This window comes from Chlorocebus sabaeus, chromosome 11 (genome assembly GCF_047675955.1).
Source record: "Chlorocebus sabaeus isolate Y175 chromosome 11, mChlSab1.0.hap1, whole genome shotgun sequence".
NCBI classification, from domain to species: Eukaryota; Metazoa; Chordata; class Mammalia; order Primates; family Cercopithecidae; genus Chlorocebus; species Chlorocebus sabaeus.
In genome coordinates, this window is record NC_132914.1 from 86,267,115 (window position 1) to 86,339,203 (window position 72,089).

At 38.6% G+C, this 72,089-nt stretch overlaps 1 long non-coding RNA gene across 1 annotated transcript; it reads right to left on the reverse strand.

Annotated features, from left to right (window-relative positions):
• Positions 1 to 21,400: 21,400 nt before the first annotated feature.
• Positions 21,401 to 29,924, reverse strand: LOC119620632 (uncharacterized). The gene is made up of 3 exons (XR_005237170.2): positions 29,782 to 29,924; positions 24,943 to 25,119; positions 21,401 to 23,600 (listed from the first exon to the last, which is right to left on the reverse strand). It is a non-coding gene; the product is annotated as an uncharacterized lncRNA (long non-coding RNA).
• Positions 29,925 to 72,089: the final 42,165 nt, after the last annotated feature.

The following is a 72,089-nucleotide window of genomic DNA, read 5'->3' on the forward strand; positions in this document are numbered from 1 at the left end:
AATTATATACTTACCCTATTTATTAAACAACTCATGCATGTCAAGCACCAGAAATAAAAGAAACTTTCTGCATTTAAGGAGTTAAATATCTAATAGAGGAAATAGACAAATAAACAAATTTAATGCATGTGATAAATGTTATATATAATAGATATATGTAGAAGGTCTTCAAAGTTTATTTGTAGCATATCTGTTCCAGACCAGGCATCAGGAATACTTTTCAGTGTCCAAAAGGCATATGGCAGGTAGTCTTAAATGAAAAAAAAGAGTTAGTTAAGTGAAGAAAGAGCATTCCAAATAGAAGGAGATGTAGTTGCCAAGGCAAAGGAACAAGAGAGATTGTAGCAATTTTCAAGAACTGAAAGCATTTGATCTGTCTGGAGCATTGCCTGCAAGCAGGGAGGTATAGAAGATGGAGCTGGAGGGATAATAGCTGGATCCTGAAGGACTTCATTTGCCAATTTAAGGTCTAAACTGAATTCTGAGGCTGGAGGAGTTATTGATGCATAAAACACTGGGTCGCTTTAACTATAACATTGAGCATAAAATAGAGAGGGCATGACTACAGAGAGATGTAAGCAGATGTTTTTGGGTGGGATTTACATAAAATCTTTTTAAGTGACCTTAATTTGGCATGAGTTTTCCTCTCCTCCATTTTATTGCTTTCTCCTTGGAATATGAATGTGATGGCTGGATTCCAGGAAACATCTTGTGACCTTGAGGAAGGAAGTGACATGTAGTGAGTGAGGAAGGAAAAAAGAATGAGTCTGGATTTTTATTACTTTGTGTATTCATCTTACTAGTTATAGATCACCTACCTCTGCACTATCCCATTCCTTTTACTCTCTCATTCCACAGAGTGAACCATGATCCTCTAATTGGTGTACATCATCCCATAAATGTTTATTTTATTGCATATGAATCTAAAATAAATGTATCATTTTGTATTATATTAATTAGGATGCATATTAAGTTTCTATAACAAAGAAATCCCAAAATATAATGGTTCAAAAATTCCATGCCTCATGGAGTCTAGTGATAGGCTAGCAATTCAGGGCAGATGTCTTTACCCACAAGGTTAACCAAGATCTAGGTTTCCTCTCTTGTTGCTGCCTCATGACCTTGGGTGTCTTCATAGCTGAAGCTGACATTCTTGCATTCTAGCCATTGGAAAGGGAAAAGAGAGGGAGGGTGCATGTGCAGTCCCCTTTCACATTTATGGATATAACCTTGAAGTTGTACACATAATTCTATTCACATCATATGGGGCAGAATTTGACTCATGGCTGTACCTAGCTTCAAGGGAAGCTGGATAATGTCTGCCAGTGTGACCATACACACTGCTGAATCTTGAACAATGGGCTCTTCTCTCTTTGGAATAGAGAAGCGTAGACTGGATTCGAAGCCACAGTTAGGAACTTGTAGGTTTTTAACATTTATATAAATGACTGCATTGTGTATATCTTTCAGTAATTAATTTTTTAAATTTGATATTGCATTTTTTACATTTGTTCCTATTGTTACATTAAATAAATTTTAGCCATTTTAATAATTGTATTGTACTCAGTCTAGGGGTAAATCATACTTTATCTGTTCATCTACTGGTGGATGAGATATAAAATTCTAGTAAACCCGTCTTCTCTTGTAGTGTTGAACCAATACAAAATCAGTCTAAGCATGTGGGAAATTATATTTAAAAATGGTGGCTTCCAAGTACACCACAAGGCAAGCTATTCCAGAAGTCATAAAATAGAGAGGTGTACTGGCCAAGTTAAGATGCTCAAATCACATGGCTTACTAAAACAATATAAAACATAGTAAGAAGAAAAGGGAAAGATATGGCATAAGTTAATATAGTTAGGATAGGGTACAAGCAAGATAAAGGGACCATGCTAGCTGAATCCTATGTCTCTGTGGCACCAGTCTTCCCTCCTGATTGATGGGGTTGTGAGAACCAGAGTTGAATTTTGGCAAGAGGGTCTTCAGATAAAAGGTGGCTGAGTCAACATATATTCTTGCTCTGTTGAAGAGACCCAGGGGCAATTAACCTGATAAGCAACTATAAATTTTTAATTGCTTTTCCTGGGCAGAGAACTTGTAGGGCCAGAATGGACCGCCAATTTAAGACTTCATGACTACTGACTGCTGCTTCATGCATAGTATCAATATTAGGTGCTTCAGTGCCTCATATCTATTTAATGAATTATAAATTTAGATCCTCTTTGTTTTTCTTTCCTTTTTATCCGTGTTTAGCACTCCTATGCTCTAATGACTTTATCCATGTCTGTCATCTTATAGGTCACTATCTTATATATAACTAAACATATTAAATGAGTTTCATCCATCCCATTTGTATTTCTTATCTTCTACAACAGAATTGAATATTCTAAAATAACATAAAAATACATAGTGTAAGTTGGGGCAGATCTTTCCTATAAGAGGGGAAAGCCTTTACCACTAACTTCATGACATGGCTAAGAGTAGTTGTCAGACCTCTTCAAAGTGGAAGAAGAGATGTAGACATGCCTGGTTTCTTTTTTCAAAATCACCCATAAGGTAAGTCACTTCACCTCTCCAAGTGGTAAGTGAGGGGATATAGAGAGGTCAGGAAGGTTATACAAATGCAGATAGTTCCACTTAAAAGACAACATCAGCAGTATGGAATATTTCCCTCTCAAATGAAACTAGAAATTCACAGATGAAGAGCCCAAACATTACTGTTATAACCTACAAGGCTGGTATCAGGGAATGTAGCTTACATCTGGCAGAGAAGTGGGTTTCATAATATTGAACTCCGGGAATTAGGCTGACTTGCTCACAGTCAGTACTGGACCGACACAAGCTTCATTCATGGGGAAAAAATATTCATTTTCCCCATATATTAATCCCTGTATAAGATTAATATGTATTAATCCCCATATAAAATTAATACGGCCCATAATCTTGAGAGCAATTGGGAGTAGTGTCAATTTCCAGATTTGCTTGACCAGTTCCAGATGTCAAATCAATAGTAGGTTATTCTCTCCTTATAGGGAGGAGCGAGTGAGGGTGGATGGAAATGAAGCATCTGGAGCAGAAAAAAAAAATGTTCTGACAGTTTCCAGTTTTTCTCTTAATCTACTGGGTTTAACCATTAAATGTAAAATCAGACAAGGAGAAGATCATTCTATTAGGGTAGCCCCATTCCCATATTTACAAGGCCTCTTTCCTAACACCAGCCATTACTCCTTTGAGTTCTTCCTGGAACCACTGCTAATGTAGAGAGCACCCTCCAAAGTCAAGTGTAGAATAAACTCTCAAAAGGTTCTGAACATGTCAGAGTGGTAAACTAGTTATGTTAGCTCCAAGCCCACTCCATATCAATGCTGAAATTCACTCTTTATCTGTTTCCCATTTCAAATTTTGTCTAGCATCATTGTCCAATATGACTCATGAGAAATTAATATTCAAAGATTAAAGATATCACTGTCAAAAATCTAATTATTTTGCCATTGTGACTTGAAGTTGAAGTTGTGGGGAAAAGAGAGATCAGACTGTTACTGTGTCTATATAGAAAGAAGTAGACATAAGAGATTGCATTTTGTTCTGTATTTGAGATGCTGTTAATCTGTGACCCTACCTCCAGCCTTGTCCTTGCAAGATACATGTGCTGTGGTGACTCAAGGTTTAACAGATTTTGGGCTATGCAGGGTGTGCTTTGTTAAACAAGTGCCTGAAGGCAGTACGCTTGTGAAAAGTCATCACCATTCTCTTAATCTCAAGTACCCAGGGACACATACACTGCCAAAGGTCGCAGGGACCTCTGCCTAGGAAAGCTAGGTATTGTCCAAGGTTTCTCCCCATGTGATAGTCTGAAATATGGCCTCGTGGGATGGGAAAGACCTGATCGTCCCCCAGCCTGACACCCGTGAAGGGTCTGTGCTGAGGAGGACTAGTGTAAGAGGAAAGAAGGCCTCTTGGCAGTTGAGATAGAGAAAAGCATCTGTCTCCTGCCTGTCCCTGGGCAATGGAACATCTCGGTGTAAAACCCGATCGTATGTTCTGTTTACCGAGAAAGGAGAAAACCGCCTTAGGGTTGAAGGTGGGACGTGCTAGCGGCAATGCTGCTCTTTATGCATTAAAAAGGTTTATGGAGATGTTTGTATATGCATATCAAGGCACAGCACTTTTCCTTAAACTTATTCATGTCACAGAGATCTTTATTCATATGTCTTACTGCTGACCTTCTCCCTACGATGATCCTATTATCCTGCCACTTCCCTTTTTCTAAGATGGTAAGGATAATGATCAATAAATACTGAGGGAACTCAGAGACCAGTGCGGCGTGGGTCCTCTGTATGCTGAGCGCCGGTCCCCTGGGCCCACTTTTTCTTTCTCTATACTTTGTCTCTGTGTCTCATTTCTTTTCTCAAGTCTCTCGTTCCACCTAATGAGAAATGCCCACAGGTGTAGAGGGGTAGGCCACCCCTTCAGAAATAAATGAAAAAGGAGGGTTTAAAGGGCAGCCTCTCTAATTTCTTATTCTGTTCATTCTACCAGCTAAAGGGGTTCTTAGCGGCACAGAAGAATTTAGTCTTTCAGAAGTTACATCTCGGGCTGCACTCTTAGAACTAATTTAGTGCTTTCAAGGTCTCAAAATATGCATAATTTCAATAACATGTCTCACTTATTAAATGACCTACAAGATTAATAGGACACGTAATATTAACCCAGCACCTGTTTCACACCTAAAAGATATAAGAAAAAATAGTATCTACTAAATTATTTATCTCAGGCAAAATTATGTTCCTCCAAACTGACTATTTTTAGTGTCATACATCATAGCAAACCCCAATGGTACCTGAGTTAAAAAAAATAGAGAGAAAAACTTGGTTTCAACTTCATCAGAATGCTAATATATCTATGCCAGATGTTTAGTGTCTAGAAATTGTGAATTTAAAATCAAGTGGGAAAGATCTCCTAGGAAATGGTTCATGTAGGTCTATGTATTTGCCATTTTTGAGTATCTAGGGGTGGGAGGCTTGGTCGGGAAAATTCATTTATGCTTATTGTTTTGTCACTCAGACTGTGGCATTTAAGATATTGCCTCATTCTTGCAATGTTTGGAAATTTTAATGGTGGCAGCCTATGAATCCAATTTGAGATGCCTTCTTTCCTGCCAAGAATATCCAACTGCTCATTCTTGTGAGCAGACACATCCATCCCAGTGCCCTCAGAGGTTTTCTAATGTTGCTTGCTGTAGAATTGCGTAAGCCTGTAACATTGGCCTCCTAGGGAGGCTTTTCCCCAACTCTCTACATTCACTCCTCCAGAGACTTTGCCCTCAGCAGATTCCTGAACGGAAGCTATAGTTGTTTTCTGAAGTTGTGCCCCTAGGGCCATAATAAAGTCCAATAACTCAAATGCTTCTCAGGGGAGTGTGTGCGTGTGTGCGTGCGCACACACACGTGCGCGTGCCCGCCTGTGTGCCCTGCACAAGTGAATTAATCCTCTGATGTTTGATTTCATTCCATTGTACTCGTATGTCTTTTAGGAAGGTTCTAACCATCTCTCCTGCTTAATTTTCTCCCTTTCCTTCTCCACCTCCTGAAGTACTATGATTTTGCTTGCCATAAATGTCTTTTTGACAATTAAGAACAAACTGGTTTCATATCTCTTATTTTTAAAGAAATGCGAATCAAAATCTGGAGGAATGTATTTGAAAACAGAATGTCTGGGCCAGAAATCAAACTTTGAGTTTAAGTACCTATTGCTCAAACAAACCTTCCTCACCTTCACCTTCCTTGGTTGACGACTCTGAGCTCCTTTAGCTAAACTTTAACCTTTAACCAGGGCTGGCCTCAATTCACTGCACTGCCTATTGAACCTTTAATATTTCCTCTTTGTTCTGCCTTCCTTTAGTATTTTAGATCCCTGATTTTCTCAGGAATGTTTACTCTCAGAATAAGCAATTCCTATATTCTCCACCTGTAGAACCCGGCACCTTCAGACTCTCTCAGGCATTCTTTTAGTATGATGCTAATCTTTATTTTCTCATTTGAAATTTGTTCAGATTTTCCTGCCACCACTGTAGATGCAGGGCTGTTTCAATCTTTAAGGGAATCCAGTTTTTAAATTCCCCAAGGCAACATCTCACTTGCCTCAGTATAAAAGATAAGACCATAGCCAGTTGCTTTTCCTATATAAAATTAAAAAGTTACGTCTCAACAGTGTCCCAAACCTGGCCTTCCCTGAGGCAATCATTCCAGTTTGCTTTCTAAAATTTTGCCTTCCTTTTTTGGTCCCCAGTCAAAGCTTCTGCCAGGGCAGTGCCGTCCTTCTCTTCTAATGCCTTCCATGAGCACTTGGTTTGGAATTCATATCCATTTTCCTTAATATTTTTATATGCCCTGTCCTTAAATTTTTCATTGTCCATTTTACAAAAGCAAGACTATTTCCTAGGGTCTCCAGTGTTTTCCTAAAGGAATTTCTCCTCTTCTAGCTAAGTCAGCCTATCTTTCAGTTTATATATGTCTCTGTGTGTGTGTGTGTTTTACTATGCCATGTGTCTCAAGCCTCTCCAATTTACCCTTGAATTCCTAATCAAACCAAACTAATAATCTACTCTCAGCATGAAATTCTGTGGTTGTCTTCCTATTTAGTCGGTAATAATTTCCTTGAGTTCTTTACTTAAATACCCTCAAAATGGCCTCTCTTTTTTGGTGCCCTGATCCGTCTTTTGTTTAAAAGTAATAACATCTACCAGAGGTTGGGTTTCAATTCTGGTCTGAACTTATGTTATTTTCAAGCCCAAAGCCAATATGAAAACATGATGAAAAATGTTTAACAACTGTCCGGCAGGGAGAAGAACCCTGATTTGCAGGGTTTACTGATTTCAGTCGTGTAAAAATTCTCAGAGTTGTCAATTTCAAGCTACCATTATGTCATTAACCACCTCACGAAATTACTGAGGATTTAACAATCTGCTTGCATGAGCTGATGCAAGCCGGCCTTAGCACACAACTGGGTGGCCCTTTCACCCATGACAAGCCATATAGCCAAGATACCCAAGACTAGTTTCCCTCAAGTTCTCTACATTTTATTCATTTTGCCTGAAAGCAAAATAGAATTTGAGACAGCAACCTAGAGCTACATATGTAGGCCTACTTCTAAAAGTTTAAAACTAGAACCTCTGCTAGTGTTCGATAATTTATGTGGAACTCGGTAATGCCTTATAGCTTAAAATCAGCCAGTCATGTTCTATCAATAATGGCTTAAAGATTTAATCCTGCCTCAGCCTGACCTCCAGTACTTGGTCCAGATGTAGGATCAGGTCAAGATGGAGCAATATGCATTTTCAAGGCCCCACAATTTGATTAAGATATCACCTTGGCCAGTGCCTTTGCTGAAACCTGCTGAGCGGTTGCTTTTGCTAAAAGAAGGGAGGTCAGGACCAGATGATGTATGTTTATGTTTAAGACCTCTTGTGCAGTCCTGCCTTTCTAAAATCAGTCACACTCATGTGGACAAAGATACATTAAGAAACCCACTAAGGTAAAAATCCACCCCCTCCCCAGCCATAGCCTAGCATGATATCATCAAAGCATAGACCTACCCACCCTGCTCACACTGAAAGCCTCTTTATTCCATATGTTCTCTATTTTCACAAATTATATTTCTTATTTCTCAATCTTGGGATTCAAGAGGTCCAATAAATAGCATACATCTATACTAACCCATTTAAGAAATGAGACAAAGCAGGACAGTGGATAGACATCAGAATATCATCTTTTTACTGGTGAAACTGAACTGAAAAATATGACTTACATGGGTAGGCAAATGGGCTTCCTAATTCTGAACCCTAGAACCTAAGACATAGGCTGAGGTCACCTAAGGCAGTCGTCCCCACACCAACAAGGCAGGACTAGCCCCTATAATTCTTCTGGAAAGAAGCAGAGCATTGCATGCACTTCCGGCATGGAGGAACTCTCCTAAGAAAGAGAGAGAAAGAAACTAAGCCATACAGGTTCATTTCCTTATGTCAGACTCACAAATAATTTGCTCTTCCTCCTCTGGAGAAGAAAACGTGAGAAGCTGCACTAGTCAATGTCCCTCTAATGGAGCAAAACATCATCATAAGGGTTTTAACTTAACCATAAACAAGATATTGCTTCCCAATTTTTCCCCTATTGAAAACAATATTGCAATACAAATCCTTATCCCTACCTCCTTATGCAATGTGCAAGAGTATCCTTGGAAATATACCTAGAAGAGGATTTGCTGGGTCATAGTGTATCATATGGGAAATACTATTAAATTGCTCTCCACAGTGGTTGAAGGAACCAATACTTCCACCATTAGAATATAAGTTCCCATTGATCTCTATCCTTGTCAAGGCTTAATGTTGTACGAATTTAAAAAAACAATCTGCTGGGTATAAAATGTTATGTCAACATAAAAATGGCTTTAATTTGTATTTCCATTTTCCTGGTGAAGTTGAATTTCTTCTGTGTTTACTTATCATCAATATTGCTTATCATATGATTTCCCTTTCACTTTTTTTGCTTGTATTTCCATCATTTTGTTTGACTTCTTACCAATTTATAGTGGGCCTTTTTCTTCCTTTTTAAATTCTGAATGCAAATCTAAAATCAATAATGTATGTTACAAATCTCTCTCTTTTTTGTATTCTCTGTTTTTCTCCCTATATTCTATTTTAGAATTTGGCGGAGGAGGGTGGTAGGATGGAGCTGAGATTTATTTTCCTGTTGACTCCTTCACTTTTTTCCTGTATCTAAACGTCTGTTTAATCCATCAAATTTTAAATATCAGCAGGAAGATATTATGGGAAGAAGAAAAAGAAACTTCAAGGCCAGGCATGGTGGCTCACGCCTGTAATCCCAGCACTTTGGGAAGCTGAGATCAGGAGTTTGAGACCAGCCTGACCAAGATGGTGAAACCTCATCCCTACTAAAAATACAAAAATTAGCTGGGTGTGGTGGTGCATGCCTATAATCCGAGCTACTGAGGAGGCTGAGGCAGGAGAATTGCTTGATCTCAGGAGGCAGAGGTCGCAGTGAGGAGAGATTGTGCGACCGCGCTCCAGCCTGGGAGACAGAGTGACTCCATCTCAAAAAAAAAAAAGAAGAAGAAAGAAAGAAACTTCATATCAATCAAGTTTCTTCATTGGCCATAACCTCTGGATCTACTTCTTTCTTTAAATTCTTCCCTCATTTAGCCTCCCCCAACCTCTTAATTCCCCCAAATAATTTGTCTCTGTACCTAACTAATATTATCTCTTCTGAAAAGCAAAGTCTTGAAGTTACCTAAACCCTGAGAAGGCAATCTGAGGACTCTTTTCACATTTCCAAGCAGCATCTCAAAATATTCACTCACCAAAAGGGAGGTTTTGCTGTATGGTGGTCAACAGCACCTTGGTCTGGACTTGCTCAGCACCACAGAAATTACACTGCTCAAAGGAGAAAGTCCACAGTAGTCAGGACAAGTTGGTTACCCTATTCTTTTACCAATAATATATGTATTTCACCATACTCTACCTGTTTTTTTAGGATACATTTTTAGATATGGAATGACTAGATCAAAGTGCATTTATTGCTTAAGGATTTTAGCAGGTATTGAAAAAAGCAGCTTTCTAATATAACTGAATCTATTTTTAATCCCATAGGCATTGACAATAGTTTCCAGACATTTTTAATGAGCCAGAATAGAACCGTCAGCAACATCAGAGAGCCAGAGTATATTGCAGACTTCATGTTAACAGATGAGGACACTGAACCAGGACTGTCTTCCATATTTGTAGGACCTTTAGCATCTCTGCCCCATAGGTGGAACCCTCTCCCGTCACTCCCTACTCACACATGCCTCTCACTGTGACCATCTCACAAACATTTCTAGGGGTTAAAAACAATACCTTTCCATAAAAAGTACAATGTATATGCATCATCTCCAACAATGTAAAGACATTTACTTACCAGTTTTTCTGTACCAAGCACAGTGTTAGACACTGCAGATCTGAAATAAATTTTAAAAAGTCACTGCCTTTAAAATTTACTTATTTCGAGGAGACAAACATATAAACAATACTTAAAATATCTATAGCCTTAACTTTAACCTTTCCAAAACCATTATATAGTCTTAGTACTCTGGAGAGAAAAAGAATAATAGATATTTTTTCCTCAATAGTGCAATAGAGTATTAGGGTGTTTCTCTTCCAATTCCAACTCTCAAATTTGTTAATTTCCTAGAAGATGTGGTTTTGGACTACTGGCAATTATATCCATTATGAATCCATTTTACAATGAACTTAAATTTTAAAAAGAAATGATTCAAACCTTCAACATCTATTGTATCAAAAATCATCTCTATGGTGTTGCTGATAATGTTTCTAATAGTGGGTCATGGGCTTTTTAATCAAGTAAGTGGCTTTTATAGTTACAAAGGCTTGGTATAAACCAGAGGAAGCGGGTCAGAGTTCAACTCACTTTTGAAACTGGCCAGAAAACAGGCTTTGTGATGATCATCTCTGTAGGTCTAACACATTCACATAGAAGTTGCCAACACAGATTGGAAAAATAAAATACCCCACAAGAACCAGTGGAGTGGTTAAATCAGAACAAATAAATCAGCATGTGGAAAGAATGCACATCTTCACATTATTTGCGCTTCACACTATTTGAGTTTTAGACATTATCATCACTGCTTGTCTTTTCTTTTTCCTAAAAGTGGAAACTCCTGGAAATCAGGATTTCCTCCGCTTCCCTAGAGCATCTAGCTGTGAAATTCGTGACCACTAGAGGGGTAAGAGTCAATTGAATATTCTAACTAGGAGTTGCTGATATTTCCATTTCAACCGCTGTAGTTGGTAATAATTCTAAAACATACTGCTCCCTTTCCTGTGAGGAAAAGCCACCTTTCTGTAAACAATTGAATCCTTCTTTAATGATTCTGAAGTTTGGTGCCTCAGGGACACCCTCAGAAATAAGTTTCCTTTGCCCCAAACCGTAACTGTGGAAAGTGTGGGAGGTTGGCCTTCTTACACTTAATCCTTTAGTAATAGGTGTTTCTTAAATTTGCTTCTTTCTTCCAAAAGAGGAGTAAAAAAACCCAAACTGTCTAGGGACATTAAGCCATAAACAATTTTAACTAAACATTTCATAGGACCCCAAATTGTAAATGTTTATAATATGCTCATTCTGGGCTCCTATTTTTAGACCCTATTCAGAAATTAGAGTCACAGGCATGACCTTTGTTAAAGGATTAGGCTGTCTGTTCTCAGTCACCAACTTCTCTCCTAATATGGCCAGTTGCTTTGCAAAAGCAAGAGTAGACTCAGCTATGGATGGATTCATACACATCCATCTTTGCTGAAAAAACTAACAGCTCAATGAGCACATACTTCTTGTGCTCTTTTAACATATGAAAGATTATATTAAATATTTTGCCATCTACCTGGCATTAAGCCATTAGGTAAACAATTCAAATCAACCGACATTTATCAAAAACTAACCTGCCACAGCAAATATCTACCATTGATTCTCAGTGAATTTGAGGGAATTGACAAATTATATCACTAACAGCTCTACAGCCCAACTAGCTGTATATGCTGGACAGGATTAAGGAAATGGGGCTAGTCAGTGCCGCTGTTTGAGATCAGAAACAACCTTATTGAGTATTTTGAAGAATGCTCCAAGGTCCCACTAGAGCCATCTTCTCACTTACCTGGTGTGAAAGTCTCACCAATAAAGTTGACTCTCCTGAGACGGTCAATAAAGAAGTATTTGTTGAATTTGTTTGCTTCTCTGTATTTCCCTAACTAGATTAGAAGTTGCTTAATAGCTACATGAAAGGTATTCATGAGTGTTTGCCTAATTAATTAATAGAACGTATTTGTATCGGATTATTTCTAGGAGACCTTGTTAAAGTGTTATCTGGGGAGTGAGGGACGCCTGAAGACTCAGTCTTTCTCTCTCCCACAGCAGCTTTTGAGTTCTTGACTCCTCAGAGCCTGAGAGTCTCATGGCATATGTTGTTTGAATTCATTTCTTCCCTGAGCCCCCAGAACTGACAGATCAACTATTTATAAAAGCAGGGAGGAGGGACAGTCATTGGTGGTCAGTTTGACATACATAATGTGTGCCTAGAGCTACAGTTTGCTTCTCTTCCCCTTTACCTTCTAGTCTCTCACTAAAGGTTTCCAGAATTCTTTAAAATAATGAACAGAGAACCAATCTGCATGAGCAAATCATTGGATAAGCACCAAGGCTCAGTGTCATGATTCTCTTCATTTTGTCACAAACCCTAACGATGACTCAGGAAGGAAGATATTATCTCATTCTACACTGGAGAAGTGTAAAGGCTCAAAGAGAGGTTGACTCGTTACCTAAGGTCACTCAGCAGGCAAGTGACAGAGCTGGGCTTTGAACCCAAGACTATCTGACTCCAAAGTCTTCTCCACTTTTCATCATTTGGGGCCAATGCCTTGCCTAAGTCTCAGTTTCATCTGTATCTTGAGGATTTCATATTAGATAACTTTGAGTGTTCTTCCCAGTGAGCCCTTCAGAATTTGTGTTCAATTATCTCATTTTCCAACAATTGAACATCCATTTGACCCATGACAAAATTGAGACCCAGAGAAGTGAATTGACTTGCCGAAATTCAGTGGGCACCTCATTGTAGCCCCTGGCCCAGCTGTTTGAATTCTTTTCTTCCCTGAGTTCTAACATCCATCCTGAGTTACGTTCTAACATCCTGAGTTACGTTCTAACATCCATCCCCAGTCTCTTTAACATCTGACATCTTTAACCTGGCCTATCAGGGCCTAATCTTTCTGGCTTTTCTGAATGCCATTTTCCCCTTATTTTTTACAGTCTGACCATGATTGCCTGGTCTACCTATCCTTACCCTCTGTTTCCATCCCCAAACCTTTGAATTGGGATAACACCAACTCATTCTTTAGGTCTCAGTTCAGATGTTACTTCCTAGGAGTAAGTTTTTTAGCTACCCCCTCCTCTACCCGACACATAGGGTTGCCAGATAAGATATAGGAGCCCAGTTGAATTTGAATTTTGGATAAACAATGAATAAACTTTTTTATAACTGTGTCCCAAATACTGCATGAATCATAATTATACTAAATGGTTCATTGTTTATCTGAGATTCTAATTAATTGGTGTCCTGTGTTTTTATCTGCTAAGTCTGGGAACTCTAAAATACTTTCAAATGAGATATTTTCTTCTTATTATACACTCTTAAGAGTACCATGGGCTCCTCTTTCATAATTATTAATAAAATTATAAGTAATAATTTTTTATGATGCTTTGCTTACAGATGGTCTCTGTGCCACTCTAGACTTGCTCCAAGACTGTGTCTATTTTGTTAACCATCTGATGCAGAAAGAAGAGAGGAAGGAAGGAAGGAAGGAAGGAAGGAAGGAAGGAAGGAAGGAAGGAAGGAAGGAAGGAAGGAAGGAAGGAAAGAAGGAAGGAAAGAAGGAGAAAAAGAAGAAAGAGAAAGAACAAAAGAAAGAAAGAACAAAGAGAAACGGAAGGAAGCAAGGAAGGAAGGAAGGGAGGGAGGGAAGCAGGGGAGGAGAGGGGAGGGGAGGAGAGAGAGAATAAAAAGAGTTATCTCAGTTTTCTCCTTGGTTAGTGAGAGTTCACATTGACATGTGTATAACTTATCATGATAGCAACAGGCATTTTAGGCTCATTGAACTAGAACCCAGGCACTGCTCATATGTACAGTAGCTTCATTCCTTTTTCATTTTTTTCTCTCCCTCCTTTACTTACCCCAACATCTATTGATGTTCTGAAAATACCTTTATTTTCACTTTCTTTTTTTTTTTCCATTTAATATTTATTTATTTATTTATTTATTTATTTATTTATTTATTTATTTTAATTTATTTTTATTATTATACTTTAAGTTCTAGGGTACATGTGCATAACATGCAGGTTTGTTACATATGTATACTTGTGCCATGTTGGTGTGCTGCATCCATCAACTCGTCAGCACCCATCAACTCGTCATTTACATCAGGTATAACTCCCAATGCAATCCCTCCCCCTCTCCCCTCCCCATGATAGGCCCCGGTGTGTGATGTCCCCCTTCCCGAGTCCAAGTGATCTCATTGTTCAGTTCCCACCTATAAGTGAGAACATGTGGTGTTTGGTTTTCTGTTCTTGTGATAGTTTGCTAAGAATGATGGTTTCCAGCTGCAGCCATGTCCCTACAAAGGACACAAACTCATCCTTTTTTATGGCTGCATAGTATTCCATGGTGTATATGTGCCACATTTTCTTAATCCAGTCTGTCACGGATGGACATTTGGGTTGATTCCAAGTCTTTGCTATTGTGAATAGTGCCACAATAAACATATGGATAAACAATCCATCTTGAATTAATTTTCGTATAAGGAGTAAGGAAAGGACCCAATTTCAGCTTTCTACCTATGGCTAGCCAATTTTCCCAGCACCATTTATTAAATAGGGAATCCTTTCCCCATTTCTTATTTCTCTCAGGTTTGTCAAAGATCAGATGGCTGTAGATGTGTGGTATTATTTCTGAGGACTCTGTTCTGTTCCATTGGTCTATATCTCTGTTTTGGTACCAGTACCATGCTGTTTTGGTTACTGTAGCCTTGTAGTATAGTTTGAAGTCAGGTAGCGTGATGTCTCCAGCTTTGTTCTTTTGACTTAGGATTGTCTTGGAGATGCGGGCTCTTTTTTGGTTCCATATGAACTTAAAGCAGTTTTTTCCAATTCTGTGAAGAAAGTCATTGGTAGCTTGATGGGGATGGCATTGAATCTATAAATAACCTTGGGCAGTATGGCCATTTTCACGATATTGATTCTTCCTATCCATGAGCATGGTATGTTCTTCCATTTGTTTATGTCTTCTTTTATTTCACTGAGCAGTGGTTTGTAGTTGTCCTTGAAGAGGTCCTTTACATCCTTGTAAGTTGGATTCCTAGGTATTTTATTCTCTTTGAAACAATTGTGAATGGAAGTTCATTCCTGATTTGGCTCTCTGTTTGTCTGTTACTGGTGTATAAGAATGCTTGTGATTTTTGCACATTAATTTTGTATCCTGAGACTTTGCTGAAGTTGCTTATCAGCTTAAGGAGATTTTGGGCTGAGACAATGGGGTTTTCTAAATATACAATCATGTCATCTGCAAACAGGGACAATTTGACTTCTTCTTTTCCTAACTGAATACCCTTGATTTCTTTCTCTTGCCTGATTGCCCTAGCCAGAACCTCCAACACTATGTTGAATAGGAGTGGTGAGAGAGGACATCCCTGTCTTGTGCCAGTTTTCAAAGGGAATTTTTCCAGTTTTTGCCCATTCAGTATGATATTGGCTGTGGGTCTGTCATAAATAGCTCTTATTATTTTGAGGTATGTTCCATCAATACCGAATTTATTGAGCGTTTTTAGCATGAAGGGCTGTTGAATTTTGTCAAAGGCCTTTTCTGCATCTATTGAGATAATCATGTGGTTCTTGTCTTTGGTTCTGTTTATATGCTGGATTATGTTTATTGATTTGCGAATGTTGAACCAGCCTTGCATCCCAGGGATGAAGCCCGCTTGATCATGGTGGATAAGCTTTTTGATGTGCTCCTGAATCCGGTTTGCCAGTATTTTATTGAGGATTTTTGCATTGATGTTCATCAGGGATATTGGTCTAAAATTCTCTTTTTTTGTTGTGTCTCTGCCAGGCTTTGGTATCAGGATGATGTTGGCCTCATAAAATGAGTTAGGGAGGATTCCCTCTTTTTCTATTGATTGGAAGAGTTTCAGAAGGAATGGTACCAGCTCCTCCTTGTACCTCTGGCAAAATTCAGCTATGAATCCATCTGGTCCTGGACTTTTTTTGGTTGGTAGGCTATTAATTATTGCCTCAATTTCAGAGCCTGCTATTGGTCTATTCAGGGATTCAACTTCTTCCTGGTTTAGGCTTGGAAGAGTGTAAGTGTCCAGGAAATTATCCATTTCTTCTAGATTTTCTAGTTTATTTGCGTAGAGGTGTTTATAGTATTCTCTGATGGTAGTTTGTATTTCTGTGGGGTTGGTGGTGATATCCCCTTTATCATTTTTTATTGCGTCTATTTGATTCTTCTCTCTTTTCTTCTTTATTAGTCTTGCTAGCAGTCTGTCAATTTTGTTGATCTTTTCAAAAAACCAACTCCTGGATTCATTGATTTTTTGGAGGGTTTTTTGTGTCTCTATCTCCTTCAGTTCTGCTCTGATCTTAGTTATTTCTTGCCTTCTGCTAGCTTTTGAATGTGTTTGCTCTTGCTTCTCTAGTTCTTTTAATTGTGATGTTAGAGTGTCAATTTTAGATCTTTCCTTCTTTCTCTTGTGGGCATTTAGTGCTATAAATTTCCCTCTACACACTGCTTTAAATGTGTCCCAGAGATTCTGGTATGTTGTATCTTTGTTCTCATTGGTTTCAAAGAACATCTTTATTTCTGCCTTCATTTCGTTATGTACCCAGTAGTCATTCGGGAGCAGGTTGTTCAGTTTCCATGTAGTTGAGCGGTTTTGATTGAGTTTCTTAGTCCTGAGTTCTAGTTTGCTTGCACTGTGGTCTGACAGACAGTTTGTTATAATTTCTGTTCTTGTACATTTGCTGAAGAGTGCTTTACTTCCAATTATGTGGTCAATTTTGGAATAAGTGCGATGTGGTGCTGAGAAGAATGTATATTCTGTTGATTTGGGGTGGAGAGTTCTATAGATGTCTATTAGGTCTGCTTGCTGCAGAGATGAGTTTAATTCCTGGATATCCTTGTTAACTTTCTGTCTCGTTGATCTGTCTAATGTTGACAGTGGAGTGTTGAAGTCTCCCATTATTATTGTATGGGAGTCTAAGTCTCTTTTTAAGTCTCTAAGGACTTGCTTTATGAATCTGGGTGCTCCTGTATTGGGTGCATATATATTTAGGATAGTTAGCTCTTCTTGTTGAATTGATCCCTTTACCATTATGTAATGGCTTTCTTTGTCTCTTTTGATCTTTGATGGTTTAAAGTCTGTTTTATCAGCGACTAGTATTGCAACCCCTGCTTTTTTTTGTTCTCCATTTGCTTGGTAAATCTTCCTCCATCTCTTTATTTTGAGCCTATGTATGTCTCTGCGTGTGAGATGGGTCTCCTGAATACAGCAGACTGAAGGGTCTTGACTCTTTATCCAGTTTGCCAGTCTGTGTCTTTTAATTGGAGCATTTAGTCCATTTACATTTAAGGTTAATATTGTTATGTGTGAAGTTGATCCTGCCATTATGATATTAACTGGTTATTTTGCTCGTTAGTTGATGCAGTTTCTTCCTAGCCTCGATGGTCTTTACATTTTGGCATGTTTTTGCAATGGCTGGTACCGGTTGTTCCTTTCTATGTTTAGTGCTTCCTTCAGGGTCTCTTGTAAGGCAGGCCTAGTGGTGACAAAATCTCTAAGCATTTGCTTATCTGTAAAGGATTTTATTTCTCCTTCACTTATGAAACTTAGTTTGCCTGGATATGAAATTCTGGGTTTAAAATTCTTTTCTTTAAGAATGTTGAATATTGGCCCCCACTCTCTTCTGGCTTGTAGAGTTTCTGCCGAGAGATCTGCTGTTAGTCTGATGGGCTTCCCTTTGTGGGTAACCTGACCTTTCTCTCTGGCTGCCCTTAAAATTTTTTCCTTCATTTCAACTTTGGTGAATCTGGCAATTATGTGTCTTGGAGTTGCTCTTCTCAAGGAGTATCTTTGTGGCGTTCTCTGTATTTCCTGGATTTGAATGTTGGCCTGCCCTACTAGGTTGGGGAAGTTCTCCTGAATGATATCCTGAAGAATGTTTTCCAACTTCGTTCTATTTTCCCCCTCACTTTCAGGCACCCCAATCAGACATAGATTTGGTCTTTTTACATAATCCCATACTTCTTGCAGGCTTTGTTCATTTCTTTTTCTTCTTTTTTCTTTTGGTTTCTCTTCTCGCTTCATTTCGTTCATTTGATCCTCAATCGCTGATACTCTTTCTTCAGTTGATCGAGTCAGTTACTGAAGCTTGTGCATTTGTCACGTATTTCTCGTGTCATGGTTTTCATCTCTTTTATTTCGTTTATGACCTTCTCTGCATTAATTACTCTAGCCATCAATTCTTCCACTTTTTTTTCAAGATTTTTAGTTTCTTTGCACTGGGTACGTAATTCCTCCTTTAGCTCTGAGAAGTTTGATGGACTGAAGCCTTCTTCTCCATCTCGTCAAAGTCATTCTCTGTCAAGCTTTGATCTGTTGCTGGCGATGAGCTGCGCTCCTTTGCTGGGGGAGATGCACTCTTATTTTTTGAATTTCCAGCTTTTCTGCCCTGCTTTTTCCCCATCTTTGTGGTTTTATCTGCCTCTGGTCTTTGATGATGATGGTGACGTACTGATGGGGTTTTGGTGTAGGTGTCCTTCCTGTTTGATAGTTTTCCTTCTAACAGTCAGGACCCTCAGCTGTAGGTCTGTTGGAGATTGCTTGAGGTCCACTCCAGACCCTGTTTGCCTGGGTGTCGGCAGCAGAGGCTACAGAAGATAGAATATTGCTGAACAGCGAGTGTGCCTGTCTGATTCTTGCTTTGGAGGCTTCCTCTCAGGGGTGTACTCCACCCTGTGAGATGTGGGGTGTCAGACTGCCCCTAGTGGGGGATGTCTCCCAGTTAGGCTACTCAGGGGTCAGGGACCCACTTGAGCAGGCAGTCTGTCCCTTCTCAGATCTCAACCTCCGTGTTGGGAGATCCACTGCTCTCTTCAAAGCTGTCAGACAGAGTCGTTTGCGTCTGCAGAGGTTTCTGCTGCTTTTGTTTTTCTGTGCCCTATCCCCAGAGGTCAATACCTTTATTTTAAAGAGAGAGGAGATGAGTTTTGGTGTTGGGAGACAGTGTTCCACAAATATTTTCATGTTTCCTCATGGTCAGAGCTTTATGAACAAACAACACTGAACAAAGAACATTTGATTGAATATCAAACGTGTTAGTCCATTTGGGCTGCTATAAGAAAGTACCATAGACTGGGTAGCTTACAAACAATAGAAATTTATTTCTCACAGTTCTGTGGGCTGAGAAGTCCAAGATCAAGGCACCAGCATATTCAGTGTCTGGTTAGGGCATCTGCTTTCTGGTTCATAGATGGTGCCTTCTCACTGTGTCCTCACATGGTGGCAGGGTATAAAAGCTCCTTCAGGCCCTTTTATAAAGACACAAATCCCATTCATGAAGCCTCCACCTTTATCCTCTAATCACCTCCCAAAGGCCCCACTTCCTAATACTGTCACTTTAGGATTAGGATTTTGGCACATGAATTTTGAGGATACACACATATCTGGACCATAGTATTAAACCTAAAGATAGAGACCTCAGGGTTTTTCTGTCCCTGAAACCATTTGTTTGTAGTCTAGGGTGGTAAAATAAAAACCCTCCCCTCTTCTCCACAAAAATATTTTTTTTTCCCATTCCAGAGTAAAGTATTTCTTTCTTCCTCTTTCCAGAAGAAAACATGGATAGGTGTCCCATAAACTTCCAAACTTTATAACTTCAGAGCTCTTCTCCTGTGGAGCCAACACCACTGCACGTGCAATGACATCAAGCCCTCATTGTGTTGCTTTGTGAGAACATGGCATGCAAAACCTGGTCAGATATAAAGTTATATATATATTACATACCTCACACATGTGTGCATGCACACACACACATAAATATATGTATATATACACCAACATATATACATATCATGGCAGGCTAACTTTTTAGCTTACAAATAGGGTAATATCTCAGATCTTTCAGTTTGAACTTAGCATGTTGAGTGTACTTGCTTGCAGGAAAGGGGAATAGGTAGCGTGAACTAGTGTGGTTTTGTTTTCTATTCAGGTACTTTGAGGTCAGAGGTCACACACCAAACTAAACTGCCCATAGGAAGCATTGTGAGACACTGGGCACATACAGGGCCGTGTCTTCCAGGCTCAGGTAAGGCAATACATTTATCATTGAGCAGCAAAAGATGATATTCTCCTTATTTCTGTACAAAAGTCAGACCATTCTGGTTTCTCAAAACAGAACAATTACGGCATATTTGAATACTGCATGTTTGAAAAAGACATTTTTTTCCAGCCTTTTACAGAAAGACCAGGGTTGTATAAAGACTAGGGATCTTGCCTGCTGCCTGTAAATTTCTGGCAGCCCTGACTTCCCTGGTTTCTGACCTGTCACTTGTCCATGAATTCTCTCTCACTACTGAGTCCCTCTCAGTGATTACTGCCTTTGAATTTTGGTTCCCTTTGACTTTACTTCTCCTGGGGCTATGGATTCTTGAGTGTTCTCTCCTTGGCTTCAAGTACTGCATTCCACCACTACCTCCATTCCAATGCTACACACTACTTCCACCCCATGCAGAGTGCAGTGCCCTGGGCCTTGGCTTGTCTAGTAGGAGGCACTATGCAGAAATTACTAAGTGAGATTGTGTGTCTGGCTAGCAGTGCCTTGCTAGGTGACAAAGGCCAAGCCACTTACCTATCTGAGCTTCAGTTGTCTCATTTATTTAATCCAGCCTCAGGAACTGGATTAAACAATCAATAAAGAGGCCATTGTTATGCCTCAGATAAATGATGACGGGTTTGCCAAAACAAATGCAGCTACTGTTACTTCAGTACACAACAAACCAAGCTGCATCATGAGCTATTAGACTCTCACTTACACTGGGAAAGAGGGAGATTCCAGGAAAGTGAAGAAGAAAAATAATAGCAGAGAGAGGAGTTGAGTGCACCAAGAAAGAACATCAATGTTTCAAACCACATCTTGAGCTGTCCATTTTTTCTCAATAGTTTCCCTTAGGCCAATCACCAACTTGCCTTGAGAAGTGAATTGGCTCCATGGCAACAATAAAAATGATACCTGAGGAAAATTTTGCAGAGCTAAACCCAAGAGAAGCAGTGCCAAGCAAACACTAAATATTTGCAAAAGTGTTTTATTCTGCCCGTGGTAATTTCCTGAGTATATATTGCAAGATCGATGCCCTCTATACCTCCTCTAAATACCCTCCTCATTGTGTTCCATTGTAGAAGGATCTTAAGTCATATAGACCCCAAAACTCTGTTCTACAGAATATCAACATCTACAAAAATAGGTTAGTATATGATTCCATGGGTGGGGAAAGGATTCTGTGATAAAAGACGCTGAAAAATGCTAAAGATTTTGGGATTCACAATGCACCTTAGCCCACTAAAGAATCTGAAAAGACTCTCAGGGAAAAACTTGTATAACTTCTCTGGATTCCTTATATGCTATTAGATCTCTAGAACTCTTCCATTTCACAGGAACATATATTTTGGGAAATTTTATTGCGGATACTATATTAATTTTCTAGGGTTGCTTTAACAAATTAGCAATAATTGGGTGGCTCAAAACAACAGATATTTATTCTGTCACAGTTCCGGAGGCCAGAAGTCTCAAACCAAAGTGTTGGCAAGCATACACTCCTTCCAAACACTAGGGAGGAATCCATTCCTTGCTTCTTCCAACTTCTGATGGCCCCAGGGGCTCCTTGGCTTGTGACTGCACCACTCAAACTTCTGCCCACATGGTCGCATTGCATCCTCCTCTTCTGTTTCTCTCCACTTATCAGAATACATGCAATTGCATCTAGGGCCCTCTCAGATAAACCAGGTAAGCTCCTTGTCTCCAGATCCATTTAAGGTCATATTTCCTCTTAACATGTAAGGTTATATTCACAGGTTTCAGGAATTAGGGAGCAGACATATGTTTTTAGTGACCACCATTTAACACACTACACATGTTAATTGATAAACATCAAAATGATAACTTCAACTTGATTCAGTTTAATTCTACTCAGCCATCATCTGATGAGCCCATAGTATGTGCCAAGCACTGTCTTAGGCCACATCATAAAATGATTCAGAGCCTAATTATTACCCATAAGCAATTTACATCCCAGTGGAGGAAATGGACATGACAGTGGATTAATACCATGCAGAGTGACAGGTGCTTATAAAGTTATAATCAAAGCAGAACTGAGGAAGGGATTACTTCTTCCTAGGGAAATAGGGAGAGTTTTCCAGAGGAGGAGATTATTCCGTTGAGATTTGAAGAATGAGTAACAGTTTCCCAGGCAGAGTACCAAAGGAATTTCAGGTGGAAGAAACACCATGGTCAAACATACAGATCATGGTGACAGAGGAAACTTGTGAAGATAAAATGAAAAAATGCATGCAAAGCTACTAGCACAGTAGTTGGCACTCAGTAATGTTACCTGTTTCTCTTAAACTAAAGAGGGTAGAAGCAGGAGATAAGACTGAAGTCTTAGGCAGGCACCAGACTGTTCTAAACTTAGTTTGGTGTATTTGTGTCTTTGTGTGTATCCATACGAACATGGAACAGGGCCATAGAGGGGAACTTAGAGAAGGTTCGGTAAGAATGGGGTTTAGAAAATTATGTATGCAAATAGAAATAAAAAACAGTAAACTTCAGCCAATAGACAGTTATTTTGGAAGAAAAAGAACGGATTTAGTCAATAGCTAGATGGTTGGTTGACTGAATTTATTCACTAAAGCAAACAAACACACACGCACAATAGTCTGCAGATACTTCCACAGTAACTGGGGAGCAGTTGCATCACTTACATGGGACTTAATTTTTTTGGTCATGCCTCAGTACATGCTCTCAAAAGCCACATGGAGCAGTGTTATGCCCAGTGTTGAGGGCCTAGCACTCGAATGACACTTTAGAATGCTTATTTCTAGTAATAGTCTACACCTTGATGAATGGCCTTATTTTAACGACATTGGCATGTTGGCCGGGATGGAACTGGAGCTGGGTCTGCCAACTTCTGTTGCCAGTGAGACATTTCTCACCTGGTAACCATCATTTGCAAGGGCCTGGAGTTCATGAAGCTAAATTTTGACACAAACAAATGAGTTTTCCCATGAGTCCTTAGGTGACCTTTTAGGTCTCAGCTCAAATTTCATTTCCTCAGAGATCTCCATTCCATCTAAAATAGCTCCACTCTGAGCCCAGTTTATCTTTACTACTGCACTCTGTGCTTTACCCAAACTATCCCTATCACAGTCTGTAATATCCAGTTCATTCATGTTTCCATGTGTTTATTTTTACTTTCTCATCTTCTACTAGAATGTAAATTCTGAGGCCAGTACCTCCTCTGTCTTGTTCAACTTTATAGTCCCTACACATAGAATAGGATCTGGCATACTTGTTGGTCAATAAATATTTCTCAAATAAATGAGTGAATGAAGAATGGAATCAGGGAATAATTAAACTGATAAAGGGGTCAGAATGGATGCTATAGGAAATAAAAGGCAATGCAATATTCCCTTTTAGTAATTGGATCAACCACTTCAGAATAAGTAACATAGCACACACAAAAAAATTAGGTGTAAATGGTCCCTCATAGAATGAGCTCTCACTTAAACTTTTTGAAGGAGTTCCCACAATAACTTTACCTTTGACATTTAGCAATTGTCCATATTCTGTTTGTGAGGAATGTTTTGTACAGGGAAGAGCCAGACTGGGTCTCTCAAGACCTGATCTTCATAATGCAAACAAACTTCTGGGAGTATTTTTCTAAAAAATAAAAGAAAGAGTTCCTCTTACTTGCAAAAAAATGATAGAGATTAAACAGTATTGCTTGACTCCCATAAATAAATGCAAATCATACTTACTGAAACTGAAAAAGAGTAAATTCTAAATTGATTATTTAACTAAGATAATAGGAAGCAGTGAGTACTTCAAAACATGTCCCAAGTTTCTGACGTAGAGGAATTAGCCTCTAGCAGCCTGACATTTTATGAGTGATTGTGTTAACCCAAGTGACAATTGAAGATCATGGAACTGCACAGAGGGAGAAGAAAAATAATGGCACACCTTGCCCTAGGGAAAGTAATTTATTCCAAGAACAATTCTAGAAGATTGTACTTAAAATATGCTGTGGCTATCCCAAACATGAGATGGTAGATAATTACAGCCAGTAAAGATTAAACAAAAATAAAGTAATACAAGATGGACTTCATTTCTACTTTTATGAGAGTTGCTTGTATCTCTCCTGATATTGTGCCTATAAGCCTCTGAACTTGACCCTATCTTCTGGGATTATGCCTAAAGGCTGGGTCCTCGGCCAAGCAAGGCAGACTTGAGACAATTACACCAGGAGGTCAAGCTTCTTTCATAGGAACTTAGCAAGGTTTTTAAGCACTTCTCATGAATAGTTTTAAGCAAAATTAAGGCACATAGGCTGTTGGATTCATTTCTTTGAGTAAATCCACTCCACAAAATGTTAAGTAATATATTAGGTGTAAAAACATTGGAGAGATCTGTACTACAGAACCTCAGCATTCTGAACTTTACCCTCTTCTATCTAGTATGTTTCATGAACACATAAATGAAGAGACAGACAGCATGTGTACCAATCTTGCAGACACCAGAAAACTACAGTACCTTCTTAGGTATTAATCAGCATTCAAAAAGTTGGCAGAAGAGTTGAAACTGAACAATTCAATGCTTCAATTTAAGGGAAAAGTTTAACTGCAGGTTAAATAGAACAGATCTGACTAAGCAACAGTTCTTGGGGGAAAAAGACAGAGTTTTAATTACCTGCAAATTCCATATGAACTAGAAGCAACAGGGTTTGTAGAATAAAATATGTACTCACAACCATCTAGGACTGTAATTTCAAAGCTAAAAAAGACCAAGCCTGGCTTAATTAATATTTTTGAGTGAACGAACAAAGGAACAATTTAATAAATGAGATAACTGAAAAATAATTTTAAGGTTTTACTAGGCAAAACTGGTCATTCAAAGGGTTGTATCAAATATTTCTTCACAACTGTGGCTGTAAATATCCGATAGATTGCTTTATAAAGTAGTAAACTCCCCAAAGTTGGCCTTATAAAAGTAAATGGCGACCTACCTTACAAAGAAGCTTTGAGTTGCATGAGGGAAATGGGCCAGATGACTTCCAATGCTCTCTCCATCTTAGGAGTCACTTGAAAAATTTTTTACCGAGAGATGGTAGAGATGACATCCACAAAAGAAGGAATTTCTTTTTCCAGACCAGAAGGGAATCTGGTGAACACTCTTCTTCACCCTAGGACAGAGAGAGAGAGAGAGAGAGAGAGAGAGAGAGAGAGAGAGAGAGAGAGAAACATAGAAGTTAAGTGTGAAGTTACAATGACCTAGATAAAAATCTCAGCTCTTCTACCATAGAATTGCAAACTTGGAACATGTTAGTTATCTCTCTAAGTCCAAGTCTTCTCGTCTATAAATTGGGAATAATATTATTCACTAGACAAGATGGTGTCCTGGCAGAAGAAGATAAAGAATATAGCATCTAGCATTAACTAAATGTACAACAGCTAGTGTTCAACGTGAAATCTATGTGTTCAAGCATATGTCAAGGCTGAGTGAGTCCCTGGGGGCAGTTACTTGTCTCTTGTCCTGCCCTTCTGGAAAAAAGTGCATCAAATTGCATTGATTTTGTATGCTGTACATCCTACTATAGATATTTCTTTATTTCTCTCTAAGATTGGCTTAGCTTTTCTCTTTTGCCTCCTATAAAGGCCTTCATCTTGAAAACATAAACACACACAAAGAGACAAACAGAGAGAAAGAGACAGGCAGAGAGAGAGAGATGTTTTGAAACCCTGAAGTTAATTTTATTTTGGAAATAAATGTGCTAACCAAGCCAAGCCAGTCACAGATAAGCGTTTCCCTCAATCGTTTACAATTAAAATTTCCTCAAAACTAAGATTCAGACTATATTTGCAAGGTTGTAAAGCTGTGGTTTCTCTTGGGCACGCAGATTTTGCAATTCAGCAAGCTTCAGAGGAATACCTGAAAGTTAATAACACCTTGGATATACTTTTGCATTTCCTTTGCATGAGCATTACATTTTGAAAAACAAGAATCAGCATGTTTGCTAGACAAAAGACAAAATGTTTTAAAATACAGTTTCTGTCAAACATCTCACAAGCCCTTCTGAGATCATTTTCAGAGTGATAAACTTCTCTTAAAACAGAAATATAGTCAGTTCTCTCTAGAAGAGAAAAACTAAATTTCATGTCCATTGACACAAACAGCCACAGAGGGGAAGATAAACAACATCGCTATCATGCTAAGCAACGGCATGGATCAACAGTCCGTTCAACTCCCCTCTCATTACTCAGAGACTGCTTTTGCTGTGGAAAGTGCACACCGTTCTGAAATTCCAGGTAAATGGAATCAAAAGTCATGGCAGAAAGAAAGGACAAGGAAATTGGCATGTGTTGGCACTGTGCAAAGCACTGTGTTTTCTAATTTAATCCTCAGGACAAATCTATGAGGTAAGTTGCATTGTCCTCATTATAAAGATAAGTTATTTGAGGGCTGCTGAGGTTAAGTGAGTTTTTCAAACCAGGCAGACCTTTCAATATTTCTTTCTCACTGCGGTGGGTAAGCGTAAGAAAATGTTCATCCTTAGATTCATTACTAATTTTTTTTTTTCCTGCTGTTGAAATAATTATTTTACTTTGCATCAAATATCTTTGAGTCTATATAGTCATGTATTTCTCATCCACATTTTCATTTTAAAATCAAGGCTAATGCAATTCCATTCCTAGATATTTACTCAAAGAATTAAAACAGGCACTCAAATAGGTACATGTAACTCATGCTCACAGCGGCACAATTCACAATTGCCAAAAGGTAGAAACAGCCTTAATCTTCATCAACAGATGAATAGATAAACCGACTGTGGATATCTATTCTATTGTGTATGTATCTACAAAATAGAATAATATTCAACCATAAAAAGAAATGAAGTACTGATAACACGCTATGATGTAGCTGTATCTACAAAACATGTTGAATGAAAGAAGCGAAACACAAAACATTACCTATTGTATGATTCCATGTATGTGAAATACTGTATCCAGAATAGATAAATTTATAGAAACGGAACGCAGATTGACAGTGGTCAGGGCTGTGGAGGAGGGAGTAACAAGAAAAAATGCTTGATGGGTAATGGACTTTACTTCGGGGTGATGGAAATGTTTTGGAACTAAATAGAAGTAGGTGATGTTACACTGAATTGTCCACCTTAAAATGGTTGATTTTATGTTTTATACATTTCATCTAAATGAAATTTAAATCAATTATAAATTGATCTTTAAAGTCAGGACTAATGACATTTCATCCAAGATTGCTGCTGAGGGCTCTCTTCTTTTTTGCTTTTCGAGATGGAGTCTTGCTCTGTCGCCCAGACTGGAATGCAGAAGCGATCTCGGCTCACTGCAACCTCCGCCTCTTGGGTTCAGCTTCTCCCTAGAAGCTGAGATTCCAGGTGTGCGGCACAGCGCGCGGATAATTTTTGTATTTTTAGTAGAGATGGAATACCGCCATGTTGGCCAGCCTGGTATCGAACTCCTGACCACAAGTGATCCATCCGCCTCAGCCTCCCAGAGTGCTGAGATTACAGGAGTGAACCACCGCGCCCAGCAACTGAGGGCATTTTCTTTGTTGAAGAAAGAAATAGTGATGATCAAATTTGTAATTTTCTTGTATTAAATGCCTAGAACTCTACAGTCAACAGATGGCGCTCTAGTTCCAATTGTTAAGGAAGCTCTCTACCCATTCCCAAGCAAAGGGTTGTTTTCGTCAATGAAAAGAAAATAAACACTTGTGCTTTAACTTTTTTAAGTAGCTTAAAAAAATAAATAACGCGTCTTAATTCCTTTCACAAATTACTTTCAACTCAATTATGACGTTAATATTAGACAGCGACTTTTAGAACAGAAGTCACACTTGAAAATATTACGTGGATCAAAACAGTAGTTAGAATTTTAAAAAGCAACAGTTTTACAAGCAGATAGACCTGGATTCTAATTTAAACCCTATCATTGCTCACTGTGCGTCCTTGAGCCATTTGCTGAATCTGTTTGAATCTCAGTTTCCTCTTCTGCAAAATTTTAACAATAATACCTACTTCTGAAGGTAGTTTTGATAATTAGAAATAATGTCACGTGCTTTGCAAAACATTTAGTATGTAATAACTACTCAGAAAGATATAGCTATTCTAATTAGTGACAGAGAACATACAAACATACAAGTAGGATTTCTCTGCCTTAGATCATGTGTGTTTAAATGAGTTTGAAGCATCAGAGATCTAGTTGTAAATTCTGAGTCAGCTCAAAATGTCACATGGCTATGCTTTCTCTAAACCAATCATTGAAATTATGCCATATTAATATAGTAGAAAGTTTGTAATATATTTTTAGGTAGAGAGAAAAAAAAGGTTATAAAATGGTAATACAGTGTCATCCCAATTTTGTTTAAAAACAGTATACATCTGGTAGGATATAAACCAAAATGTTAAAGTTAGTTATCTCTGGTTTATGAGACTATAGTTTATTTCTATATTTTTAATACTTTAATGAATTTTAAATATTTTCTATAATAAATATTTTTTCATGACAAAAAGAAATGTCATGTAATAATATGAAGTCAAACATATATTAAATATTGATACTGCAAAAATTTTCTTTTGTGAACCACTTGAATCCATAGAGGGACCACCCTCAGAGCTCAAACACAGTGCTCCAGGGCCCTACCTGCTGCTTAGAATTCCCCATAGGAGAAAAGAGAAAAAGAAAAACCAAGCCCAGCGATGCTTCTCTGTGCCAGTTTTTTAAGCCAGCATATATAGAAGTATCTAGAAGATATACAAATGATTAGGAAGCAGGAATTTCAGTCAGCCACATTATTTAGGATCATATCAAACACATCCCTAAAAATTAAAACAAAAACACTGATTTCAGTATTTCTTATTAATCTTAACTCATGAGACAAAGCCTTTGTATCAATTCATAATAAATTTAGGAGTATTCGTGAAAAATTTTAAACACAATATATACTTTGACCAACAACCCCACTTCTTGGACTCTGACCTATAGAAAGACACATTTGTGCACCAAGTTTCATGGCCAGGAATTGTACAGGAAAACACTGTTTGTAAGAACAAAGATTTCCACTAAAGGGAAAATGATTTTAACATTATGAAACATTTATACTATGAAATGCTATGCACCTGCTAAATAGAATGCTATAGACTTCTACATATGGACATGGAATCATCTCCTACACATATTAATTGTAAGAAAAATAAGGAATTCAAGAACTATTTCCCAAAGAACACCCTTTGACGTTTTAATAAATCTACATGTGTGTATACATTTGTATATTTATATATGTAAATACATAGAAATATTGAAAAGGTCTAGAAAGATAAATACCTCATGATTAACAATAATTATGTCTAGGAAAGGTAGTTTTTAAAACTTTGTATTTTCTGAATTGTTTTAATTCCTTCATACACACATATTTCCATTTATAAACTTGAATTCAGTTGAACTCTTGGCAGGGATGGAAGACACAGTGTCCATCTAGCCACAGAGACATAACTGATAGCTCAGACTGGTTAGAGAATCAATTCATTCACTCATTCAACAAACATTTATTGAATATTTACAAGGTGCCAAGACTATGCTAGAAACTGTAGGGGCAAAAATGAACATAGTAAAACACAGTCTCTGTCTTCAAATTTTCCAGGAAGGTATACATAGTTCATCAAAAAAAAAATCTGCATTTTCACTCGTTCTTGTATGTTTTTTATAAAGTTAGTAGGAATAATGGTTTCTTAGTGTTGCAGAAAACGCAATAATGAATCACTAACAATGAATCAACAGTGGCTCGAGGAAACGTCTTTATGACTTACATCCTTGAGCTTTGAAGAATTGATTCCGCTCCCACCTCCTAACATATACCCTTCTTCTACCCCTAAGCTCACAGTTGATGCCAAAGTCTCTTTATCGTGAGTTACACGGAGACGTGAGCAGTGATGCAAGCTATGTGGCGTCTAAATCCACTGTTAATCTCTAGGTAAACCGGTATGAATGCAGCAACAGGAAGGACCACAAGATGGCAGACTGGAGATGAGTCGTGGAGCCTACAGCAGGCGATGAGGCGCTACAGCCAATGGAATCCCGTAGCCCTGCCAACTGAAGAGAGACTGGGAAGGGCTTTACAGTTCTGTTAAATGGAGGGATCAGAGCGAAGAACAATTTTGGCACCAGTCTAGTTCTCGCTCACATTTCTTAGTGTTCTATTTAGTTGTTTTTACCATCTAAAAAAAAAAAAAAAGTTCATCTCTTCTTCCCACCCCAGATATTCATACTCATCAAAATCAACCATACCTTTCTATTTTAGTATGATTGAGTAGTAGAATTTTTAAATTGGACAAGATCTCCCCAAATTTGAGGACGAGGTGCTTCATGCATAGGGAGGAGGCAGAAAGATAGACAGGGACCTGGTGGTACAAAGAAGCACAAGTCCACATTGTCATGAGGAAAGGCCCTTTTCACGGTGTATGGGGACTAGAGTTGAGAAATTATTTTCAGGAGGGTTGTGTGAGTAAGGCCAAAACTGTAATTTCCCAGACATTATACCTGTACATGCAGAGAAACATAGGTAAAGATATTGAGTAATGTGAAAGTGTACATTGGTGCTGCTGTTCTTATTTAAGCAGATAAAGTATCTACATAACCTATGACCCAGCCATTTCATTCCTGGGCATAGATCTCAAATAAATCCTCACACAGGTTTGTAAGCATATATGCACAAAGATGACGGGGTGGTTTGTAGTGTCCAGCAACTGGAGGTAACCTGGGTGCTCATAATTGGAAGAGTAGATCAGTAACTGATGGGGTGGTTTGTAGTGTCCAGCAACTGGAGGTAACCTGGGTGCTCATAATTGGAAGAGTAGATCAGTAACTGATGGGGTGGTTTGTAGTGTCCAGCAACTGGAAGTAACCTGGGTGCTCATAATTGGGAGAGTAGATCGGTAACTGATGGGGTGGTTGGTTTGTAGTGTCCAGCAACTGGAGGTAACCTGGGTGCTCATAATTGGGAGAGTAGATGAGTAACTGGTGGCTTACAGATATTTACAGGATCATGCATAAAAGGGCAAATGGCCAAGCAGCACATGTTTTGACCTGCCAACACGGTGTTGACCAGGATGCCTCTTGGAGACAGAAGGAACAGACATCTGGGACCACCAATATTGTCCTATCATACTCTGAGATAGTACACAGCAATCTGGCAGGGCCAACTGTCTGACTCCAGGAAAAGGATATTGAACCTTGAGCTAGGAGGTTTGAAAGCTATGATTGAGGTGGCATTGGCCTCTTTTGAAAAGCAAAAACCCAATAGTGTATTTTGAGAACATTGATAATTTGTTGTTAAGATAATTTACGTAAAAAGTCAGCCAAGAGCGGTGGCTCATGCCTGTAATCCTAGCACTTTGGGAGGCTGAGTGGGTGGATTGCCTGAGCTCAGGAGTTCAAGACCAACATAGACAACATGTTGTAACCGCATCTCTACTAAAATGCAAAAAAAAAAAAATTAGCCTGGAATGGTGACGTGGGCCTGTAGTCCCATCTACTCAGGAGGCTGAGGCATGATAATCACTTGAACCCAGGGGGAGGAGGTTGCAGTGAGTCGAGATCACACCACTGCACTCTAGCCTGGGCCACAGAGCAAGACTCTGTCAAAAAAAAAAAAAGTCAAAGGCAGAATAATTAATACTGTGTGGTGTAGACACAGAGTCAACTTTATTGACCAGAACAGAATAGACATCAGGAAGGGAGTACACCTGTGAAAGACTAAATGTACAAAAATACAGAAGTCTGACATTGCCAAACATTGGTAAAGATTTGAATCAATGGATATTCATAAACGTCTGATGGGAACATAAATCAATTTAATCACTTTGGAAAACAGTTTGACACCTTCATATTTAGTTAAATAGTTTACATGCAAAGACCAAGCAATTCCACTCTTAGGTACCCTAGAAACTAGAACAATTGTTGGACATGTATACCAAGAGAAATGAATAGAACATGTATCACAGTATCCTTTGTATCAGCAAAAATTGAAAAAAAAAAAAGAAAAAACTTTCCAATTTCCAACAACAGGAGAGTGACTAAATGAATTACAGTACAGAATAATTATACAGTGGAATATTACACAACCTAAAACTGAATGAACTAAAGCTACTCACAAGCATAGAAATACATTTTGGAAACATATGTGGAATGAAATAAGTCACAGAAGATGACATACAGCATGATACAAATAGAATGTTCAAAATCAAGCAAAAGTATACAATGTTATTGTTAGAGAAACATTAATTAAAAAGAATTAAACTTCTAAAATTGTAAGAGAATTGCAAGCATAAAATTCAAGAGAGGAGTTAGTTACCACTTAGAGCGGAGGCACAGGCTGGGCTTGGGGACAATCACATTCCTAAAAGGGCTGACTGAGTAAAGATCAGTGATGGAGTCGCAGATATGCCTTATATAACTTATATAAATGTTATTGTGATTTTTATACATTAATTATTACATTAAAGATTTTAACATATGTATTAAAAGTAAAAAAACAAAATCCAGACATTAATGACAGGATGTATTCAGGCATGTTTAGCAGTTCACTTTTCTCTTGTATTTATTTCCTTTAATACTTCCTTAAATGTACAAGAGTTAAACATTATGCTCTTCAGATTCTTTCTCATAGGAAAGTATTCTGTCAAAGAAGAACAGAGGTAGATTAGGAGAAAAAAAGGAAAATCAAAGAACACTTCCAAGTATAATGGGGCCCTGAAGAAACAAGTTTTAATTTGTCACTATGGTAAAGGTAAACTTCAGATGGTAAAGGGAACTTCATTTCTCTTTACATCACTTTGTCTGATTGAAAAATTCCACATACACACGTTTTAGTCATTCAAACTAGCCCACCAATTTAAGGGTAGGTTATGAGGGCCTGCCATTTGTAAAATGTTAACTTGCAACAGGATATCTCTGCTAGCCTAGAGAGTAGAGCATGGGTAGATTTGTGCATTATTGGTTTGTGTCTGCTGCCCATAATTTAACAAAACTTACTTAAAATTCTGAAGGACTATGGAACAAAATGTGCTTGTTTTTGTATAACATAAAATTTAAATTCTCATTTTAAGTACTTAGCCTATTATTTTTTAATGTTTGACACCTTAGACCCTTGTAATTTTGCAAAGACCCCCATAAATTTGGATCAAAAGCAATTCAGCTAACTTTGTATTTTGTGTAAGATCATTCTCAGCCATATTTGATCTATTTCTTAGGTCATGTTTTTCCTGAATACCAGACTTCTTTAGTAGATGCTGAGGAATGAAAGCATGATATAAAGAACAAAGGTTTTAGAGTGTTAGGACATGAGTTTGAGTCTGACTTACTTACGAAATAGTTCAAGTTACTTAGCCTTTCTGGCCTTCAATTTACTCATCTGGAAAATGAAGGAAATAATTGCATTAGCCAAGATTTTTGTGTGTGTGTAATTCAATTCAAGTTGTTTGTCAATTCAATTCACGATCACTTAAAAAACAAATTCAGGAACTTCACATTGCTGGAAGTTCAGTAGTCAATGCAATTAGATATAGAACGTCATAAGTCTCTTTTCCCATCTCAACTTTCTGCCTCTCTCCAAATACTCACATTCTTATTCAAGCAAACTGTCATCATTTGGTAGGAAAAACTACTTCTAATTGACCTAGAGTCACATTCTTCCAGCTCAGCTAATTCAGGAGGATTTTTATTTTTAAAAAAAGGATAATTCTCTCACCCAACATCAGGTTGATCTTTTTAATGCTCATTTCTAAGCCAATTACTGCTCCAAGAATGATAGGCTGTTATAATTGGTCCACCTGAGATCACATGCTCACCCCTGGGAACAAAGCAGTAGATATACTAATTGACAGACTCACCAGGGCCACTTGTTTTGGACAAGATGCCCACAGCAGGCAGAAGTGCTGTAGAGCTGAAACTGTCAGTTTTCCACTACAGTAGTAATTTCTCTAGCTAGAGTGTTACAATGACTGAAAATTTGGGACACAGCACTTTATATATTGTAGAATACATTACATCTTTGGTTAAGGTGATTGATCAAGTGGGCTTCATCCCTGGGATGCAAGGCTGATTCAACACACGCAAATCAATAAACGTAATCCAGCATATAAACAGAACCAAAGACAAAAAACCACATGATTATCTCAACAGATGCAGAAAAGGCCTTCGACAAAATTCAACAACCCTTCACGCTAAAAACTCTCAATAAATTCGGTATTGATGGAACGTATCTCAAAATAATAAGAACTATTTATGACAAACCCACAGCCAATATCATACTGAATGGGCAGAAACTGGAAGCATTCCCTTTGAAAACTGGCACAAGACAGGGATGCCCTCTCTCACCACTCCTATTCAACATAGTGTTGGAAGTTCTGGCTAGGGCAATCAGGCAAGAGAAAGAAATCAAGGGGATTCAGTTAGGAAAAGAAGAAATCAAATTGTCCCTGTTTGCAGATGACATGATTGTATATTTAGAAAACCCCATTGTCTCAGCCCAAAATCTCCTTAAGCTGATAAGCCACTTCAGCAAAGTCTCAGGATACAAAATTAATGTGCAAAAATCACAAGCATTCTTATACACCAGTAACAGACAGAGAGCCAAATCATGAGTGACCTCCCATTCACAATTGCTTCAAAGAGAATAAAATACCTAGGAATCCAACTTACAAGGGAGGTAAAGGACCTCTTCAAGGACAACTACAAACCACTGCTCAGTGAAATAAAAGAGGACACAAACAAATGGAAGAACATACCATGCTCATGCATAGGAAGAATCAATATTGTGAAAATGGCCATACTGTCCAAGGTTATTTATAGATTCAATGCCATCCCCATTAAGCTACCAATGACTTTCTTCACAGAATTGAAAAAGAACTGCTTTAAAGTTCATATGGAACCAAAAAAGAGCCCGCATCTCCAAGACAATCCTAAGCCAAAAGAACAAAGCTGGAGGCATCACGCTATCTGACTTCAAACTATACTACAAGGCTACAGTAACCAAAACAGCATGGTACTGGTACCAAAACAGAGATATAGACCAATGGAACAGAACAGAGCCCTCAGAAATAATACCACACATCTACAGCCATCTGATCTTTGACAAACCTGATAAAAACAAGAAATGGGGAAAGGATTCCTTATTTAATAAATGGCGCTGGGAAAATTGGCTAGCCATAAGTAGAAAGCTGAAACTGGATCCTTTCTTTTTCTTTTTTTTTTCTTTTTTTTTTTTTTTTTTTTTGAGATGGAGTCTTGCTCTGTTGCCCAGGCTGGAGTGCAGTGGCATGATCTCTCTGCTCACTGTGATCTCCGCTCACTGCGATCTCTGCTCACTGCAAGCTCCACCTCCCGGGTTCACACTATTCTCCTGCCTGAGCCTCTGGAGTAGCTGGGACTACAGGCGCCCACCACCATGCCTGGCTAATTTTTTGTATTTTCAGTAGAGACGGGGTTTCACTGTGTTAGCCAGGATGGTCTCGATCTCTGGACCTCATGATCCACCCGCCTCGGCCTCCCAAAGTGCTGGAATTACAGGCTTGAGCCACCACACCCGGCTGGATCCTTTCCTTATTCCTTATACGAAAATTAATTCAAGATGGATTATAGACTTAAATGTAGACCTAAAACCATAAAAACCCTAGAAGAAAACCTAGTTAATACCATGCAGGACACAGGCATGGGCAAGGACTTCATGACTGAAACACCAAAAGCAATGACAACAAAAGCCAAAATTGACAAATGGGATCTAATTAAACTAAAGAGCTTCTGCACAGCAAAAGAAACTACCGTCAGAGTGAACAGGCAACCTACAGAATGGGAGAAAATTTTTGCAATCTACTCATCTGACAAAGAGCTAATATCCACAACCTATAAAGAACTCAATCAAATTTACAAGAAAAAAAACAAACAACCCCATCGAAAAGTGGGCAAAGGATATGACCAGACACTTCTCAAAAGAAGACATTCATACAGCCAATAGACACATGAAAAAATGCTCATCATCACTCGCCATCAGAGAAATGCAAATCAAAACCACAATGAGATACCATCTCACACCAGTTAGAATGGTGATCATTAAAAAGTCAGGAAACAACAGGTGCTGGAGAGGATGTGGAGAAATAGGAACACTTTTACACTGTTGGTGGAACTGTAAAGAAGTTCAACCATTGTGGAAAACAGTGTGGTGATTCCTGAAAGATCTAGAACTAGAAATACCATTTGACCCAGCCATCCCATTACTGGGTATATACCCAAGGGATTATAAGTCATGCTGCTATAAAGACACATGCGCACATATGTTTATTGTGGCACTATTCACAATAGCAAAGACTTGGAATCAACCCAAATGTCCATCAGTGACAGACTGGATTAAGAAAATGTGGCACATATACACCATGGAATACTATGAAGCCATAAAAAAGGATGAGTTTGTGTCCTTTGTAGGGACATGGATGAAGCTGGAAACCATCATTCTCAGCAAACTGTCACAAGAACAGAAAACCAAATACCGCATGTTCTCACTCAAAGGTGGGAACTGAATAATGAGATCACTTGGACACAGGAAGGGGAGCATCACACACCGGGTCTTATTGTGGGAAGGGGGGAAGAAGGAAGGATAGCATTAGGAGATATACCTAATGTAAATGACAAGTTAATGGGTGCAGCACACCAACATTGCACATGTATACATATGTAACAAACCTGCACGTTGTGCACATGTACCCTAGAACTTAAAATACTAAAAAAAAAAAAAATGAAAATACTCAAAGAGAGAACATAAGATCCTATTAAAGTGAGGCATCTGTTCAAAACAAGTCATTTATTGTGTAAAATTGGAAAAACGATTATATATTTACAAAACAAACTTTATAAAAATGGAGGAAATAAATATTAGTTTTATGTTTAATATAGATTTTTTTTGAGAAATGAAAGTCATCACAAAATCTCCAGTGACTTTAAGTGCCCGCAGTAAACTAAATGTCTCATTTTCTGTCAAGAACTAAATGTGCTCAGGGGTGTGAACATGCCATGATTGCTTAGCTTAATGGGTGGGAAGTAAATGCACTCTTTACTAGAGGGAAAATTTTTTCTAAAGATCATTGCAACATTTATAGAACTACGCACAATTTTATAAAATTGAATGGTTGGAAGTGACCTGCAAAGTTCATCAAATCTTTGCTATGGCTTTAGAATGACAATCAAGAAAATATTAATAACTATCTTGAAATAGATTTTTTAAATGTCTTCCAGGGAGACCCTCTCTGGGGAATCCGTGTTCCATACAATAAATCAAGCTCCATCTTCACCTCTTCCCTTCCAGTTGCCAGGAGGTAATTGGATTACACTACAGCTCCCAGGGCAGTGGTTCTCAAACTGGATTATTCGTCAGAATCGCTTGGGAAACTTCATAAAATACAGACTTCCAGTCCCACTCTAGACATACCGAACCAGGGTCCAGGAGTCAGTCCTTTTTAAAAGCCTCCCTGAAGTGTCAGTCTATAGCTACTTTGATCTGTGCACTGGCTTTGGGGAATCACAGAGTTTAGGACTCTAAATGATAATTATATATATATATTATTTATATATATATAAATATATTTATATTTAAATTTTATATTTGTATTTTTTATATATACATATATATATATATGAAATTCAAGGGATACATATGCAGGTTTGTTACATGGGTATACCGCATGATGATGAGGTTTGTGACATGAATTGTCCCGTCATCTTGGTAACGAGCATAGTATCCAATAAGTAGTTTTTCAGTCTATGCCATGCTCTACCCCTCCCCTTCTAGTAGTCCCCAGTGTGTATTGTTCTTATCTTTATGTCCATGTGCATTCAGTGTTTAGCTCCCAGTTATCAACGAGAACATGTGGTATTTGGTTTTCTGTTCCTGCATTAGTTCGCTTAGGATAATGGCCTCTAGTTGCATCCATGTTGCTGCCAATGACTTGACTTCTTTCTTTTTTTATGGCTGCTTAGTATTCCATGGTGTGTACATCCACATTTACTTTATCCAATCCACCATTGATAGGCACCTATGTTGATTCCATGTCTTTGCTATTGTGAATAGCACTGTGATGAACATACAAATGCAGGGGTCTTTTTGATTGAATAATTTATTTTCCTTTGGATTTATACCCAGTAATTGCTTTGAGCACTACGGACATTTTGAGAATATTGATTCTTCCAATTCATGAGCATGGAATATTTTTCCATTTATTTGTGTTGTAGGACTAAGGAGGTATTTGATCATGACTCTAAGATGTCACTGTCAAGAGAAATGTATCTCCTATTTTATCAGCTACTGGGAGAGAAACAAGCAAGCTGTTTTTACTTTTCTTATTTTTTCTTTTGAGACAGGATCTCACTGTGTGTATCATCCAGGTTGGAGTGCAGTGGTGTGATCACAGCTCACTGCAGCCTCGATCTCCCAAGCTTAAGTGATCCTCCTGCCTCAGCCTCGTGAGTAGCTGGGACTAAATGCATGGGCCACCACACCCAGCTGTTGTTTTTTTTTTTTTAATTTCTTCAGAAAAGCAAAGTCTCATTATATTGCTGGGCTGGTCTCAAACTCCTGACTTCAAGAAATCCTCCTGCCTCAGACTCCCAAAGTGCTAAGATTACAGGCATGAACCACCACTCCCAGCTATGTTTTAATATTTGAAGTTCTAACTATATGAAGGAAGCCTGTGACTCTCCACGTTTTCTAATTTTACCTTCAGAATATTGATGTTAATATTCTGAATATTGACTATTAAAATATTGATATTAGTATCCAATTCTAAAACCTCTACAGGCAATACATTTTCTGTTACGTGATCTGGATGATTGAAAGTGCTACGAAAAGAGATGGAATTATCAAGAGGAGGAGAAACAATAAGTAGAAAAGCTCCCTTCATTTCATAATAGAGAGAATTTCCTGAATTTATTAAGAGTGGTTCCATTCTTTCTGAAAAGGTTATCAGTTCACATCCAAATGGGAAACTATCATGAAGTTATTAAGTACATGATGCTGAACAATTTTAAAGAGATCAAGCCATGTAAAAGGTTTTTTATCCTGCTTTTTTCTGTTTGTATTACATTTTAAACATTTTCCATGCAGTTATAATTCTTCACTTACATGTTGGAATGTACATGGCATATATGCATATGCATATACATGATCTGTATATAAATGCACCAAAATACTAGCATGTTAGCAATAGTGGGATTAATGATAATTTTAACTTTATTCATTTTTGTGTTTTTCAACCTTTCTATAAAGATTATGTAAAGAATTAAAGAGAAATACATGCTTTACAGCTTTTTAAAATAAAGAATAAGAGATTTTGCACTTTTTCTCAAGGCTGGTACCTTATACACAGAAAAATAAAGTATGAATCTTTACCTGATAGGGAAAGATTCCAGGAGAAATTAGGAGGGACCACTTACTATCTATTTCTAATTGGAATTTACATCCAGAATCAGCCCCTTCATTAAGGGAGAGAAACAAGCAAGCTGTTTTCACTTTTATATCCAGAATCCATTTATATCCAGAATCAGCCCCCTACATTAATTCTCTGTTAGTAATTTTCTAATATTTCTAATAGGATGTATTACTTTTTAAACAAGAAAAACATGATTTTTAAAAACTTGAAACCACAACCTTTGCATTAGAAGGAACTGTTTCACACTGGATTATTCTGTTACTGGAGATGCAACACCATTCCCTCTTGCTCTTACTCTGTTATTGTGTCTCTTGGTATGGTTCTTACATTTTGCTTTTTTTTTTTTTTTTTTTTTTTTTTATCATGGAGTTCCTCTTTTTAGAATTTTGGCACAGTTTTACTCTGGTCTGCTCCAGAATGCAAATTGTGCCCTACATGCAATAGTATCCATTCTCAGCAAAAGCCTAATCGGACAATCTCATAAGAGGGTGAATTCCTACCAATCACTTGCATAGGAGATTAAGAGATAGCACTTACTTCTTTTTCTTTTTCTTTCTTTCTTCTTTCTTTCTTTTTCTTTTTTTTTTTTTTTTTCTTTTTTCAATGAAGTCTCGAATCTCGCTCTGTTGCCCAGGTTGGAGTGCAGTGGCGCGATCTCCGCTCACTGTAACCTCCATCTCCCAGGGTTCACGTGATTTTCTTGCCTCAACCTCTCAAGTAGCTGGGATTATAGGCTCGTGCCACCATGCCCAGTATAATTTTTGTATTTTTAGTAGAGACAGGATTTCACCATCTTGGCCAGGCTGGTCTTGAACTCCTGACCTCAGGTGATCTGCCCACCTCAGCCTCCCAAAGTGCTGGGATTACAGGCGTGAGCCACCACGCCCAGCCCTAGAGATAGCACTTATTTCTGATAGCCAAGCAACAGCCTTAATATATCTAATCATGGTGCTCAATAAGCTAATTGCTTTGAGTTCTACTACTGGAAACACTTCAATATGTCGAGATTCAATGAGTGTCCAGGTAAGACATGGCTGATGAGAAGTACTTATTACCACATCCAAATGGACGAGATATGGTTTCATCATCATCACCACCACCACCATCTGTTTTGCACATAGCTACATCTCAAGTGCAAAGAAGAGACACTCAATGATTTCCTGCAAAGACTCATCTGGCAAGTAGTATACATTAATATGAACCATCTCCCACCCAACTTCATGAAAACAATTGATATAATGTTTGACTAACTATCTTTCTCATATAATTCATTTACTTGTTCCAACACTTTTAAAGTATCTATTCTGGCACTTACCAGCTAATTAGGGAGGGAAAGGGAGAACAAGACAAAGATAACCAGGATAGGCAGATTGGGATGCAAGAATAGACCAGTTAGTACATATTTCAGCTGTTTAGCAAAGGAATTGATTGTCCCAAGTATCAGCAAAGGAATTGATTGGCCCAAGTAAGACCCACCACTGTTGACCCCTTTAGCAGCTGGGACCATTCACTCCTCTGTGCCTCAGCTCAGCCTCCCGTGCCATGGAAGGGGAGAAGCCCTTCAAGCAGCTTCATAACAAAGAGTCAGTGTTTGGTGTATCTAAGGGCAACATCCTACCACAATTCCAGTGGTAATAGACCACACAAGAGTGAGCAGCAGTTTCCTGTGCTAGACAAAACCAAGTTCCTGATGCCTGATCACATCTGCATGAGTGAACTGACAAAGGTTCCTCGCTTGGCCAAACTTGAAGCAGGCCTTTGAACCTTCTCCTAGGCCCATCTGTGCACTTCCTTGTAAAATACAGTGTTAGCAAAGAGCCTGCTTAAGTCAGCTTAGCAAGACTCTCCCCACCCTCAGTATCTGATCACCCTTGATATCTGATCAGGTTCCGCATCCTCCACCATCCCTCAGGTGATGTTTGATCACCCTGGCCTGTCTTCAGGAAGAATTCTGTTAGGTCGGTTTAGTCAGAATCCCCCTTACCCTGATGTTTCCCCTAGTAACTGTCCATCCACTACCCCACACCCTGCTCTATGGCTATAAATTCCCATTTGCCCATGCTGTATTCAGAATTGAACCCAATCTTTCTCTTCCAGTGCAAGACATCTTTGCAGTGGTCCCTGTACCTATCTCAATGCTCCTAATAAAGGTTTTCTTCCCATGCTTTAACAAGTATCATTGATTTTTTTTTTTCTTTAACAGAACTCATTAAGACAATTAGAAGGCACTTACAACTCAATGCTAATCCAATCTTCTTCCTGTTGGTGAACAAAGTATGGTGGGCATTTTCTCACGGATTTTTGAAGCATATGAATCTAAGAAGGATGGAAATGGATTCCTGTATGTGGTGTATGCCTCTCAGGAGACATTTGGAATAAAATAGTCTGTGTAAGGTCAGAAAAATGCATTTATTCCAGAATTTCTGAAACCTTTACTAAGGAAAAAAGGAATGTTACCAACAGTTCATCTAATCACAGATCATCCAAACAGAGGTATTCTCACCTAGGGGTTTTAGGAAGTTGTTTTTGTATTTTCAAACAGAGAAAAAGCTCTAAATGAGCACATTCAGCTTTGGATACTATATTATTTAACTTAGACTATCTTGTTTTCAAATTTTATAAGCTTAAAAATAAAATACTTGGCATTCTAAGTCACAAAAACAAAAAAGAAGAAGAGAAAGTAATTAATGAGGATTAAGGACATCTGGCATGGTTTTCTGTTGGAGATGAAATTTAAATTAAGTCTCACAAAAAGGTTGAGACTCGGACAAGCAGAAATGAGAAAGATAAAATTGCATGCCAGGGAATGCAGTAAGTAAAACTTTGATATCTAAATTTTCACACTCTATTCAATAAACTATAAGAGAAGCATAAGGAGATAAGTTTGGATTCATGGATAGGACCTTGGGAGAATTTTGCTTTAATTTTTATTTTATTCATGTTTTATGAATATGAAACATTTTAAGCTTATAAAGAAATCCAGAAGGTATAGGATTGATAGTATAACAGGATGACTATAGTCAATAATAACTTAATAGTACATTTTAAATTACAAGGGTATAATTGGATTGTTGGTAACTCAAGGGATAAATGCCTGAGGGGATGAACACCTCATTTCCATGATGCGATTATTAAGCATTGCATGCCTGTATCAAAACATCTCATGTACCCCATAAATACATACACCTACTATGTACCCATAATTTTTTTTTTTTTTTAAATAAAGATACACAACAGAAAGCTATGTGTCTATCACAGACTTTAAATAGATGTTAAAATTTGGTGTCTGTGCCTGAGCTGGACATTTTAGGCTGGAGGCAGGCAGTAGACTGAGGGAATAACAACACCACGGGGCCAGCATGAAGTGTTTTATTAGACTCTGAACTACACTTAGAGATTGGGAGTGAGGGAGCGAGGGAAAAGAGATGTATAACAATTTTCCCAGTTAATTGTTTTTAACGCTGTATCATTCTTAAATACTGGTGCATAATGGAGATAAGAAAAAGACTGATACAAACTTTTAAGTTAAAATATAAACTATCAAAGAAAACTTTTACATGCTGCATCTACACAAGGACTACACTCCCAGAACCCACACTAGACCCTCCTCATAGGAATACACCTATTTCTCTCTTTTGCTGTTAGATAGACTTCTGTGGAGAAAATATGAGATATTCTCTTTCAAGTCATAAGGACTCACTGAAGTAGTACCTGTTATATGGAGCGTGGCATTCTAAATACTAAAATTATACTGTTTGCAACTTAAATTGAGTGTTATCCCATTAATCCAATAAATAAGAATGGGCAGAAACAATGGGAACCTTCTGGAGTCTTTCTCTGGAGGCAAGAGAAGATTTCCCCCACTGAATAAAATATAAAAGAATGGCAGAAATAAAAATGTTGCATTTTGATTTTGTCATGAGTCATATGTGTTCAATTTATCAGTTACTTACATGAAGTTTCAAGTGAGCAGTGCTAACCCTAACCCTTGTTCTTCTCCGTCCCGGAGGAGGGCTCAAGTCTCCAGGATGACATGAAGGGCAAGGAGGGAAATGCAGTCAGTGGGCTGCTCAGATTGCTCCATTCCTGGGCTGGCTTACGCATGGCACCAGGCAGTCCAGCCTGAGTCTCTGTCTGCTCTTCTACAGTGTCCTCCAGACCCTACTGTCAACCATGCAAAACAGATTATACCATGAGAAAACACAGTCACTGTTATGGACGGAGTGTTTATGTCTCCACCTCCACTTCCCCAGTTCATATGTTGAAGCCTTCACCTCCAGTGTGATGGTAGCAAAAAATGGGGTCTTTGGGAGGTAATTAGGTTTAGTGGAGGTCATGAGGAATTTATGTCCCTATAAGAAGAAGAGACATCAGAGCTTCCTCTCTCACCATGTGAGGACACAGCAAGAGGACAGCTGTCTGTAAACCAGGAAGAGCTTTCCTCAGAAATTGAATCAGCCAGTATCTTGATTTGGGCCTTCCAGCCTCCAGACTGTGAGAAATCAATGTCTGTTATTTCAGCCATCCAGTCTAGCGTATTTTGTGATAGCAGCCCAAGCTAAGACAGTCACATCATTTATTAATGATGAAAGAGCCCCAGAAGTTATCCGACTCTCAGTCTTTGATTTACAGGGATCGTAGTGTAACAATTAAGATTATGAGATCTAGTGCCTGAGTTCAAAGACTCAGCTCTGCTACTTACTCTGTGCCTCAATATCTCCTTTGTAAAATGGATATACTTTGTCACTTAGAGAACTGCTGTGAGAATTGGACAATACATAGAGTATATTCAGAAGAGTGCTTGACATTATGTGCTCAGTGCTGGTTTTATTATATATTTGTATAAAACCCAAGAACCATTCTAGTCTGTATTTCTTGTTTTGTATCCTCACAAATTCCTACCCAGTCTCATCCCCTTGGCAGGCTTATCAACTTACCTACATTCCTGTCCAAATTAGGCATATACCTCCACCTCCCCACATTTCCAAGAACTTGTCATTTGTTGTTGGGGTGGACTGATGGTCTAAATTACCTTATTTGGTGCCCTTGCTGTCCTTCTGGTGATAACTCTAATAGTAATTGATTTTCTACCAAGCATGCATAAAGCATATCTAGAAGGTTTACAGCTAAAAATATTAACCTTGTTCTGTGTATTTTCTCTTGCACTAATACCCCCTAGTCAACACTGAAACGCCAAAATTTTATTAATGTGAACTGCCAACCTCAGTGCCAGCTGCAGTTTCCCTTCTAAGAGGCATTTTTCCAGGGCTTTTACCTCTAAGATGATACAATGGGGAGAAGAGAGAGACAGCGGAGGAGCAATTTTAAAAGAACTATACAGACAGGAAGGCTTCGATAGGTGAGAAATAAGAATCTAATGCTGTATTATACAAAGAATGAAGAGAATGACTGTCTTGGAGCAGGGTTCACACTCATTTCTTGTGGACATTCCTGCCATGTAACAATCCTGGATATTTAGAAGGGCCCTCACCCCTTAATAGACAAGACCAAAGCAGGGGAAGTCTAATGAGAAAATCTTGCATCCTGATAAAGGTGATGAAATTTACCAGGGGAACTGAATTCGTGGGGAACTTCCTCGTGTGAAGGAGATATATATTCAGTTTCTGTGGTCAAATTGATTGAAAAATGAGAGAAATGCAAATCAAAACCACAATGAGATACCATCTCACACCAGTTAGAATGGCGATCATTAAAAAGTCAGGAAACAACAGGTGCTGGACAGGATGTGGAGAAATAGGAACACTTTTACACTGTTGGTGGAACTGTAAACTAGTTCAACCATTATGGAAAACAGTATGGCGATTCCTCAAGGATCTAGAACTAGATGTACCATATGACCCAGCCATCCCATTACTGGGTATATACCCAAAGGATTATAAATCATGCTGCTATAAAGACACATGCACACATATGTTTATTGCGGCACTATTCACAATAGCAAAGACTTGGAATCAACCCAAATGTCCATCCGTGACAGACTGGATTAAGGAAATGTGGCACATATACACCATGGAATACTATGCAGCCATAAAAAAGGATGAGTTTGTGTCCTTTGTAGGGACATGGCTGCAGCTGGAAACCATCATTCTTAGCAAACTATCACAAGAACAGAAAACCAAACACCGCACGTTCTCATAGGTGGGAACTGAACAATGAGATCACTTGGACTCGGGAAGGGGAACATCACACACCGGGGCCTATCATGGGGAGGGGGGAGGGGGGAGGGATTGCACTGGGAGTTATACCTGATGTAAATGACGAGTTGATGGGTGCTGACAAGTTGATGAGTGCAGCACACCAACATGGCACAAGTATACATATGTAACAAACCTGCACGTTATGCACATGTACCCTAGAACTTAAAGTATAATAATAATAATAATAATAATAAAAAGAAAAATAAAAAAAAACCATCCACTCTATCTTAAAGAAACCTATTTGTGTTGAATTAATTTCTCTGTAAATTTCACTGTTTTTGCCTATTTGGGGATACAGCACAGTCTCTCTGAGAGACTGGATCTTCTTAATTTAAATTCAAACATACTAATTTCATTATATGTTATATATATCATTATTTTGCTCCCAAACAAAGTTCCTACACGGGCCTGAGAAGAACAGAGAAAAGTCAAGCCTGATGGTATACACTCTGCAATCATCCATGCAGAACAAATAATTGAAGCCATGAGAATAACTGAAATCTTGGGAAAGAGAGTAAAAGTGGAGAAGATCAAGTCTTCAAGGGCAGAGTCTTAAGAACCCCCAAATGTTCTTGCATTTGAGAAAGAGGTTCTTGCAATGAGAAAGAGGTGCTCTCCTAGATGAGAGAGTAATTAACCAAAGATGTGGAGAACAAGAAAGAACTGGAGCTGGGCACAGTCACTCACGCCTATAATTCCATCCCTTTGGGAGGCTGAGGCGGGTGGATCACTTGAGCTCAGGGGTTCAAGGCCACTCTGGGCAACATGATGAAACCTTGTCTCTGCCAGAAATACAAAAAAAAAAAAATTAGCTGGGTGTGGTAACATGCATCTGTGATCCCAGCTACTTGGGAGGCAGAGGAGGAAGGATAGCTTGAGCTTGCGGGGAGGGGTTGCAGTGAGCCAAGATTGTGCCACTGCACTCCAGCCTGGGCAGCAGAGTGAGACTCCATCTCAAAGAAAAAAAAAAAAGAATTGGAAGAAAAAATGTCAAGTAAGAAGGGCTTGGCCAATCAAGTTGATTGAGGCAAAAAGAAAATGAGAGTTGAGAAAAATCTTCTGGATTTACCTATTGGGAAGCTCTTGTGATCCTCAAAGAAGCAGTTTCAGTGAAGTGCTGGAAGGAGAGACTCCATTACAAGAAGCTGAAGAGGGTGAGACTATTCTGGTTCCATGGAATAAAAAGACAGCTGTGGACATAGATCTATGGGCTCTGCTCATAGATCCTGACTTCGTCATTCATGGAGCTGCAAGTACTGCGGTCCTTCACCCAGACTCATTCAGTCCAGCTCCTCTGGTGAGCCATCCCTCACCCAGGAAACAAGCACACTGGGATTTTCTGGAAAGGGTTCTGGCATTGGTTGTGGGATCCATCCAGGTTTCCAGGGTTCCATCAGCACATTTGCACTGAGCTGTGGCCTTCTCTCCACCTCCCATCATTTTGGCTCCCACACTGTTACTAGGCTTCAGTTTTGACTTTTGGATTGGCATTGTTATTTACCCATGGGTAGAAGAACATGCCCTGAATCCTATCACCTCCTGTCTTGGAAACTGGCTCGCTGACTAGCCTTTGCAGAACCCTCTCCAAGAGTCTGAATTCTGTTCATAAGCCCTAGCGGGGAGTCATGATCCTAAAGGACTAACTGCATAGAAGGAAGATACTGTGACCCACATGACTTCAGCTTTTATCACCATTTCCTAGAATTTCTTGCCACCTGCCCAAACTACAGGATTGCCCTTACATGGAGATTAGTCATCATTTCTGTTGCATACAGTGTATTAATGTAAAAGAATCCTCTGCCTTCTCCTGACTAACATGATCTGTCACCAGTAGCTGTACCACTCTGGATGGCCTTCAGTTCCTTGGCTTGTGTTCTAGCTTATGAAATGTCCCTCCCAAGCTTTTCCCTTTATGGAGCTAGTTTGAACACTACTCTCTGGCCTTAAACCCCACCCTACTTCCAAGACACATAAAAACATACACATGCAAAGGTAAAGATGCGTACACACACATACAACCTTTGGTTTTAGATAATTCTTTCATTCCTATGGATCCCATAGCTTGGTAGAGTCATGGATCTCCCAAAACTCCACCATCTAGGCAAAACCCCAACTATAGTCTCCCTAATCCCCCAGGCTGAGTAGGGAGAATCAGATATAGCATTAGTTTATATCAATAGGAACCTACTGTCTAGATAAAGGTAAGCAAGAATCTCACTGTAATTGATACTGGGAAAAGACACAACCAAGCACTGAATTAAACTTGGATAAGTTCATTTTAACTTTGGTGTCAATTCTTACAAAGTTCTAGCAATGATAAGACAAGAAGTCTGACAAACCTAATATCTTAATTAGAAATAAAGCCAACAAACTTAAGAAAAAAGCTCAACATTACTGATCATTAGAGAAATGCAAATTAAAACCACAGTGAGATAACAACGCACACCAGTCAGAATGGCAATTATTGAAAAGTCAAGAAACAACAGGTGCTGGCGAGGATGTGAACAAAAAGGAAGGCTTTTACATTGTTGGTGGGAATATAAATTAGTTCAACCATTGTGGGAGACAGTGTAGTGATTCCTTAACAATCTAGAAAAGGAAATAACATTTGACCCGGCAATCCCATTACCTATACCCCATTATATATATATATATAATTCTATTATAAAGATACATGCATGTATATGTTCATGGCAGCACTATACACAATAGCAAAGACATGGAATTAACCCAATGCCCATCAATGATAGACTGAGTAAAGAAAATGTGATATATATACACTGTGGACTACGATGAAACCATAAAAAAGAACGAGATCTTGTCCTTTTCAGGCACATAGATGGAGCTGGAAGCCATTATCTTCAGCAAACTAACAGAGGAACAGAAAACCAAACACTGCATGGTCTCACCTGTAAGTGCGATCTGAACAATGAGAACACACAGACACAAGGAGGGGAACGACATACACAGGGGCCTGTAGTGGGGTGGGAGGACAGAGAGCATCCAGATAAAGAGCTAATGCATGCGGGGCTTAATACCTAGGTGATGGGTTGATAGGTGCAGCAAACCACCATGGCACACGTTTACCTCTGTAACAAACCTGCATGTCCTGCAGATGTATCACAGAACTTAAAATAAAATAAAAATTTCAAAAAATAAATAAATATGATGTACATCTGTTTTTAAACTAGACTTTTTTTTTTTTTTTTTTTTTGAACATGGAGTCTGGTTGACAAGGAGTGTGGCCGATATACTTCAAAAGCAATCAGAAATACAGTTTCTTAGGATCCACTGATCTCTAACATTGCTTTTAGGTCTTATAGCCCGAGACCCTGAAAAAATAAGATTTTTCTAATATTATTCAGAAGTTTCCAGTTCAAATTTTCCTGTATTGTTTCCTCTTTCCAATAGTTGATGCCTCTGGCAGCACTTCCGAGAATCTCTTTCCTGCATCAGAGAATATCTTTTGAAAGACAGTAAATGACTAAATTAGTGAGATGATGGGTTAATAAGCTGATAGTCTCATACAATTTCTGTGGCAGGTTAAATGTGATGAGGGCTCAATGTTGGATCAAATTTCAATCAGGAATCAAATGAGGGGTAATTTAGCAAAAAAGAAAAAATCACCCTTTTTAGTAAGTCTGTAACTAGCACTTTCATTATGTTACATGTTGTGGTAGGCACAATAATGCCCCCACCCACCCCAAATGTCCACGTCTAATTCCCAGAAGTTGTGAATATGCTATCTCAGATGGCAAAGGGGACTTGCAGATGTGATTAAGTTTATAGATCTCGATATGGGGAAAGTATCCCAGATTATGCACACAGGCCCAATCTAATCATAAAAAATCATTTAAGTTGAAGAGTCTTTCCCAGCTGTGTTCAGACAGAGATTGAATAACTGAAGAAAGGTCAGAGAGATGCAACAGTGCTAGCTTTGAAGATGAAGGAAAGGGACATGAGTCAAGAAATATGGGTGCGTTCTAGAAGCTGGGAAAGACAAAGAAGCAGCTTTCCCCCTAGACATCATTGAGCAACACAGTCCCACTGATGCTCACTGCTGCCTTAATTTTAGCCCAGTGAGGCCTGTGTTGGACTCCTGACCTACTGACACTGTAAGATGATAAATTTCTATTGCTTAATCCACTAATTTGTGGTAATTAGTTGTATCCACAATAGAAAACTAATACATATATTGAATATATATATATATATTTTTTTTTAACTTATAGTCTGCTCTCCAATACAAATTCTGCCCGGAGGACTAACACCTTGCAAACTCTGTGTATAAATACCTTTTACAATTTTACTAACAATTACATGTTTCATTTACATAGTATTTATCATATAAGATAAGCAGGCTATAAGTGAATATTCCCATTTAATAGATGAGGAAACTGAGCTTTAGACTGTAAAATGTCTTGCTCAAAGTTGCAGAATTGGTAAGAGTGGTTGGGATAGAATGTTGATTCTTGTCTTTTGACTCTTTCAATCTTTTTTCCATAGCACCAACTCTGTCTCTAGCATTATTTCATGTGTTCCTCATACCAACAGTTTAGGCAGAAGAAACAGATACAGATACCATTGTCTTTTTTTTCTTTTATGGATGCAAAATTGTAGAGGAATTAAGTGATCAGTAGTGAAACGAGGACAAGAACTCCTCACATTTAACTTGTAATCTAGGGCTCTTTCTGATTTGTACTGCCACCTATAAAATATGGTGTGTATGCCTAGGTTTAACACGTGCAGGGCATTTAAAGGAGAGAACATATTGTTTAAATAAAAACAAACTTGACTTAGTAGTCACTTATAACAAGTTAGCTAACGTCCTTGAATCTTAGTTTTCTCATTTGTAAAATACAAATAGTATACCAGCTTGATATAATTGTTGAAAGGATTTGTTCAATTTTCAACAATAATGAGAAAGTTCCATTTAAACACAGCTCCTGGTATATATGAATATGTAAGCACATTGTGTCAGGGTATCATGTCAATTTCATGACAGCTTTATGTTCCTCCTCACAAACAGAATCCACGTTTTTAATCTATCAAAAGTCACTAAATATTGGCTCCAATCAAGCTAATAAATCCAACCAAAGAAAGAGGTATGGGGAAAACAAGATGTTCCCTACATTATCATGGATGAATCTGTAATGGTCCCTTTGCCTTCTTGAGTCCAAAAGGAAAACTTACATGAATGTGAAGGATTTAGTCTTCTGGACTTCTGATAATTAGAGACACAAGAAAAAGTGAGTTTTAACTTCAGTGAACCTTTCCAAGAGAAACTGCAATCATGTTCAAGTCTGTTCCATTTGTATGGTCTCTAACAAATCAAAGTTAATGGGAACAGAGAAACCCCAACTTGAACAGGGAGCTCCTAAAATGCTAGGAAAATCCATTTAAAATAAATCATTTAAAAATACAGTACTGCTTGACATAACTCTAGAAGGAACTTCTGTGGCTCAGCACAAACCTACTCTCTTGAGATAAATACAACATTCTATAAGTAAAAACCTCTTTTTTAAAAAAGAAAATGACTAATTAGTGATGGGACTGTAGATTGTGTTTTACTATGATGTAAGTTCTGATTATTTGGGGTATTTTTGTATTCTCATAATGAAGACTGCCAATACTACCTTATCTAAAGCAATTTTGAAGAAATACATATTTCTTCACCCAAAATATTTCTTCATAGACACTGTCATTTTGTATAATAAAAAGCAAATAAAACATTTTATAAAGAACTATTTAAACATTTTTTATTTATTACTCTATGATTTTCCTTTGTGATATAAATTAAAGGGAGATTAGGAATATATGGAATATTTTAGTTCTTTGAGTATATGGATCATGAAATCCAGCTAATGCTTTTTCTTCCCACTAAACATTGAAAATATGTTATCAAAATAGACACGCTGATCATGTCTACCAACCACTTCTCAAGTCCTTGTATCTTCATGATATATATTAAATATGTATTCTTATATCCTATTGAGTAATCAGAAAATGTCATAAGTAAACCTGCATAACTGAAATGAACTCAACATAAAATCAAGGACTGTCAGAATAAGATAGAAGTGTCAGCTCTCATGGGCTTCTTCACTTGGGCATCCTAAAAGTGATTTTAATTCAACATCCCCCAAACTGAACTCAACATCCCCTTCTACCCTTCTCCAACCTACTTTTCCTCCAGGTTTTCCATTCTGAATGGCAGCAGCCCCGCCTCCCACCTCGGCACCCTGGTTGTGAGCCTAGGAATTGGTTGCTTTTCCCCCTCTCTCCTCACAATCAGCAAATTGCTACCTCTTGACAGTCACTCCTTAAATATCCCTTGACCTCAGTGAGAATACTACCACCTAAGTCTATGCGTGCAACCTCTGTCACCTGGATACCGGAAATGATTTCTTAGCTAATCTCCTGCTCTGCTATCATTTCTCTCCTCCCCATTGACACCTAGTTTCTTAAATATCACTCATGAGACTCCTGTGTGCAAAACTGTTCTTTTGCATCTCACTGCTTATAAGATGAAGACCATACACCTTAGCATGGAGTAAAATATTAGGTTGGTGTAAAAGTAATTGTGGTTTTTGCCATTACTTTCAATAAAACTTTCCTTACTTAGATCCTAAAAAAAACCCTTATATTTTGCTGGTTGTGCATAAGTGCCCTGAACTTGGCCATTCTGAACTCTTGGAAGTTTGCTTCAAATATGACATGCTCCTTCACAACTCTGCACCTGCACATCTACTGTCTTTACCAACTAAATTAGCTCCCCCAAGTCATCTGCCAATAAACTCCTGCTTGTTCTTTAAAAGGCTCTCTTCATCTGCTGTTTCCTAAGAACCCTGCTTTGCTCCAAGAGGCACTCCTTTCTCTCCCTGTACAGCATCCATTATGCTGACTTTACTTGTCTATCTCCCTCATTAAATGATAAGCTCTTTACGGGCTTCTTGTTCATAATTGCTTTTTGATGAATGAATGGTTCTAGGCTAACATTTTCCCTTGTCAAATGAGGTAATTTAGCTCCAAAGAGGTTGAGCAACTTGCCCAAGGCCACATAGCTGAATAACAGACAAGCCATCCAGGCAGACACCACAGGTCTCCAGATGCCAGCCTAGTAATTGCCGTCTGCATCCAGATGCTTTCATATTTGGCACAGTCATGACTTACAGTAACATCTTTCCCTGAGTCCTCTATGTTTATTAGTGAACTATTACTGTTGAATCAACTTTTTCTTTCACCAATGCCTTGATTTTCCCTTGGGAAACTGCCTCTTACATATTCTCAGTGCCATAATTAAAACAGGGCCGGCTCCACATCCGTACTTCAGAAAAAGATAAGTGACACAGAGCTGCCCAATGGGAGTGCTATGTCCCCTGAGTGAATCAGAGACAATGAGTGTCAGCCCAGTACTTGAGAAAGAAAAACTCTCTTTCCACTGGGCTATGAAGTTGAACTGAGAAAACAGACTCAGAAAGAAGTCAAAAGACAAAAAGACAGAGTTGAGAGATTTCTGAGGAAATGGTTTGAACACCTCCAGTCAGTCATTTCATATGCCAATATGGGACAGCTTTGTCATGTGTTGACTTGGCTAAGCTACACTCTATATCTCAGAATCCCCTTTGCTATAAATGTCTGAATAGAGTGTAACACAAAAGACATTTTGCATGGGAATCAGAAGCTGGAGGTGAAGGCAGCCATTTTGTTTTTATGCCTGAAAGGGCTGGGCAGGGGCACCAGATTCCGCTGCAGTGCATGTGCTTTTTCAGTTATCTGCTGACTTTCCTTGGTTGTTGTGAGGCAACAGCCAGATGTATATCTACTCCACCTTCCCTCAGATTCTCTCACACTTTCACTGGCTCCTGGGCCAAGTACATGTTTAGCTTCATGACAAAGGGTGCCATCTTTCCTTCTGCAGGAAGGAGTTGACATGGTCTGGAGATGGTAAGAGACAGACCAGGTTCCAGTCCATCCTCAGAGGTCAGGTTCATGTTTTCACTTTCAAATACACACACACACACACACACACACACACACACACACACACACATGTATACATATGTATATGCATACATACTCATTAACCAGCTTTCAAAATCGCATAGATCTAATTCTTGTAATAAATCTCTTAGTGTGTGTGTATGTGTGTGTGTGTGTGCACGCGCATGCACGCACAGACACCTTTGATCGATTGAGCCTTTCTCTGATTGGACCCCAGCTGATACACAATATTATCACTAGTCTTTTTCATTACACAGTTAATGTTTAAGTCAGTATGGTTTAAGTTTAAATTTAAGCCAGATGGAATTTGGTTTCTGTCACTTGCCACTAAAAAATGATTAATGTGCAGGATTATCATATCTTGACTAAGCAACTTGATATCCTGAGGGCAAGATCTGTGCTTCACTTCTCCTTAAATCCCCAACATGCAGCAAATGCCAGATACATAGTAGGCACTCGACAGACACATGCTGAATGAACTAACAAAAGGCCACAGAATAAAAATGTTCTCCAGGGGACCCAGAATTGAAGCCTCGCACAATGTGAATCATGTGGAAGATGAAAAGCAAGATGAGAGGAACCCCATGCCTCTGCAGAAAGCCATGAAGATCCTGGGTCTGAGGAGCAGCTGGGCCTCCCACCTGGCTGCCAGGAGGAAGGGGCAGCACATGCCTGACATCTCACGTTCACCACGAGCACAACAGGTGTCCCGGGGCCAGTCAGCCCTCGCACGGAAATGAGCTTCCTGTCACTGCCGACAGGGATTCACTAGATGTACATAACAGAAGTGGCGCAGGAAGGCACTTTTTCAATAGAAAATTTGAAAGCATATCAGGTTCCTAGAAAAGGAAGCTTCTGAGAAAGGTGATTTCACAGTAAGAAACCCCATGAATCATTAAAAGGATTTATATGAGATAAAACATAAATGTGAATCATTCTTTGTGCTTGTCTAGAACATTTTAACAGAGCCTAAGGAAGTAAGTGGTTCATGGGAACCACAAAGACAAAAATTTCTCAACAGAAACCTTCCCAATGGTTTGACTGATATTCAGCATAAGTGAATCAGGCAATGAGCCAATTTATTTCCAAGAAGAAGCCTTCACAGAGAAAAAGATGTGGCAAACACATTGAACACTGAATCAAAATGGCAGAGGGCAGGCTAATCATGACCCCCAAAGATATCCAAGATCTAATCCTGGAACCTGTGAATATTACCTTATATAGAAAAAGCACATTTGAAGATGTGATTAAATTAAGGCTGTTGAGATGGGAAGCGTGTCGTGGATTATCCAAGTGGACCCTAAATGCAACCACAAGTGTACTTGTAAGAAGAAACAAGAGGTAGATTTGACCATGGAGGAGATGGTGATGTAAAGAAGAAGTCAAGAGATATTTGAAGATTCTGGCCTTGACAATGAAGTAAGGGGTCTTGAGTCAAGAAATGCTATTCTAGAAGGTAGAAAAAAACGTAAGGAAAGGGATTCGTCCTGGAGCCTCTGCTGGTGGTGGAGTGGATGGGGGCACATGGTCCTGCCAACACGTTTGTTTTACCCTCTTAAAACCTATGTTGTACTTATACCCTCCCCACCCCCGAGAACTGTAAGAGAACAAAGTGTACCATTTTAAGTCATCATGTTTGTGATGATTGGCTACAGCAACCATAGGAACCTCAAGTTAGGGACCTGGCCCCAGAGCCACAGCTTGCTAGATGTAGAAAAGAGGGAACAGTGCTGAACATGGGCCTACTGTAAGCAGGATGCTGCAAAGACCAAAGACTTACAGAGAAGACTTCAAGCTGGCTTCACACCCCAAAGGGTACCCTTCTGAGATATAGAATAATCTGCAGTCCCCCATCCCTGCCCCAGAAGAAACCTCTTTTCTCTACATCAAGCATAAGAAAAATGCTTGATGGATTTCCTGGATCCACAACCATCTACTCTCCTAAATTTTTTTCTGATAACCTTGGTATCTGTCCCATTTACTCATCCCTTCCTTTCATCTCTATGCTTGGCTCCTTCTAATCGATATTTCACTTAGCCTGAAGGTTTCTTTTCCTGGTTTGACTATGGTATACTGTCTTTAGGATTCTGCTGGTTCAATGTCTCATATCCCATTGGCCTGAGCAGCTCCTCTTCCATATTCAACCCTGGTTCATGAAATCCCATCTGGAATTCAGCTCACCTTAGTTTTTTATGAAGAAGGTGTAGTGGAACAGAAAAAAACACTGGCACTGGAGCCAGAGAGAGACAAGATTTTGGAAGCTGGCTCCACCTTTTGCTGATGTGGATCCTTAGCTTCTTCAAAGCTTATTTTTCTAACCTATAAACTGGAGATAATACTTTCTTCATTAGGTTGCTGTGAAGATTAGAGATAATGTATAGAAATTGAGTATCCTTCTCAACACATATTAAATGTTCAATAAAAATCTGTTATTATAATCATAAATCAAGTAAGTGGTTACTATTATACTTTCAGTTGAGAGTGTCTTTCCTGTGACTGTGGTCTCTGCAACACAGCCCCTCCCCTGAATCTACCTCCCCTAAGTGGCAGTCTCCTCTTAGGCAACTTGAGTACAACTCTTTTTTTTCCCCTGCTAGGAGAAGCCCAAGCTCTGTATTAGTGAATCATAATAGAAGTAAAAATCCAATTAGGGTTTCTTGTCTGATCATCTGGGTTTCTAAGAGGACAGAATGTGAAGTCAGACATTCTAGATTCAAATCCTAGTTCTGTTCCTCCTTTCTAGTTACAATACCTTGGACACATTATTTATCTTCTCTGTGCTTCAGATATCCCATTGTGAAATGGAGATAATAATAGTGACCAGCAACATAATAGAAAATTGTGGGAAGCAGTTGAACAGACACTTCAAAAGATAATATATGCAAATGGCACAAAAAGTAAAGAAAAATACTCACATCATCGATCATCAGTTCAAAACACAACGAAATACCACTACATACTCAGCAGAATAGCTAAATGAATATGACTAAGTTTTGGTGGAAAATGTGAACAATTGAGATTCCTCTACACTGCAAATGAGTACACGATCATCCTGAGACCTGGCAAGAGGGTTCATTCTAGACCTGGTCCTACCTTACCTCATAAAGTAAGGAGCCCATGGAGCCAAATGAACATGGCAGCTAAGAACCCATGCTCCTCCTTCCCTGGACTATAGAACAAAACCAGGACTCCAGAATGTCCTGTCTAATTAGGCCTCTTCCATAGACCTATTTTTTAAAGGCAGATCACATTGCTGGTATGTGTAAATCTTAGTCCAAGGGGCGGCCAAAGAAGGGTGGCATGGACAGAGCCTTCATATGCATATTTGGTTGGTTGCAGTGTAAGACATAAAAAAGAGTGGAAAAGAAGAAAAGCCAGTCCTGCACTGGGGTAGAAAGGATGGCTGTCCCCATGCTGTGCTGCCACTGACAATAACTAGCACAATCACCATGAACAATGGTTTGATAGGATCTACTAAAGCTGAACATAAATATACCACACAACCCAGCAATCTCACTAGATATATAACCAACAAAAGTAAATATCACACTTTGGGAGGCCAAGGCTGATCACTTGAGGTCAGGAATTTGAGACCATCCTGGCCAACATGGTAAAACCTTGTCTCTGCTAAAAATACAAAAATTAGCTGGGCGTGGTGGCAGGTACCTGTAATCCGAGCTACTTGGGAGACTGAGACAGGAGAATCACTGGATCTCAGAAGGCAGAAGTTGCAGTGAGCCAAAATCATGCCAAGATCTGGGCAACAGAGCAAGGCTCCATCTCAAAAAACTAACTAACTAACTAACTAATTTGTTTTATTCATGTGTAATACACACACACACACATACTCACATACTGTTAGAGTAGTACTACTATTTATTATAGCCCAAAACTAGAAACAACCCAAATTATTTTCAACATTGAAGTGCTCAAATAAATTGCAGTATAATTATACAATGGAATACTAATAGCAATGAAAATGACTGAACTGCGACACACAACAATGTAGATAAGGCTCACAAATATAATATTGAGCCTAAGAAGTCAGATATAAATGAAAACATCCCATGTGATTATATGCATATAAAGTTTAAAAACAGGCAAAACTAATCTGTGTTGACAGGAGTTAGGATAGTGATTAACTTCAGGGTGGTAGGGGGTGCCTCTAGGGTGCTGACAGTACTCTAGTTCTTGATGTGGAGTACAGTTACATAAGCATGTTCAATTCATAAAAACTCATTGAAATGTACATTTATAATTTATGCTTGGTGTCATGAGACAGAGTAGTCATATATTCTAGGAAGAATATATTCAATGGGAAGGGAGCTCAGGGACTCTCACTTCACCTCAGCATGTGAACCAATTGCCCGTGAATGTCTACCCAGAATCTACAGAAGGATCTGCACCCTTTCTATGTGCTTCTGTTGTTATGTGTATTCTTTCATAGTGATTGTCAGCTTCCATAGGTGTCTCCCTCAATGTACCACAGGTCACTTGAGGGCAGAGACTGTGTCTTTTATTTCTAACTTCCCCTTGATTAGCACTGTATCTGATAAGTGAATGGTTTTCAGTAACTCTGAATCAAAGAATGAATTCCTGACCTATAAGAAGCATGTAATACATGCTAATCCCATCCCTATCCATCTCTTTCTCTCCTCATAATTTTTTCTCTTTCTCTCTTCCTCCAGTTCTTCCTTCCAGCCAGGGGAACCTCTATTAGACAACAGCTTTCAAGTCTCTTTTGATAAGAACCGTTATTAAGAGTCTAAACTGAAACAGTGACCAAGCCCACCTCAAAGTGTACCCAAAGTACATACCATGATTTACTCTCTAATTAGACAAAAGTTTCCATTGAAGAAATTCACTGATTTGTTGCTTAAGCAGCAAGCACCTGCAGTTAATGGGGTCTTTTAGGATGGTGGGTATAGTTTCCAGAGAATCATCCATGTTATCTGAAGTGGAAGATCAACAAATTCAACAGCTGATAACCACACAACGCACTTCATCTAAGGACAAACAAATACAACTAAGGCAGTTTACAGGCTGTCATGAATGACCCACAAAATGCCCCCAACAAGGGAAGGAGGGTCCTGAAAGAGGAGCTCAGTATCGGATGAGCACTTGCTTATAGTGCACAAGTACTACTCTACAATTCTTTGCACATGGCATATTAAATATTAAGGTGTAATTGGCTGAAAACAGCATTAAGCTCTAGGATTTTTTTTTTCTATACAAATACCCATATGTGCAAAATGATATATGAAAAAAAGTTCACAGAATCATTATTTGGAATAGGGAAAATTAGAACCAATTGAAATGCTTATTGTTAATAGAATGTTCAAATTATGGTACTGCCATTTTATCAAGTAATATGTAGCTGTTAAAAGAGCATAGGATGTCTCTATATATATTGGCATGGAATTATATGAAATATCCAAAGAGAAAACACTGCAGAACTATAAGTAATTTCCAATTATATGAAATTTTTAAATACAGAAATATGTTTATAAAATGCATAGAAAAACATCTGGAAAGATTTATACCAAAAAATTGACGGCAGTTATATCAGAGAGGAAGAGTTAGAGAAACGAGAAAGAGCCAGGAATGGAAGGAATGACATTTTGCTTTTTCTTATTTCTATTTCTGATTTGCTTAAATCTTTTATAATGAGCTTATACTGCATGATAATGCTTAAAATCTTTAAGGTATTAGATTCTTTTAGAAATGAGTTTAAAATAATCTCCATTGCTTACCTTGGATATTTATTCCATATTCCTATGTATCAACCATTTCTCTAACTGTAAAATAGTGGTAATAATTACTACTCTGTGGTGTGGTAGCAGGAGATGATCTGTGTAAAGCTTTCAGCCCAATTCCTTATACTAATAAAATTTATTTGTACAAGTTGCTTATTGCTGTTTGTAATAAAGTATGCCAAAAATCAGTAGTTTAAAACAATGACCATTTATTATCGCTCATGTAACTGTAACTTCGCCGGAGGTCAGCTGGTGTGAACTGGGTTTATCTGGGCTGCTGTCTTAAGTTTGGCTGTGCTCTACACACCCACATCCTCCTTGGATCAACGTGATTATCAGAGCATGTCCTTATGGTGACAGCAGAAGCACAGATAAGGCAAACATGCAAAGTCTGTTAAAGAATAGGTTTAGAACTGACAAACTGTAATTTCTACCTCATACTATTGGCCAAATATGTCACAAGATCTATCTCACAGCAAAGGGATATAGAAATACACTTCACTAAGAGTGACCAACCATCTCAGGTTGCCTGGGACTAGGGGGCTTCCAGAATGCAGAAACTTCCATAGTAAAACCAGGAAAGTCCTTGGGTAAATCTGGACTGGTTGGCCACTCAACATCTCTCTCTATTTAGTGAGATGAATTTCAAAGTTATCCAGCAACAAGTATGGAAAGGGATGGGATCAAGACTCAAGACCAACGATGCTATCCACCACACCTTTAATACTGTCATAATCTCAGCAACTAGAAAAACAGGCAAATAGCAGGTGGTCAAAATTAATTTTGGTAGATTGATTTTAAGTTGGCCGAACAATATCAGATCCCCCCAAACTCTCCATCAACAGAATATTTCCCAGAATAAACTCCTCAAATAAAAGGGTATTAAAGATGTTTCTATAGTAAACGGGTGTAGCATTAGACAGGTGATTAGGATAAATTATTAAAGAAGCTTAAGACTCTTTCAAACCTAATTCTAACTTCATTTGACAGACAATAAGATCAGTCTCTCCAAGACCTGTGAAAATTGCTAATATCAATCTCCTTTCCTTCTAGGGAGAACATTTTGCTTGTAACAGACTCTTACCAGGGGCAGGTTGCCTGACTTCTAATCATTGGCTTGTATATGATCATGAATATTTATTTAACCCCCTTAGCTTTACTAATCCTTTTCAAACGCAGGGACCCGTTGTGGGTGTTTGTTCCCAGAGGTTAAATCCACAGAGCCAGGGGGAGCTCCACTCCGTCTGTTGTTTCCCTATACCCACCACTTTCCTCTTCCTGTCTAGACTATACATTTCTCCTCTGAAGACAGATCTTTATGGATAAGATCAATGCACAGACACGAATTGCAAAGATTTCTCTCAGTTTACAACCGTTTTCTTTATCTGAAATGCATCAGAGAAGAAAGCCTATTAAAGCCTGCAAGTGTTAGGGTTTTTTAATTAAGAAAAAAGAATAATAAGGAAAAGCAGGAATCTAGACATCCCATAATGGGAATAGGCAGCTAAAATATAATACTTTGGGTTCGTTTTCATATGAACTTGGATAATAAAGCAAATAAACATTAACATGCTAATGAAAACATGCTCAAATGAGAGAGCCAATGGGTCAAAATGGCAGATAGTTTCAAAACTTTCAGAAAAATCAATTAGAGCGTGAGTGACCTCTGGGACAAGTATCTGGATACTAACCACTTTACAAATTCCAATCCAGGTGCGAGTAACAAATGAATTAAACTGCTTAGGGCTCTATCAATAATCAGGAATGTATAATTAGTTTAGATAGATTACTTTAAATTTTAATCAATAATTTTAAAGGGACCCAGTAATCAGTTTCATTACACTCTACCCAGATCAAGTGGGATCAACTAACTAAAATATAAAGGACTTTTCAGCTGCCCACTTTCCCTCACAAATGGGTACTCTCCCAACGGACTCTGTGACATTTATACGGCCTGTAATTCTGAACACATCATCTGCTTTAGGAGACCTAGCAGCAATTCCACGTGAAGACTTAAGATCTTATTAATCACTTGGGCCTGATAGAAACTGACAATGTCTTTGCCTTGCTTGAGATTCCAGCACAGCTGAGCACCCAGGAGATTCCCAGTTGACAAATAGTGAGGGCAAAGAGCAAGCCGGTCCACAAGTTGAGCTTCCCCCGGGTCCTTCTTTTGATCTACTGGCTTCCCAGCCCATAGTTTAATTTGATGAGGCAGGTGTTCAAGAAGCACATCATTGCAGATGTCAAAGGCATGAGGTAAATAAGAATCTGCAGTGTTGCTACCCTCAGCCTTTCTCTAAGTGATCTCAGAGGGCATTATGATTATAACGTTAAACCAGGAAACCGATTTAGGGGCAGCTTATCAGTTAACCATGACATTCCATGAAAAGGGTGGACCAACAAACATTTTATTAGAACAGGCTGACTAATAAACAGGGAAGAGATAAGACAAAGTGACACTGTTTCCCTGGCTTTTCAAATTGTCCAGGGAATAAAAGAAATTGCAGGGCAAATATCCATCCTGAATTAAAAGCTACTCAGGGGATGAGAAACAAAGAAAACCTATTATGCCATAGAAAGGGTCTCCAGAGACCTAGAGCAATTTTTTTAAATATGAGCCACTGATTAATGACTTGGTCTACAAGGGAATGCCGAGGGAGTTCAAGACTTGTAATTTAATTTCCTTCTGGGAGTAGCGAGTCCAGAAGGAGAGGAAGCCGCCTTACTAATTAGTATTAGAAGATTGGGGTTAAAGGAAAAAAAGAGGAAATAAAGTTGAGTTCAGGAATCTTATGGAGATAATGGCAGGTCAAATACAGTCTTCATAGAGCTGAGAGTGATAACTAACAGTTACTGAGTGCTTACCATAGGCCAAGAACTTCCAAGTGAATTCTCTTCTGTAGTGCAGGTACTACCATATATTTCATCAATTCTGAAACAAAAACACACATACACACAGATTTTAGACATACATATCATTTTCTATACATCATGACTTTATCCATACATATTTTTATATAAGATTGATGTCACCTTATAATCACTATGGGCCAAAGGACAGACATGATGTAATTCTGTCATTGTCTATGAATGCACAAACTCATATTCCTGTCACTTCAGTTGACTTATGCACATCATTGGCACTGTATATGCCGAGTTTAATTGCTGTTTAAAAATATTTCACACTGTCCTCAGTATTTAAACTAAAGGTGTTTTGACAAGCATAAGAACCGAGCAAAGATGTGACTTTAAATTTGGTATTAGTAAAGCAAGTACTCATTACAAGAAATAAATTTCATCTTTTTTTCCAAAGCAACAATCAAACGCTTTATGGGACACTAAAAAATGAAAGCATCAATAAAGAAATGAAGTTGTGCTTCATTTTGTTCTTTAGATATTTGTAAAATAATTGTCTGTTACATGACAAACAATTCAAGTAAAGGCAGGGATATATGCAAAATAATTGTCTATTTCATGCCAAGCAATGCAAGTGAGGGCAGGGAAAACTGCCAAGACCCCAGGAATGATTATTATCATTAATGACATTTCCAAACTGAGAGAGACTGATTTGACTAATTTGTACATGAGCCTGATTTGACTGACTTGTACATCATTAGCAGTGTTATGTTTTGTTTTCTTCTTACCGATACATAAAATAATGGTGCATCTCCTCTCTGGCGGCACTTAGATTCTTTAAATTAGGGTACTGCCACATCTTTTTTCTTTTCAGATGAGAAAATCAAGGCAAAGGTAAGTTACTTGTCCCAAAACCCACAGAAAGTGAACTTTTTAGAGACATTTAAAATTAGTTCAGTCTGATTGCAGAACTTATGATTTTAATCAGTATGATAAACTATTTTCCAAACACGGAAAGAAAGTTGGCATAATCTTTTGAAAAATTAAGTAAGAGCATGGCATTTCTCTTTCCAATGCATTTTCACCTCACGCCAAGTAAAAGCTGAAGTTCTTACAAGGGCTTACTGGGCCTTGCAAGACCCGCAGTCCCCTTCCCGCCTGTTTGCCACTACCTCTCAACCTCATCTTCTTCTATTTCCCTTCACTCGCTTTACTCCAGTCTTACTGACTCTTTGCCTTCCCCATGCCATGCTAGCAAGTTTGGTCCTACTTCAAATATACTCCCACCTCAGGGCCTTTGCACTTGTTATTCTCACTACTGGGAACACTTCCCCACCACGTCTTCACTTGGTCACTTTCTCATTCCTTCATTGTCTGTTCAAATGTCAGGGAGGCCCTTCCTGACCTATAAAAAAATAGCAGAACTCTGCTCCATCTCATGCCCTGTCTATTCCCTTTAACATGTTTTATTTTCTCCATAGCATATTACTATATGAAACATTATATATATGACTTTGTTCATTTTCTTGTTGATTGCAACATGTAAATAAGCTTCAGAAGACAGGACCTTTGTTTTATACATTTCTGTATCTGTATAGACAGTAGGCACTCGATAAGTGAATGAAGAAAATGAATGCATCTTCCTCTGACAAAGTCATTCCATTGTCTTTCCCTTCTGTTTTATTGCCAGTTCAGAAAATTATGCAAATTGGAATTACGGATTATTACTGCTTGTAAATCAGTAATGCTCTTTTTCATCCCATTTGAGAGATTAAAAAGGGTTGACATTCTTATGATAGAGTGTTTCAAAATGCAGATTCCAGAGCTAGACTACCTGGATTTTAATGCTGGCTCTACCATTTGCCTATGCAATGTCACAAAAGTTACTCAACTCCTCTGAGTCCTCATTTCCTCATCTGTAAGACTGGGATAATAATAGTGTAGGACTTACATCTGATAATTCTTATAAGGATTAAATTAAATAATACAGGGATTAACAAGTGCTAAGTATAGATAGATAAATAGATGGAGACAGAGTCTCACTCTGTCGCCCAGGCTGGAGTGCAGTGGCACAGTCTCAGCTCACTGCAACCTCCACCTCCCGGGTTCAAGCGATTCTCCTGTCTCAACCTCCTGAGTAGCTGAGATTACAGGGGCCTGCCAACACGCCCTGCTAAATTTTTGTATTTTTAGTAGAGACGGGGTTTCACGGTGTTAGCCAGGATGGTCTTGAGTTCCTGACCTCGTGATCTGCCTGCCTTGGCCTTCCAACGTGCTGGGATTACAGGCGTGAGCCACCACACCCGACCAATAAAAAAATTATTTTTATTGGCAAATTATTTCCAACCTATGTAATAGGAACCATTAAAAGCAAGATGGTTCTCAATGGGGGCAATTCTTCCTCCAAAGAAGATATTTTCAGTGCTAGAGACATTTTGATTATCACAGTTAGGGAAGGGTTGCAGGATGTTCCTGTTATCTAATCGGTAAGAAGACAGGGATGCAGCTAAATATTCTGTAATGCACAAGGGGGTCCTCCACAACAAAGCATTATCAAGCCTAATGTCAATAATGTCATTAATGAGAAATCCAGATAGAGATTATTTGCTTCAACATACTTCACCCTTCAGTACTCCAGAATAAGTAAGACATGTAAAGGGGAAACATTTTTGTAAACCACCTCCACTCCATCTGTCATGTTTTGAAATCAGCTTAAATATGAAAATCCATGCTCATATTACCCTTCTCCAGAGGCGTGGCCTTAAATCTCTCCACACTATTTTCTTTTATGATTCAACCCAAAAGAGATTCAGATTCAGGTGTTGTTGTCCAGATCTCAGGATTCCCAGGCAATTGTCCTTGAAGATTCTCGTGTCGGCCTTTTCAGTTCTGCATCAGTCCACTAGAGGGTAGAGAAACGCTAACAATCATTCAGCACTTGGGTACCTGACAGGTTTCAGTAATATAAATCTTAATAAAATGCTAAATTATTTCTGGCTTATAAAATAAAAACTGCCCAGAACAGCTTTATTAAATACCTCTATATGTACACAGTTTTAGAGGCTGATTCAAGTATTTTACTCGGTCATCACCCTCAAACTCTGAAGTATAGTAGTAATTTAAATCAGTATTATGTGTTAAATGGAGGCCTAATAAATGGCCATTGATGATCTTATGACTATTATGATGCTGTTACGATAATATTATGATAATATATTATGACTATATTGGTAAAGCTCTTCTTTGATGAACATTTAATCATGCTGTGAATTAAATCATATCAAATTGATTTAAATGATTCTCCCCACCAGGAATTAAGCAAAAATTGAGAGTGAATTGAAATCTAAAAATGAACTCCAATATGGAATAAATAGCGTTATTTTGTTGAACCCTGAACCAAACACAGTGCAAAGTATAAATGCTTATTGTCTTGTCAATACTGCATTAGGATGAACCTGAATGACTAAACAAATTACAGCTTCATCACCAACTATCTAGATATATCTCCATCCCACACACTCGGGTTTGAAATAGAGGCACTGTATTAGTCTGTTTTCATGTTGCTGATAAAAACATACCTGAGACTGGGCAATTTACAAAAGAAAGAAGTTTAATTGACTTACAGCTCCACAGGGCTAGGGAGGCCTCACAATCATGGCAGAAGACAAAGAGGAGTAAGTCATGTCTTACATGAATGGCAGGAGGCAAAGAGAGAGAGAGCTTGTGCAGCACAACTCCCATTTTTAAAACCATCAGATCTCATGAGCCTTATTCACTATCAAGAGAAAAGTATGTGAAAGACCTGCTTTTCTCATGATAGTGATGATTCAATGATTCAATTACCTCCCACTGGGTCCCTCCCACAACAGGTGGGAATTTGAGATGAGATTTGGGTGAGGACATAACCAAACCATATCATTCTGCCCCTGGACCCTCCAAAATCTCATGTACTCACATTTCTAAGCAAATCATGTCTTCCCAGCAGTCTCCCTAAGTCTTAATTCATTTTAGCATTAACTAAAAAGTCCACAGTCCAGAGTCTCATCCAAGTCAAGGCAAGTTCCTTCTGCCTATGAGCTTGTAAAATCAAAAGCAAGTTAGTTACTTCCTAGATACAATGGGGGTACAGGCATTGGGTAAATACAGCTACTACAAATGGGAAAAATCAGGCAAAACAAACGGGCTAAAGGCCCCATGCAAGTCTGAAATCCAACAGGGCAGTCAAATCTTCTCCAAAATGATATCCTTTGACTCCATGTCTCACATCCAGGTCATACTGATACAAGAGGTGTGTTCCATGGTCTTGGGCAGCTCTGCACTTATGGCTTTAAAGAGTAAAGCCTCCCACCTGGCTGCTTTCATGGACTGACATTGAGTGTCTACAGCTTTTCCAGGAACATGATGCAAACTATCAGCAGATCTACCATTCTGGGGTCTGGAGGAAAGTGGCCCTCTTCTCACAGCTCCGCTAGGCAGTGCCCCAGTGGGGACTCTGTGTGGGGGTGCCCACCCCACATTTCCCTTCTGCATTGTGCTAGCAGAGGTTCTCCATGAGTGCCCTGCCCCTGCAGCAAACTTCTGCCTAGACATCCAGGTGTTTCTGTACATCCTCTGAAACCTAGACGGAGGTTCCCAAACCTCAATATTTAACTTCTGTGCACCCACAGGCTCAACACCACGTGGCAGCTGCCAAGACTTGGGCTTGCACCCTCTGAAGCCATAGCCTGAGCTATACCTTGGCCCTATTTAGTCACAGCTAGAGTGGCTGGGACACAGGGCACTGAGTCCCTAGGCTGCACACAGCACAGAAACCCTGGACCTAGCCCACATAATTACTTTTTCTTCCTATGCCATTGGGCCTGTGATGGGAGGGACTGCCATGAAGACATCTGACATGTCCTGGGGACATTTTCCTCATTGTTTTGGGGATTAACATTCAGCTCCTTGTTACTTATGCAAATTTCTGAAGTTGGCTTGAATTTTTCCTTAAAAAATGGGATTTTATTTTCTGTCACATTGTCAGGCTGCAAATTTTCCAAACTTTCATGCTCTGTTTTCCTTTTAAAACTGAATGCTTTTAGCAGCACCCAAGTCATCTCTTGAATGCTTTGCTGCTTAGAAATTTCTTCCACCAAATACCCTAAATCATCTTTCAAGTTCAAAGTTCCACAAATTGCTAGGGCAGGGGCAAAATACCGCCAGTCTCTTTGCTAAAACATAACAAGAGTCACCTTTGCTCCAGTTTCCAACGAGATCATCTCCTTCTGAGACCACCTCAGCCTGGATTTCTTTGTCCATATCATTATCAGCATTTTGTCCAAAGCCACTCAACAAGTCTCTAGGGAATTCCCAACTTTTCCGCATTTTCCTATCTACTTCTGAGCCCTCAAAACTCTTCCAACCTCTGCGTGTTACCCAGTTTCAAAGTCACCTCCACATTTTGGGGTATCTTTTCATTAATGTCCCACTCTACTGCTACCAATTTATTGTATTAGTCTGCATTCACATGGCCGATAAAGACATACCTGAGACTGGACAATTTACAAAAGAAAGAGGTTTAATTGACTTACAGTTCCACATGGCTGGGGAGTCCTCACAATCGTGGTGACAGGCAAGGAGGTGCAAGTCATGTCTTACATGGATGGCAGCAGGCAAAGAGAGAGAGAGAGCTTGAACAGGAAAACTCTCATTTTTAAAACCCTCAGATCTCGTGAACTTATTCACTGTCACAAGAATGGCATGGGAAAGACCTGTCCCCATGATTCAATTACCTCCCACCAGGTCCCTCCTACAACTCATGGGAATTTGAGACGGGATTTGAGTGGGGACACAGCCAAACCATATCAGGCATTAATAAAAAGTTGAAGGAAACTTCGGAGGAATAAGAGTAAAGAGGTGAAGAACAAAATGGCCAGCTATTTTCACTTTCAACTAAAAATTAATGAAAGTGCAGATACAAATACTACAGAAGTGATTCCTATATTTATTCTTGACATATTCCAAGTTATCCATAATTATCTCTAAAGATATTGCAAAATTCTGTTCAAAAATTATTTTAATTTTCTTTGACTTATACACATATGCACACATCACCACAAATAAACAAAAAGACTGTGTGAATATTTTGACACAGAGCTATCAAACTGAATGATGCTGTCAATTAGTACGTGAGAGTAGGAATCAATGACTAAGAAATGTTGAAGCATTACACCAGAAAACATCAGATATTAGGAGACTGCAAAGAATCGTGGTTAACTGTTAAAATCTGGTATTAGACTATCTGTGTTTGAAAATTGCCTCTACAAGTTAATAATTTTGAACTCTGGGAAATAATTTTACATCTCTTTGTTGTAACTTAAAATAGCATAAATGTCTTAGTATACATGAGTGCATATAGGTATAGCACTTAGCACAGTGCTTGGCACATGTTAACTCTCTATATAAGTGTTTTCTATGAGAATTATAATTTCCTTTAATAGATAAACCAAGAGATAATATATAAATCTTGTCTCTTTTATTGGGCATGCCCTTTCTTTCTAAAGTATCATTAAATCATTTTATTTTTCAAGAAAAGCAAGAGACTGAACATGTTGGACTTCATGGAACTTGAGAAATATGAAAAACTTGGCTCAGTTTCTGAGCCATCCCATCACAATGATCACAATAGAGGCAGTTCTCATGCTTTTCTTTGCCTTTTCTTTCCATTCTCCATATGCCCACTCCACGTTTCTTTAAACATAAGCAACAGGTGCAACGCGGGAGGGAGTAGAAGTAATCATTCTTTATTCTTTTTCCATTTAGCCACCAACACTCAGACCAAGCATGAGGATAATTATAGTGTATAACAGGGGAAAAAAGCTCTTAAAACCATTCTGAGGCACCTTTTGGAAAGGTCAAGTGAATTAATGGAAACAAAATTTTTTCCATTTAGCAGGTTCTAGAAAGTTTCACCAGATGACTATGATTTTGGTTTTCTTCTTGTAATAACTGGTTATCATTAACTTGTGATAAGACCAGATGCAAAAGCAAGTGGGGAATCTAAAGACAGAAATAATGAGGGCAAATTCAGAATCAAAATCTTGTCATCATATCAGCCCTGAAACAAACAGTTAATGCCTTGATCTGCTACCATGGAAACAGACCTTTATGTCAGGGTGACATGGGTTCCAGGGGCGTAGAGCACACCTCGCTTTGCACTTCATTCAACTTCAATCGATTGCATTTTATTCAGAAAAAAAAAATCCTTATTTTGACAAGTCAGTTTCAAATCCTAACAGGTCCAAAATGTCAGATGTTTGATGTATTAAGGCGAAATCCTATTTAGAAAATCACTAACCCATGTCACGATCAGCATTATGTCACATCAGTGCATTATTCATGATAGCAGGACTGAGTTGCTTAGAAATGAAAAATTAAAATACGCATGAAACTAAAACTAGGCACTACAAAGTTTGTATTAATATCATTCTCTTTTATCTCCTTGTCTTAAAATCGAGCACGACAGGGTCTCACTAGTTTAAAAAATGGCTGTAAATGTTTCTTTACTTCACAGAGCATAATTGTGAAATAAACCCTTGCTTTGCCATTTATTGTATAACTTTGGCCTAAATCTCAAATTCTTTATTCCTCTGTTTTCTCACTTATAAAATAAGGACAACAATAGTTCCTACCTCACAGGATACTTATGTTCCTACCTCATAGGATCCTCACAGAATTAAATGAAATAATATACACAAAACCCTTAGTGCCTGGCACATTGCAAGCACTATCTATAAAGATGTTTGCTATAATAAAACCAATTATTTCATTATAATTATTTGATGACAGAAAGTTTGATCTTGCCTTGAGATGCTTAGTTTTTATTTTAATTAATTTGAAAACACCTGTTTGTCGTGTTCTAAGCACTAAAAAAATGACACTTATTATATGTAGTGGCTAAACAAGGGAACAGAATGTCAAAAGAAGGGAAAAGTTAACTCAAGAGAATTTTCTATTTTCCATCATTTTTGTCTTTTATGCTGTGTGCAAAACCTTTTGCTACATCCATTCACAGTTCATGACAAGCCCTAATGAATGGATGAATTAATGAACAATGAACAGAACAGTTTTCTGACCAACCAGCAGCCAGACCCATTCATTCTAATTGTGGGACTGGATTGGAAATTACTTAGCAACCAGTTGAGTAAATGATGGAGAAGACTCTTCAGAGCAGTTTTATAATCATCATCAAGCAAGCGTCATGACAGCCCTTCTCCTGATCATGTTTCCTGAGCTCTGCTTATCTGCAAGTCATCAGAATAAATAAGTCCAATTAAGGAAAACGGTGGCACATATTCCCTAGATCATGGATGCCCAGAAAGGTATGGCCTCGAAGCCCTTGAAAGAATGTCTGACAGTCTCTGGCTCATACGAAAACAAATACATCATTACATAATGAAATAAATATCATATTGTAAATCTTCACCAGAACATAGAGTTGGTGTCTTGGGCAAGTATATCTAATTTCTGGGTAGGAATGCCAATTGAATAATATTTCTTCTTTATGCCACCCTGTGACATTGTTCTGGGTTGGTTCTAACATCTCTGTATAATCTTCTAAAAGTTTATAGTCAGGAGGATCTGAAAAACTGAGTTCATTCTCCCAGCGGTTTTCCTTATATGTGGTCACAGGCTACAGCATAAACATTTCCAGTGGTAAATTTCAACTCCATAAAAGGCAGTTTATTTACTCCATATTCATTTATTAAGCACGTACTAAGTAATATATATTGGGTTTTGTGTTAGGAATACCAAATTAAATAAAACTAAGTCCTTTCAAGAGGCATATTATCTACTGGGAAGAGAGAAATGTGCATAAAAACAGAATCACATGACATATGTCTATAGGAGTAAGCACAGAGCGCTATGTCAGTATCTAATAACAGAATTATTCACATTTCTTTCATGTCAGGTACTGTTCTAAACTTCCACATGTATTGACTCTTTCAACCTCATGGCAGTCTTGAAAGTAAATTGAGGTGCTGAGAGGTTAAATCACTTAGAGTCACACAGTAAGTGTTGCAGCCAGTTTAAGAGAAACAGATAATCCATCCTGGGACAATTAAGAAGACTTCCTGGAGGAAGGAAGTAGAATATGAGATGCCATTTGATAGATGAATATGAGTCAACTAGATCATATGGGAGGAAGGACATCTTGGGCAGAGGGAAAAATGTGTGCCAATATCACTCTTAGACCCAGAAGGAGGGCTCTGCTCTAGGTCTCCGTCAGCCATGGTCTTTTTCATGGTTATGGAATCTATAGCGCCAAGAGGTCATGCCCATACAGCACCCCAATCCCTTCCATTCTAGATTATGCTGTGAAAATCAGGACCCTAGAAGTCCCCCCGCACTGACCCCAGGCCCCCTTGCAGGATCTTTGAAGGCTTCTTTTCTACATTCATCCTCCAAAGGGTGGGTCTGGATACTATGTGCTTGCTACTAGGGAATGGCTATTTTTATGGGGTGTGGATGGCGCCTGGATGTGCAGGTTGGGATGTTCACACACCTATATGCGAACACTTTGTGGTGCAGGATAGAACAAGAGGCAGGAACATAGGAAGAGAAAGCTGTGGGCTGGGTGCTAGGAGCATGCTCCTGTGCTGTAACATTTTGATGTGGAATTCTGAAAAGTCCGAGAATTCAAAAACTAAACCTGACTTTCCAGGTGGTTATAAAGGTATTTTAGTAAAAGGTAGAGGACAGAACATGTTTTGTATAACAAAGTATCACCTTAATATGTACATTTTAAGAATTTAGAAATATGACCTGTGGC